Below are 72,089 nucleotides of genomic sequence, written 5' to 3'. Positions count from 1 at the left end.
ATATGGAAAGCACTATTACCAGGCAGTTGGGTAAAGTTAATTTTTATCTTTTTCAGTTCAATCTATGGACTGATTCATCAGAGCACTGAAAATAAAAGCCTACAGTTTTTGCTGAGTTGGATTACTTTCTCCCATGCATTCCACCATGCAATCCACCATAAAGGATCAAGGAATTTCCAGCGCAAATTATAGCCTTGCAAAATAAACTTTGTACTCATTTAACAAACACTGGGTAAGACTTACCATGCAACCCACTGCGTATTTTGCGGCAGCGGGAGATAGCCGCCATTGGCTGGCGACGGGATCTTCCAGTCCTTTCGTTGTCAACTTGGTTTCCTGTTGAATGCATCCCTCGCCGCTGTGAAACCCAAGGTGGGAGTGAGCCATTGGCGGGACTGGAAAATCCCGTTGGCATGAACAGCTGAAAAGTTCTGGCCATTGCGTTAGTAGCTAGCCCTGCCCAAATAATTGGCCAAAGCCCCATATCGAATTAATCACCATTGTGAGTTCCTGCTAATCGCACCCATTACAGACCTCTAAGAAGGCTTTTAAAATTAAGTTAATTTCATAGGAGTAAGGAATGGCCATGTATGAAAGCTAGTAAATATTATTTTTAATTAAGAAACAAATGTAACTCGTTCAAGGCTTTTCATTTTATTTAAAATAGGGCGGCTTGAAAGAATTGGACACTCTGATTAAAAATACTTGATGAACTTGCATATAAAGTGATATTCTTAAGACAATTTTATTTAATATACTTAAAATGGTTCACATTTTACTATACTGTCACTAAAACAAGGTGTTACTTGCGTGGAAGTATGAGAATAGAGGGCTGTTTGTAAGTGGGAACAGAAACAACGGACATCTTCCTGGAAAAGTTCATATTTGGGGAGAGTTATAGAACAAAGAGATCTCGGGGTACAGGTTCATAGCTCCTTGAAAATGGAGTCACAGGTGGATAGAGTGGTGAAGAAGGCATTTGGCATGCTTGGTTTCATTGGCCAGCACATTGAATACAGGAGTTGGGACGTCTTGTTGAAGTTGTACAAGATATTGGTGAGCCCACAGTTGGAATACTGCGTACAGTTCTGCTCACCCTATTATAGAAAGGACAATATTAAACTAGAAAGAGTGCAGAAAAGATTTACTAGGATGCTACCAGGACTTGATTGTTTGAGTTATAAGGAGAGGCTGGATAGACCCTCTGGAGCGTAGGAGGCTTAGGGGTGATCTTATCGAACTCTATAAAATAATGAGGGGCATAGATCAGCTAGATAGTCAATATCTTTTCCCAAAGGTAGGGGAGTCTAGAGGGCAAAGGTTTAAGGTGAGAGGGAAGAGATACAAAAGTGTCCAGAGGGGCAATTTTTTCACACAGAATGTGGCAAATGTCTGGAACAAGCTGCCGGAGGTAGTAGTAGAAGTGGGTACAATTTTGTCTTTTAAAAAGCATTTAGACAGTTACATGGATAGGATGAGTATAGAGGGATATGGGCCAAATGCAGGCAATTAGGACTAATTTAGTCATTTAAAAAAAAGGGACGGCATGGACAAGTTGGGCTGAAGGGCCTGTTTCCATGCAGTGAGCCTCTATGACTCTATGATTCTATGGTGATACGCAAATAAGTTTGAGTGGAAACTTGAGCAAAGGAACACAATTCTGGCAAAAACTTTGAGATCAATTTGAAAGGGAGTGGGTCAAATTCTTTCAGATGAGAAATCAAATGGGCAAAAAGGCAGAGTGTGGAACTAAATACAACTGCTCTATCCAAGAGTTAATACTGTCACAACAGGCTGATAGGTTTCCTTATGTGCAGTAAGTTTCTGTAAATTCACACCCATATCACTGTGACACTCTAGGAAAGTAAGTGCACAATCTCATGCAAACACTGAAGATTAACAAAGCAAAGGTAATGATACAAGGTCTTGCTTGAATCTTCATGAAGTCAATGCTGGTGCTCAGCATATTGTAAAGATATTGCTTTCGAGGTGAGTTTTAAGTCTTATAGGAGAAATGCTTCATCAAACAATGTATAACAGACTGAAGCAAAAACAAAAAACATACAGACAATAAGGGAGAGAGTCAATTTAAAATCAAGAATCTTCTCAACATTTTTGCTAAGATCCAGGGTGGGATTTTCCAGCTGCGCTCGCCTCAAGGCTGGAAAATCCCATCTGAAGTCAACAGAGCTTTGCATGGTCCGTGACCTGTCCGCTATGATTTCTGTGGCGGGTGGGACGGAAAGTTCTGCTCCAAGCATCACATCAAGCCCAAGATGGGGTGCAATGCCCTTTCTTGACACTTGGATCTTGTATGTCTCTTGTGGAGACCATGAATTAGATTCAATTTGAATTGTTTTTTGGAGCATGCAAGGAGATGGATTAAGGACTCACCTGGTCCACTTTGCGCATTGGCTTTGTAACTTTAAGAAAGGAATATTTTTTCAAAAAAACATACAGACAATAAGAAACTCATCAAGTTTGGCTAATCTGAATTGGTATGGTTCAAGTGGAGCTTCACAGAAAAAAAACTCAAGACAAAATTTTAGAAAATAATTGATCTTACGATCTGAGTGGGTAACAGCCTGGATGGGTAAAAGTCTAAACAATGCAGGTTAATACACTTCTTTGAAATGATTCAGAAATGCAGAAATGACCTTTATTCTGAATGAGTCAGTGTCAGACTGACCAGTACATAGTTACCCACTCAGTCAACAGATGGGTTTGGGCGATCTGCCTGTTTAAAATAATCCACTCAATTGAGGTGACGTTATTATTGTGCTCTCCAACACAGTACAGCACCACTTTAAAACATTTCTTTCAGATGCACTTTTCGCAGTCAGAGTTGGGATGCAGTCGATACTTGTGAATTATTATTTGCTCATGGGGGAAGATGTGGGGTTATGAAGGACTCAAGTTCCCGCACCCAATTCATTTTTCCATGCAGACAACAGCCAGACAAACCTCATATTGCCAGATAAGTGTAATACAGACAGCAGAAAGGATCATAGCCATACTATTCATATAGTGGCAGTTTGTGCTGAAGAAGACAGAACAGACTTGCATTCATATAAATGCCTCGTGTATTACAGATTACATTACTTCTCAGCTATAATCACTGTCATTATGTAGACAAACTCAGCAGCCAAATTTCACCAAACAATTTTCCCACAAACCGCAACGATCAGTGAATCATCTTCTGGTGGCATTGGTCAGGGCTCTTGTTCTCCCTCCAAACAGTGCCATAGAATTAAAGAATCCCTACAGTGCAGAAGGAGGCCATTCAGCCCTTTGAGCCTACACCAACAACAATCCCACACAGGCCATATCTCCATAGCCCCTCGTGTTTACCCTGCTAATTCCTTTAACACTAAGGGTCAAGTTAACATGGCCAATCAACCTAGCACGCACATCTTTGGAGTGTGGGCGGAAACCAGAACACCCAAAGGAAACCCACGCAGACATGGGGGGAATGAGCAGCCTCCACACAGACAGTCACCCGAGGCCGGAATTGAACCCGGGTTCCTGGCGCTGTGAGGCAGCAGTACTAACCACTGTGCCACCGTGCTACTGCCATGTGAGCTCAGGAATCCACCCTAATCCTCATGTGCGTTCTGCATTTACAGGTGCAGCCTATATTCATGACAATGTGGTACAGAAGAATTTTCTAGTTAGAGTCCTCCTAAAACACATCCCATTCTCAGCATTGTTGAAGGTTGATTGATTCAGGAATTTGGGGCATTCTGTTTCACTATCTGAAATTGGCATCAGCTGTTTACAAACAATGTCCACGATAACACATCGAAACATCTGGAAAAGATCAAACTTTGCCAACAGCAGAGGTCCACTTTTCTTTCTAAATGGGAAGGGGAAAGGGGATAAAAGAACTTTGGGCTATCTGGATGTTTTAGTCTCTACAACACAGAATAAAGTATAGAAGGGCCAATTTTCTAAATGTGTGCTAAAGCAGGAGAGGCTCACGCTGGTGGGGTGCATTCAGGGAGTCACCCCCACTGAGTGTCATTTTAAATTTCAGCCCCATCATTTTATATGAATTGAGTTTAGGGGCAAAGATCTCCTATATATAGCAACATTGAAATTGTATTTGTGGAGATCTCCTATGCCTGTGTTTTAGCAAAGTTATAGACTGATTTTGAAAAGAACATGGGTGGGATTTTCCAGCTGCGCTCACCCCAAAACTGGAAAATCCCACCTGAGGTTAATGGATCTTTCTCTGGTCCGTCCCTCGCTCGCTCCGATTCCCCGTGGCGGACGGGTAAAATTAGCCCCTTTGTTTATGATTTAATGACAACACTGAACAAAGGAAATTTTCACTGCTGTCTCACAGTGCCAGGAACCTGGGTTCAATTCCGGCCTATGACAACATTAAAATACATTTGCCAATCATAGAATTCTACAGTGCAGAAGGAGGCCATTCGTCCTATCGAGTCTGCAGTGACTTCCTGACAGAGTGGGTGGGCTTTTATGGCTTCGCTCGCCCCAAAATCGTAAAATCTCATCCAAGGTCAATGGACCTTCCCATTGTCCGCTCCTCGCCCGCTCCGATTCCCGTGGCAGGTGGGGCTATAAAATTCCAGCGAACATCTTACCCAGGCCCTGTCCCCATTGCCCCAAGTATGTAAATGTCGGTGTGGAGTTTGCATGTTCTACCCTTTCCTATATGTGTTTCCTTTGGATGCTCTGGTTTCCTCCCACAGTCCAAAGACGTGCAGGTTAGGTTGATTGGCCATACTAAATTGCCCCTTAGTGTCCCAAGGTGTGTAGGGAGATTAGCAGGGAACATACTTGGGGCAACCATGCAGACGTTCGTTTTCAAAACTTTCGTTTTCAAAAGTTTTGCTTGATAGTCTTACAATCACTTTTTCAGTCAACCAAACATGTATGTAGCATGATGAATTACCAAGACTGATGCAATAAGATCCTTCTAATTCAATTTATTTCCCAATATTTACCCACTCATTTTCTTTTAAATGATTTTTGATCTACTTGGCTAAACAACTAAAAATAAAATTTAGGCAGAGATTTGCTCTAAAGTGCAAAGGTCACCATCTTAATAGATGTGCCTGCCAGTGCCCTCGAGTGCTGATCCGGCGAGATTAACTGGATTCTAATTAGCTTGGGGCTACAAAGCTCCCAAATATCTATAGCAGCATTTCAATGCTAATCCTTCGAAACTTCAAACACAGGTGCTCAATTGTTATCAAGGTTGCTCAGTTCATTTTAGGTAGAGATTTTCTTTGTTCCATTTTTTCCCCTTATCTAGAGGCTCAATACAATCTTTGTTTTAAAAAATGTTTTCCTCATCTTTAAGGCTATAGACCATTCCTTTTTTTGAGCAATCTCTGGTGGGGCCCTCCTACACCCTCTGGAGACCGCTAACCCTCAGTGTGTTGTCTATACTCACGGATAGTCGTCATACGCGCAAAGCCCGTGAGCAACTCTGGACATCTGTTTTCAGTTGGTCTTCTAATGAGGTGGCCCACACAACCCACTGACTTCCCGCTTGGGAGTTTAAGTTCTCCCTTGTGCCTCATGGTGTTATGGGAATAATTAGAACATACGCAATTGGTGCACAAACATAACTTTGCTGCCAATTCTGTCAACATATCCTGGGGCCCTGGAAGCTGATGTTTCTTGCGTTGCCACACTCACTTTTTCAAAACATCTGCAAATCATCTATTGTACCAACAGGCTATTTTGTTCATAGTGACCGAAAGCCGACATTAAGCAGTCATTTCATTCACTGCTAGTTGCGTAACAGCATAAAAAGCTCATTTATAACAACCACACATTTGGTTCATGGCAATTATGTAATTCCTTTGTCCTATTGGTGCCAAAGGCCGACCATCATCTTTTAGAAGTAATTGATGTAATTTGTTGTAAATTATTGGGCGGAACTGTGACGCAGTGGTTAGAGACCCGGGTTCGATTCCTGGCTTTGGTGACTGTAAGAAGTCTAACAACACCCAGGTTAAAGTCCAACAGGTTTATTTGGTAGCAAAAGCCACTAGCTTTCGGAACAGGCTGTTCCTTCGTCAGGTGGGTGGGAGTTCTGATCACAAACAGGGCACAAAGACACAAACTCAATTTACATGAATAATGATTGGAATGTCTGTCTTTACGGCTAATCAAGACTTAAAGGTACAGACAATGTGAGTGGAGGGAGCATTAAGCACAGGTTAAAGAGATGTATATTGTCTCCAGACAGGACAGCTAGTGAGATTTTGCACATCCAGGCAAGTTGTGGGGGTTACAGATAGTGTGACATGAACCCATTATCCCGATTGAGGCCGTCCTCATGTGTGCGGAACCTGGCTATCAGTCTCTGCTCAGCGACTCTGCACTGTCGTGTGTTGTGAAGGTCGCCTTGGAGAACGCTTACCCGGAGATCAGAGGCTGAATGTCCATGACCGCTGAAGTGCTCCCCAACAGGAAGAGAACAGTCTTGACTGGTGATTGTCGAGCGGTGTTCATTCATCCGTTGTCGTAGCGTCTGCATGGTTTCCCCAATGTACCATGCCTCGGGACATCCTTTCCTGCAGCGTATCAGGTAGACAACGTTGGCCGAGTTGCAAGAGTATGTACCGTGTACCTGGTGGATGGTGTTCTCGCATGAGATGATGGTATGATTAACCTGTGCTTAATGCTCCCTCCACTCACATTGTCTGTACCTTTAAGACTTGATTAGCTGTAAAGACTCACATTCCAATCATTATTCATGTAAATTGAGTTTGTGTCTTTGTGCCCTGTTTGTGATCAGAACTCCCACCCACCTGACGAAGGAACAGCCTGTTCCGAAAGCTAGTGGCTTTTGCTACCAAATAAACCTGTTGGACTTTAACCTGGTGTTGTTAGACTTCTTACTGTGTTTACCCCAGTCCAACGCCGGCATCTCCACATCATGACTTTGGTGACTGTGTGTGTGGAGTTTGCACATTCTCCCTGTGTCTGCATAGGCGTCCTCCGGGTGCTCCAGTTTCCTCCCACAGTCTTGGCCCGAACAGGCACCTCATTAGAAGACCAACTGAAAACAGATGTCCAGAGTTGCTCACGGGCTTTGCGCGTATGATGACTATCCGTGAGTATAGAAAACACACTGAGGCTTAGCGGTCTCCAGAGGGTGTAGGAGGGCCCCACCGGAGATTGCTCAAAAAAAGGAATGGTCTATAGCCTTAAAGATGAGGAAAACATTTTTTAAAACAAGTCTGCATGACTCCTTCAGTGGCGACTCGGGGAATTTCACAATAACTTCATAGCAATGTTAATGTAAGACTTACTTATGACTAATAAATAAACTTGATATATAAATTTGATTTGATAGGTGAAACAGACTTTGGTTAAAAATGAACAGAGTTTTATTAACAGTGTGTGATGTCTGTCATGGCTGCTTCTTCTCTCTCTGTTTCCCCTTGCTAGGTCTATTACATCACTTCCTGCACATACATTAATATAGCAGAGCGCCACTGAGCCAATAGGAATAAATACAAATACAAAACATTTCCTCCTCCCTTAAATTGAACATCCCCAAACAAGTTCAAAACAAGTTCGACATGAACAATAATCAATAAGTCAGTTAATATTAATGAGTCAGATGGTTTGGAGGTCATCGCTCTCAGAGCAGTTGACAGCGAACATTTGATATCTTCTTCACACCGAGGGAACCTCTGGCATCTTCACCTTTGCACTGACGTCATTGGTGCTTGGTTTAACCGTTGTTGACGTAGGAACTAGAGGCTGCCTCTGCATTTGAACAGAAGGTGAGGTGTTGCTTTCCTCAATGGTACCTGGTAGTGTTGGTGTTGTGGGCAGGTTCAACTCAGGACTTTGTAAGTCTGCTCCTGAATTTGCAAGTCTCCAGATTTGGCGGATTTGTTCTTCCAGCCAACAACTGGTCTGCATGACTCCTTCAGATAATGCCATCCCTGGTTCTGGATAGTGTAAGAGACAGGTTCAGTCTGTGCAAGGACAGTGGCAGGAACCCATTTCTCCCCTGTGGAGTATTTTGATTCTAAGTGCTGGGCGGACTTGAAACTGGGAGTGTTTCAGATCCGACTTTTAGACCCGTTCTCAGGTGCCCCCATATGCACTCTGCCTGAAAAATATCAGCGATTCCGAATTGCGCTGCACAAGCCTGTGGGTGGGTCTTAATGCACCCGAAACCCTGCAGCTCCGGTCGGCACCTCCAACTGCGCATGCGCAGGAAAGAAAATGAGAGAATGCTGCTCCCCTGCCACATCCCTCCTGGGCTGGATAATGCCTCCCCCTGGCCCCCACAGGCATTGCACCACCCCCACAACATTACTGACCCCCTTATCATCCCACCCTCCCGCCACTCACAGGTCCCTCCCCCCTTCCCCCACACCAATCTCAGGCAGAGTGGCAGCGAACCCCCTCCCTCCCACCAATCTCAGGCAGAGTGGCAGTGGACCCATCATCCCCCCCGCCCCCCCCCCCCCTCCCCCCCCGCCACACCAATCTCAAGCAGAGAGCCGTTCGATGCTAGACACCTATCTCCTCACTAACTGGAGCACCCAAATTGTCTGTTTTGCGCCGATTCTGGTAGTGGTAAAGGGGGAAGTGCCGGTAAGGTTGGGCGTGCAGCCCATTAAGTCAATTGAAATGCATGCAAATGTTTCGGGCGTGGTCCTGATCGCGGCCATTTTCAGACCTTGGTAAAGGGGGAACTGGCGAGGAGGCAGCCAAAGATCGTGCTACTCACCTCACGCCCGACTTTATCAAGGTTTCGTGCCCAGAAACGGCTTCTGTTGCTTCACTTGTGCTTGTTGTCGCTGTCACACAACCTCCTTAGTACTTGGAGGTTTTAAAAGATCAAAGCCTTTTATCATGAGTAAAGCAGGAGAGTTGTTGGCCATGCAATGTGCGGTATTCTGGTAGAGTGGTAGGGATTTGTTAAGGTGTTTGATAACCAAACCTTGTTCTTTGAATGCTTTCAAATTGCATTTCAGGATTTGGATGAAGCGTTCTGCTAGTCCATTCACAGCGGGGTGATACAGTGCGGCAGTAATGTGTTGATTAGCATTTTCCTGTAGGAAGTCCTCAAATTTCTGAGTGATAAATTGAGGTCTGTTGTCACTCACCAGCTTGCAGGAAATCCAAAGTGACTAAATACATCTCCTAACTTCCCAGTAATCTTCTCAGATGAGGTAGATGGCATCACCATCTTTGGCCATTACTAAGAACATATGTCCTTCGAAAGATCCTGCAAAATCACATGCAGACATTGCCAAATCTCTTCAGACCATTCCCATGATGCAGCAGTGCTAAGGGCAGTAGGTTTCTTACCTTTGCACAAGAAGAAATTTCAATTTGCACATCCAGCCCAGGCCACCAGAAATAACTCCTTGCTATTTCCTTCATCCGTACAATACTGCAATGGCCCTCATGCTACTTCTCCAACATCCTTTTCCTCAATGGTGATGGAATAATCATTTTGAGCCCGTATAGAAGATATCCTGACTGTACTAACAGCTCCATTCTCCTGGAGTGGTAGGTTTCAGGTTAGGTGTTTGTTCTGAAGTCTTTCCTCGTAAAGCCATATCCACCACTTCTAAGAAGTCCAACTGTATTTTCTCAGTTGCCTCGAAGTGACTGGTGTGTTGTACACTTGTTCAAAGTAAAAGATATTCCCCTTCGAGCAGTCTGACAAACAATCTGGTTGTGGCAATTCTGAAAATCCATCCGTGTTACAATGTAGATCTGACTGTCGGTAATTAATGGTTTAATTATGTGCAGAAATAAACAATGCCCATCTTTGGATTCTATTTGCCACAAGTGACAAAATTCCCTTGTTTGGTCCAAAAATGATGATGAGTGGTTGATAGTCTGCCTGTAATGTAAACTCTCTCCCATACAGGAACGTTTAAGACTTATCTAGACAGCTATATGAACGGAGTGGGAATGGAGGTATACAAAAGAGTGGTCTAGTTTGGACAGGGGAGCGGTGCGGGCTAATTGTTCTTTGTTTCTCGTTTCAAGGCTTCATTCTATGATCATCTTGCTGGTGCCAGTACAGAGCGAGACTGCAGATAGTTGGGAACCTGTCTCGGGGGCAGGGAATTCATATGGTGTTAGTGGAAGTGGAAATGAATAGGGTTGGGAAGCATTTTCTGATCAGGGCCAGTGTGATCTCCTGGACTCGTTTCGATCGCCTCAGGGGGTCGGAGAGGAATTTCCCAGATTTTTTTCCCCCATATTGGCCCTGGGGTTTTCACTCTGGGTTTTCGCCTCTCCCTGGAGATCACATGGTCTGGAATGGGGGGGTGGGGGTGAGTTAATAGGTTGTGATGAACAAAGCATCGTAGCTGTGAGGGACAGCTCGGTGGATAGGATATTAGGATGTAGATAGGCTGGAAAATTGGGCGGGGATCCTGGATTCAGGATTCAATCCTGGACCGGGGAGCGGCGCGGGCTTGGAGGGCCGAAGGGCCTGTTCCTGTGCTGTATTGTTCTTTGTTCTTTGTTCTTTGTTGTTGTTGATGGAATTTTTCAACTCCAAAAATGATCCCGAATGCTTCCCATCCAATCTAGGCAAAGTTATTTTTAGCTTTGCTCAAGGTTTGAGAAGAAAATGCGATGGATCTTTCTTCACCCAATGGCATGATGTAGGAGACCACCGCTCCAACACCACAAGGGGATGCATCACAAGCTAACAGTGAGATAGAGTAGGATCAAAGCGTGTGAGAGCTTCAGACTTAAGTAACACTTCTTTGGCTTGCGAGAAGATGTTATTGCATTAGTCTGGCCACGTCCATGTCTTGTCCTGGCACAAGAGGTTATGTAATGGTTTCAGAATTATTGCCAAGTTGGGGACGAATCTTCCATAGTAATTCAACAATCCCAGGGAGGAACATAACTGGTTAATATTCTGAGGTTGACGGCAAGATGTTGGAAAAAATATTCTGAGGTTGACGGCAAGATGTTGGAAAAAACTTCTGTTGTCGGCAAGATGTTGGAAAAAATTATAAGGGATAGGATTTATAGTTATTTGGAGAGTAATGAATTGATAGGTGATAGTCAGCATGGTTTTGTGGCAGGTAGGTCGTGCCTTACTAACCTTATTGAGTTTTTTGAGAAAGTGACCAAGGAGGTGGATGGGGGCAAGGCAGTGGACGTGGTATATATGGATTTTAGTAAGGCGTTTGATAAGGTTCACCATGGTAGGCTTCTGCAGAAAATGCAGATGTATGGGATTGGGGGTGATCTAGGAAATTGGATCAGGAATTGGCTAGCGGATAGGAAACAGAGGGTGGTGGTTGATAGTAAATATTCATCATGGAGTGCGGTTACAAGTGGTGTACCTCAGGGATCTGTTTTGGGGCCACTGCTGTTTGTAATATTTATTAATGATCTGGATGAGGGTATAGTTGGGTGGATTAGCAAATTTGCTGATGACACCAAAGTCGGTGGTGTGGTAGACAGTGAGGAAGGGTGTCGTAGTTTGCAGGAAGACTTAGACAGGTTGCAAAGTTGGGCCGAGAGGTGGCGGATGGAGTTTAATGCGGAGAAGTGTGAGGTAATTCACTTTGGTAGGAATAACAGATGTGTTGAGTATAGGGCTAACGGGAGGACTTTGAATAGTGTGGAGGAGCAGAGGGATCTAGGTGTATGTGTGCATAGATCCCTGAAAGTTGGGAATCAAGTAGATAAGGTTGTTAAGAAGGCATATGGTGTCTTGGCGTTTATTGGTAGGGGGATTGAATTTAGGAGTCGTAGCGTTATGTTGCAACTGTACACAACTCTGGTGCGGCCGCACTTGGAGTACTGTGTGCAGTTCTGGTCCCCACATTACAGGAAGGATGTGGAGGCTTTGGAGAGGGTGCAGAGGAGGTTTACCAGGATGTTGCCTGGTATGGAGGGGAGATCCTATGAGGAGAGGCTGAGGGATTTGGGATTGTTTTCGCTGGAAAGGCGGCGGCTAAGAGGGGATCTTATTGAAACATATAAGATGATTAGAGGTTTAGATAGGGTGGATAGTGATAGCCTTTTTCCTCTGATGGAGAAATCCAGCACGAGGGGGCATGGCTTTAAATTGAGGGGGGGTAGTTATAGAACCGATGTCAGGGGTAGGTTCTTTACCCAGAGGGTGGTGAGGGATTGGAATGCCCTGCCAGCATCAGTAGTAAATGCGCCTAGTTTGGGGGCGTTTAAGAGATCCGTAGATAGGTTCATGGACGAAAAGAAATTGGTTTAGGTTGGAGGGTCACAGTTTTTTTTTAACTGGTCGGTGCAACATCGTGGGCCGAAGGGCCTGTTCTGCGCTGTAATGTTCTATGTTCTATGTTCTATGAGGTGAAGGACATCTGTAAAGGTCTTAACCTTCGAAGTAGATTCTGAAGGCCAATGGCATCAATCATGTGTCCCAAATACTCAATGGAGATTGGAAAACATTCACACTTGTCTTTACAGATTCTCAGACCATAGTCTTCCAATCTCTGGAGAGTTGTATTCAAGTTTTGAAGGTGTTATATATTTAACTGGTTGTATGATCGCTTTAAGAGCTGATCACATGCTTTGATGGCGCTGTCATTAGGGTGTTGCACAGGCTGCTGTTTTAGTTACGGTCTGTCATCTGTCCAGGTAACAACTCCTTCAATTAGGATGTGGAGTTGCCGGTGTTGGACTGGGGTAGGCACAGTAAGTAGTCTCACAACGCCAGGTTAAAGTCCAACAGGTTTATTTGGTAGCATGAGTTTTTGGAGTGTCGCTCTTTTATCAGGTGAGTTTACTCCTTCAATTAAATTTGTTGTTGTTAGTTTGAATCTATGACGGGAATTTTACCGGCACACCCACCCCGATTCCGGGGGCGAGCGAGGCTCGGTGAATGGCATTCTCCATTTGCCTCGGGAGGGATTGTATGAACCTCGGGCGGATGTGCCGATAGAATTCCGCCCTATGTGTGTAAACAACAGCATTTTCTTTTTGTTTAATACCCACAAGCTTTAACATAGTTAGGACATTATAAAAGGTGTTCCTTTTCATTTCCTCCAGTGACGAGAATGTCATCCAGATAGCACTAGCCTCTGCTCAGTCCAATCAGGATCTGATCCATTGCCCTTTGAAATAATGCAGGAGCAAATGTGACATCAAACGGCAACACTTGGTATCGGAACAAGCCTTTATGTGTGATAATTGTCAGAACTTGTTGTGACTTTTGTCCGCATTCATCTTCAAGTAGGCCTGGCTCAGGTCAATTTCGCTGAAATCTTGGCTTCCTGACAATCCCGCAAATAAGTCTTCAATGTGAGGGAATGGGCACTGTTCAGCACATAACACTGGATTTATGGGACCTTGAAGTCTCCGGAAATCCTTACAGATCCACCCTTTTTGATGACTGACTGGAACAATAGGTGTGGCCCATTCATTGATGCTGACAGGTTCCAGAACTCCAGTCTTCACCAGTCGCTCCATGTAAACCTCCATGGATGGAAATAATGGCCTGGAGGGAATGGGGTTTGTGGTAGAGATAAAGACAATGGGTGGAATTTACCCATCCCGCCCTCGATGGGAATTGTAGTGGGCGGGACAGGACCATGGAAAGGTCCATTGACCGTGGGCGGGATTTTCTGGTCTTGGGGCAAGTGTGGCCAGAAAATCCCACCCAACGTCTTCAGTCTTCCCAAAATTTAGTTCAAGGAAATTTCCACTCGCCCTATATTGGATGTCATAGAATCCTACAGTGCAGAAGGAGGTCATTCGGCCCATTGAATCTGCACTGGCCACAATTCCACCCAGGCCCTATCCCCATAACCCCATGCATTTACCCTAGCTAGTCCCCCTGACAATTTAGCATGGCCAATTCACCTAAACTACACATCTTTGGATTGTAGGTGGAAACCAGAGTACCCAGAGGAAACCCATGTAGATACGGGGAGAATGTGCAAACTCCACACAGACAGTGACCCGAGCCGGGAATCGAACCCATGTCCCTGGCGCTGTGAGGTAGCAGTGCTAATGTCAGGCAATCAGTCTGAAAAATCAGAGATGATGAAGGGATCCAGAAAGGTGGTGATGGGATTGACCAGAGTTCCATTGGCATCAATGCAGAGCCTGATCTTCTATTTTCCAATGATGTTGCCGAGGGGTAGAATACAGATGGCATGTAGAAGACAACTAATGAGAGATCCTTGGCAGATTCCAGTGGCAACGCTGCCAGACTGGCAGAGAAGGTATTGCATGTGATTCTCTGCCTATTATTTGATAGATAAGAATGGAATCAAGCAAGTGACATCCACTTGGATAACAGAGGAAAGGTGTTGGAGAGCAGGGCGCAGTCATATGTGTGGAAGGTTGCAGATAGGTTGAGTACAGCAAGGAGGGATAGTTAATCACAGTCATAATCACAAAGAATTTGATAATGGCTGTTTCAGTGCTGTGGCAGTGCAGGAAACCTGATTGGAGGGACTCCAATAGTTGGGGGAGGTGAGCACAACTTTGGGATCTGACATTCACTAGAATGTCGGACAACTTTATTAGCAACATAGGAACATAAGAACAGAAGTAGGCAAATTCAACCCTTCGAGCCTGCTCTGCCATTCAATCAGATCATGGCTAATTTCTTCTGATCCCAAATCCACCTCCACACCTGTTCCCCATATCCCTTTATCTTGTTTTTATTAGGAATATATCTATCTCCTTCTTGAAACTATTCAATGATTCAGATTCCACCACGCTATAGAATAGAATCATAGAATCCTACAGTGCAGAAGGAGGCCATTTGGCCCATCGAGTCTGCACCGACCACAATCCCACCCAGACCCTGTCCCCATAACCCCATGCATTTACTCTAGCTAGTCCCCCTGATACTCAGGGGCAATTTAGCGTGGGCAATCCACCTAACCTGCACATCTTTGGACCTTGGGGCAGCAAGTTCCATAAATTCACCACCCTCTGCGAGAAACGGTTCCCCCTCATCTCAGTTTTAAATCTATCGCCTCTCAATCTCTACCTGTGACCTATTGAATAACATGATGTGACTTGAGGGACTGCACTGGTTTTTGCTGTAATCTTTGAGCAGTGGGTTTTAGCTTGGAGCCAACACAATGTGACTCACTGCTAGATAACTATCTTGATTTCAGTGAAGGCAATGTAGATGAAGCAAAATGAGACTTGGCATCTCCGTACTCTAATTCTCATGCTCCTTTCATGTACAACCCAACAGAATAGTTAATTTAGCATTCAAAAGATTTATGCATTGTATGAATTAATAAAATCTCTTTTGCAAAACTCTAATAGATTTGGAAGATCTATTAAGAACATATTTAACTTTTCTTTTGAAGAGTGGCACTAATCAACAGTCAAATGGTACTTGGCCTAAAGTAAAAACATAACCCAGTTAGAACCAGATGCAAATTATATATATCATTTGAACACAGAGGAGCAGAAACATACTAAGAAATGGACAGCAGAATTCTTGCAAAGGAATATATTTATATTCCCACATTCCGACTTTTTGACTCCACAAAACAGTCTTGGGGGAAAATGCCCTGAATGGTTGGAATTTTGATCTGGGTGGTCGAGAGGTGGGTGGTGGATTGGGCAGGGTGGAGAGGTCCAGTAGATTGTTAATAATAGAGATTAATGTTTGTAAAGGGCAGGTAAACTGTGTGGAACTGTCAAGCTGTCAAGTCATTTAAATCCACTACTCTTTAAATTTTGTAAAAAAAAACAACCTCTGTGGTTGTCAACTGAAAAAACAAATGGGGCTTGCAATTTCAGTTGATGTTTTTTGACATAAGCTTGAAGGTTGCCATTATAGGATTAGTTCTCTGTCTCCAGAGTCAGGATTCCAGCACAATCTTGGCTTCCGACTTCACAAAAAGTCAGAACGGATATATAAGACTGTGAAGAAACTAAAACACAATTTAACATTTTGGAGTTTCCATTACATCTGTTAAAAAAATATATTATTCATGTTCAGCTCTCCTCTTCCATTAAATAGAATAAAAATCTTAATACATAGTTATTGTAAGGACATATGAAATAGGAGCAGGTGAAGACCATTAGGCCTGTGCACCCTCCACTCGGGCTCCACTACTCAGTATGACTGTGGCTGATCTTTGGCTTTGATTCCACTTTCCCGCCCACTCCCCATAATCCCTTGATCCCCTAGGAGACCAAAAGTCCCTCTATCTCAGCCTTAAAGCCCAAAAGATGTGTGGGTTAGGGTGCTAAATTCTCCCTCAGTGTACCCGCACAGGCACTAGAGTGTGGCGACTAGGGGATTTTTACAGTAACTTCATTACACTGTTAATGTAAGCCTACTTGTATCACTAATAAATTAACTTTAAACTTTAAATATATTCAATAATGGAGCAACCACAACCCTCTGGGGTAGAAACTTCCAAAGCATCCTAACAGTTTGAGTCAAGAAATTTCTGTTAATCTCAGCCACAGAAGTATTAGATCATAGAATTCCTACAGTGCAGCGGAGGCCATTTGGCCCATCGAGTTTGCACTGACTCTCTGACAGAGTGTCTTATCCAGGCCCTCTCCCCCACTCTATCCCCTTAACCACGGACATTTACCATGGCTAATCCAAAGATATGCAGGCTAGGTTGAGTGGCCATGCTGAGTGCCCCTGAGGGCCCGATTTTACCATCACGTTGCACCTGTTTTCGGGCACGAAAGCTTGGCAAAGTTGGGCGTGAGGCGAGTAGTGCCTCTGCGCTGTTTCCCCCTTTACCAAGACCTGAAAATGGCCGCAATTAGGACCGCTCCCGAAATGGGCGCGACAGCCATTTAAATGCATTTGCATGCATTTAAGCTGACTTAATGGGCTGCACGCCCAACCTTACCTGCAGTTCCTCCTTTATCACCGCGTTCACACATCCAGAATCAGCGCAATACAGACATGCCCATAAACGTCCAATTCGAACTCTCCAGTTAGTGAGGTGGCAAGTGCCTTGCATCAGACGACTCTCTGCTTGCGGTCAGTGGGGGAGGGGGGGGGGGTGATCCGCTGCCACTCTGCCGGAGATCAGTAGGGTGGGGGAGGGCGTGGAAGGGGGAGGGTGGATCCTCTGCCTGAGATCATTAGACCATAAGACATAGGAACAGAATTAGGCCACTCGGCCCATCGAGTCTGCTCCGCCATTCAATCATGGCTGATATTTTTCTCATCCCCATTTGCCTGCCTTTTCCCCATAACCCCTGATCCCCATATTAATCAAGAACCTATCTATCTCTGTCTTAAAGACACTCAATGACCTGGCCTCCACAGCCTTTTGTGGCAAAGAGTTCCCCAGATTCACGCTCTCTGGCTGAAGAAATTCCTCCTCATCTCTGTTTTAAAGGATCGCTCCTTTAGCCTGAGGTTGTGCACTCTGGTTCTAGTTTTTCCTACGAGTGGAAACATCCTCTCCATGTCCACTCTATCCAGACCTTGTAGTATCCTGTAAGTTTCAATAAGATCCCACTTCATCCTTCTAAACTCCAACAAGCAGAGACAAGAGTCCTCAACCGTTCCTCATACGACAAGCTCTTCATTCCGGGGATCATTCTTGTGAACCTCCTCCTGACCCTTTCCAAGGCCAGCCCATCCTTCCTTAGAAACGGGGCCCAAAACTGCTCTCAATACTCCAAATGGGGTTTGACCAGAGCTTTATACAGCCTCAAAAGTACATCCCTGCTCTTGTATTCAAGCCCACTCGACATGAATGCTAACATTGCATTTGCCTTCCTAACTGCCGACTGAACCTGCACGTTAACCTTAAGAGAATCTTGAACAATGGACTCCCAAGTCCCTTTGTGTTTCTGATTTCCTAAGCATCTCCCCATTTTGAAAATAGTCTATGCCTCCATTCCTCCTTCCAAAGTGCATAACCTCACACTTTTCCACATTGTATTCCATCTGTCTCTCCTAACCTGTCCAAGCCCTTCTGCAGCCCCCCGCTTCCTCAGTTCTACCTGTCCCTCTACATATCTTTGTATCATCTGCAAACTTAGCAGCAGTGCCTTCAGTTCCTTCTTCCAAATCATTAATGTACATTGTGAAAAGTTGTGGTCCAGCACCAATCCCTGAGGCACACCACTAGTCACTGGCTGTCATCCTGAAAAAGACCCCTTTATCTCCAAACCTCTACCTTCTGCCAGTCAGCCAATCCTCTACCCATGCCAGGATCTTACCCTTAACACATGGGCTCTTAACTTATTTAACAGTCTCCTATGCGGCACCTTGTCAAAGGCCTTCTGGAAATCTAAATAAATCATGTCCACTGGTTCTCCTTTATCTAACTTCCTTGTTACCTCCTCAAAGAACTCTAACAGATTTGTCAGACATGACCTCCACTTGACGAAGCCGTGCTAACTCAGTCCTATTTTATCATTCTCTTCCAAGTACTCCGCGATCTCATCTTTAATAATGGACTCTAAAATCTTGCCAATGACCGAAGTCAGGCTAACCGGCCTATAATTTCCCATCTGCTGCCTCCCTCCCTTCTTAAACAGCAGTGTTACATTAGCTACTTTCCAGTCCTCTGGCACCCTCCCTGCCATGATGTGGAGATGCCAGCATTGGACTGGGGTAAGCACAGTAAGAAGTCTCACAACACCAGGTTAAAGTCCAACAGGTTTATTTGGTAGCAAATACCATAAGCTTTTGGAGCTTGCTGCTCCTTCGTCAGATGGAGTGGTCTCTGTTCTCCAACAGTGCACAGACACAGAAATCAAGTTACAGAATACTAATTAGAATGCAAATCTCTACAGCCAGCCAGGTCTTAAAAGGTACAGATAATGTGGTTGGAGGGAACATTAAACACAGGTTAAAGAGATGTGTATTGTCTCCAGACAGAACAGCTGGTGAGATTATGCAAGACCAGGGGCAAGCTGTGGGGGTTACTGATAATGTGACATAAATCCAACATCCCGAAGTGCATGCGAAGTGATGCATTTTGGTGGGAATAATGTAGGGAGGAGCTACACGATAAATGGAAGAACCATAAAGGGTGTAGAGTCGCAGAGGGACCTGGGTGTGCAAGTCCACAGATCTTTGAAGGTGACGTCACAGGTGGAGAAGGTGGTGAAGAAGGCATATGGCATGCTTGCCTTTATAGGACGGGGCATAGAGTATAAGAGTTGGGGTCTGATGTTGCAGATGTATAGAACGTTGGTTCGGCCGCATTTGGAATACTGCGTCCAGTTCTGGTCGCCACACTACCAGAAGGACGTGGAGGCTTTGGAGAGAGTACAGAGGAGGTTTACCAGGATGTTGCCTGGTATGGAGGGGCTTAGTTATGAGGAGAGATTGGGGAAACTGGGGTTGTTCTCCTTGGAAAGACGAAGGATGAGGGGAGACTTAATAGAGGTGTATAAAATTATGAAAGGCATAGATAGGGTGAACGGTGGGAAGCTTTTCCCCGGGTCGGTGGTGACGTTCACGAGGGGTCATAGGTTCAAGGTGAAGGGGGGGAGGTTTAACACAGATATCAGAAGGACATATTTCACACAGAGGGTCGTGGGGGCCTGGAATGTGTTGCTGGGCAAGGTGGTGGAGGCGGACACACTGGGAACGTTTAAGACTTATCTAGACAGCTATATGAACGGAGTGGGAATGGAGGGATACAAAAGAGTGGTCTAGTTTGGACCAGGGAGTGGCGCGGGCTAATTGTTCCTTGTTTCTCGTTTCAAGGCTTCATTCTATGATCATCTTGCTGGTGCCAGTACAGAGCGAGACTGCGGATAGTTGGGAACCTGTCTCGGGGGCAGGGAATTCATATGGTGTTCGTGGAAGTGGAAATGACTAGGGTTGGGAAGCATTTTCCGATCAGGGCCATTGTGATCTCCTGGACTCGTTTCGATCGCCTCAGGGGGTCGGAGAGGAATTTCCCAGATTTTTTTTCCCCATATTGGCCCTGGGGTTTTCACTCTGGGTTTTCGCCTCTCCCTGGAGATCACATGGTCTGGAATGGGGGGGTGGGGGTGAGTTAATAGGTTGTGATGAACAAAGCATCGTAGCTGTGAGGGACAGCTCGGTGGATAGGATATTGGTATGTAGATAGGCTGGAAAATTGGGCGGGGATCCTGGATTCAGGATTCAATCCTGGACCGGGGAGCGGCGCGGGCTTGGAGGGCCGAAGGGCCTGTTCCTGTGCTGTATTGTTCTTTGTTCTTTGTTTGTTATCCCGGTTTAGGCCGTCCTCATGTGTGCGGAACTTGGCTATCAGTTTCTGCTCAGCGACTCTGCGCTGTCGTGTGTCGTGAAGGCCGCCTTGGAGAACGCTTACCTGAAGATCCAAGGCTGAATGCCCGTGACTGCTGAAGTGCTCCCCCACAGGAAGAGAACAGTCTTGCCTGGTGATTGTCGAGCGGTGTTCATTCATCCGTTGTCGTAGCGTCTGCATGGTTTCCCCAATGTACCATGCCTCGGGACATCCTTTCCTGCAGCGTATCAAGTAGACAACGCAATTGTTCCCTCCAACCACATTATCTGTACCTTTTAAGACCTGGCTGGCTGTAGAGATTTGCATTCTAATTAGTATTCTGTAACTTGATTTCTGTGTCTGTGCACTGTTGGAGAACAGAGACCACTCCATCTGACGAAGGAGCAGCAAGCTCCGAAAGCTTATGGTATTTGCTACCAAATAAACCTGTTGGACTTTAACCTGGTGTTGTGAGACTTCTTACTGTACCCTCCCTGCCTCCAGTGATTCCTGAAAGATCACCACCAATGCCTCCACAATTTCTTCAGCTATCTCTTTTAGAACCCTGGGGTGTATTCCATCCGGTCCAGGTGATTTATCCACCTTCAAACCTTTCAGTTTCCCCAGAACCTCCTCCTTAGTGATGGCCACTACACTCACCTATGCCCCTGATTCTCCTGGAGCTCTGGTATCCTACTGGCGTCTTCCACCATGAAGACTGATGCAAAGTAACTATTCAGTTCCTCTGCCATTTTATGTTTCCTATTATTACTTTTCCAGCCTCATTTTCCGGTGGTCAATGTCTATTCTGGCCTTTCTCTTACCTTTTATATATTGAAAAAACTTTTCCTATCTTCTTTTATATTGCTAGCTAGCATATACCCGTATTTCATCTTCTCCCCCCTTATTGCCTTTTTAGTTGTCCTCTGCTCGCTTTTAAAGGCTTCCCAGTCCTCTGGCTTCCCATTAATCTTCGCTACTTTGTATGCTTTATCTTTTGCTTTTATGCTGTCCTTGACTTCCCTCGTCAGCCATGGATGCTTCGTCCTCCCCTTAACAAGTTTCCTCCTCCTTGGGATGAATTTCTGTTGTGTCTCCCGAATAATCCCAAAATCTCCTGCCATTGCTGTTCCACTGTCTTCCCTGCTAGGCTCCCTTTCCAATCAACTCTGGCCAGCTCCTCCCTCATGTCTTTGTAGTTACCTTTATTTAATTGTAATACCCTTGCATCTGACTCCAGCTTCACCCTCTCAAACTGCAGGGTAAATTCGGCACGGTAGCACAGTGGTTAGCACTGCTGCTTCACAGCTCCAGGCTCTCGGGTTCGATTCCCGGCTCGGGTCACTGTCTGTGTGGAGTTTGCACATTCTCCTCGTGTCTGCGTGGGTTTCCTCCGGGTGCTCCGGTTTCCTCCCACAGTCCAAAGATGTGCGGGTTAGGTTGATTGGCCAGGTTAAAAAAATTGCCCCTTAGTGTCCTGGGATGCGTAGGTTAGAGGGATTAGCGGGTAAAATATGTGGGGGTAGGGCCTGGGTGGGATTGTGGTCGGTGCAGACTCGATGGGCCGAATGGCCTCCTTCTGCACTGTAGGGTTTCTATGATTTCTATGATATTGTGGTCACTGCTCCCTAAGGGTTCCTTCACCTTAAGGTTCCCTAATCAAGTCTGCCTCATTACACATCACCAAATCCAGAATTGCCTGTTCCCTAGTAGGCTCTGTCACAAGCTGCTCCAAAAAACATCTCTTAAACATTCCACAAATTACTTTTCTTGGGATCCATTACCTACCTGATTTTCCCAGTCCACCTGCATATTGAAGTCCCCCATGATTATTGTAATATTGCCATTTTTATATGCCTTTTCTATCTCCTGATTTATTTTCTGCGCCACATCCTGACTACTGCTAGGGAGCCTGTACATAACTCCCATCAGGGTCTTTCTACCTTTGCGATTCCTCAACTCTACCCACAGAGATTCTATGCCTTCTGATCCTGTATCACTTCTTGCTATCGATTTAATTTCATTCCTTACTAGCAATGCAACCCCGCCCCCTTTGCCCATCTGCCTGTCCTTTCGATGGGACACATATCCTTGGATATTTAGATCCCAGCCCTGATCCCCTTACAACCACATCTCTGTGATGCCCACAACATCGTACCAGCCAATTTCAATGTGCGCAACAAGCTCATTTACCTTGTTCCGTATACTGGGCGCATTTAGATACAGCACCCTCAGTCCTGCATTGACCACCTCCCGTCTCATACCTGTCACCTTTTTTGCTCTGCCTGAAGTTAGATTTCTGCCACCTTCTATACTCTCTGTTCTATTACATGATCTTGAAACTTTACTAACCTCTCCTGAGCCCTCAGCTCCTTGAACTAGTTGAAAATCCTCATCATTAACCTGCACTTCTACCCTCTCCTTTAACTTTGATTTTCTAATTCTCCCTACAACTGAACCCTCCCCCCCACTATTCAGTTTAAAGCCCAATCTACAAACCTAGTTATACAATTCGCCAGGACTCTGGTCCCAGCACGATTCAGATGAAGACCGTCCCATCGGAACAGGTCCCTCTTCCCCAATGTCCCATGAGTTCAAACCCATTCCTCCCACATCTTTGAGCAATGCATTTACCTCTTTAATCTTATTGACCCTGTGCCAATTAGCTCGTGGCTCAGGTAGAAAACCAGAGATCATTACATTTTTGGTTCTGCTTTATAATTTAGCTCCTAGTTGTTCATACTCCCTTAGCAGAATCTTTGTTCCTGTTCTATCTATGTCATTGGTACCTACGTGGACCATGACAACTGGATCTTTACCCTCCCACTCCAAGTTCCTCTGCAGCCCAGATGAGATATCCCGAACCTGAGCACCAGGCAGGCAACACAACCTTCGGGATTCTCGATCCTGGTCACAGAGTGTCAATGCCCCTAATTATACTATCCCCAATTATGACGACATTTCTTTTTTCTCCCCCCACTTGATCGGTGCGGGGGAAGGGGGAGGGTAGATCACTCTGCCTGAGATTGGTGGGGGGAAGGGGCCCACGATCGGTCTGGGTGGTGGGGGGTGGGGGGATAAGGGGTTTAATAATGTTGTGGGGGTGGGGCAATGTCTGTGGGGCCAGGGGGAGGCATTATCCGGCCCGGGAGGGATGTGGCAGGGGAGCAGCATTCTATTTTCTTTTCTGTGCATGCGCAGTTTGGAGGCACCGATCGGAGCTGCAGGGTTTCGGGTGCATTAAGCCCCGCCCACAGGCTTGTGCAGCATGATTCAGACTCGCTGATATTTTTTCAGGCAGACTGCATATGGAGGGGGCTTGAGAACGGGTCTAAAGGTCGGATCTGAAACACTCCCAGTTTCAAGTCCACCCTGCACTCAGAATCAGAATGATAAAATAGGGCCCTCAGTGCCCCAGGATGTGAATGTTAAAGGGATTGGCAGGGTAAATATGGGGGGTTTCAGAGATAGGGCCTGGGTGGGGATTGTTGTCGGTGCAGACTCGATGGGCCGAATGGTCTCCTTCTGAGCTGTACCGTTTCTATGATTCTATGATATCATCCAACTTACATACTTTGGAACACTAAGGGGCAATTTTGCATGGCCAATTCACCTAACCTGCACATCTTAGGACTGTGGGAGGGAACTGGAGCATCCGGAGAAAATTCACGCGGAGAGAATGTGCAAACTCAACCCAGACAATCCCCCTAGGCCGGAATTGAACCTGGGTCCCTGGCACTGTGAGACAGCAGTGCTAACCGCTGTGCCACCGTGCAGTCCTAAATGATGACCCCTTATCCTGAAACTGAAACCTGCCCCGGCCAATGGAAATGACTCAATCCTACATAATCTTGAATGTTGAACCGAGATCACCTCTCATTCTTCTAAATTTCCCAGAATATAGGCCGATGTTAATCAACTTTTCATCATAGGACAACCATCTCATCGCTGGGACCAATCTAGTGCACTTTCCCTGTACCACCTCTAATGTAAGTATATTCTTTCTTAAATATGGAAGCCACAATTGCACACAGTATTCTAGATGTCTCACCAAGTCCCGCAAAATAGTAGCAAGACTTATTTATTCTTGTACTCCACTCCCCTTGCAATAAAGATCTACATGCCATTTGCTTTTCTAATTGCTTACTGTACCTCCTTGCTAACTTTTTGTGTTCCTTGTCCAAGTGCCTCCGAATAGCAACACTTACAATTTTCACACCTTTTAAAAAATATTCTGTTTTTCTAATCTTATGATCAAAGTGAATAACCTAACACTTCTCCACATTATACCACTGCACCTGCCATCACGTTGCCCACTTATTTAACCTCTCCATTTATTTTTTATCTTCTCTTTGTATCCTCCCTACAGCTTGCGTTCCCACCTATATTTATACAGCATTACCTACATGTAACAAAGTATTTTTCTTGACGGATATTCTTTTTGCTCTTCAAACTGATGTTGTGACAATATGGACGTTTTTAGATGCAGATGACCCAGCGTCAGTGCCAGTCATTCCCAGCCTAGTCATAGCAATCGCTAGACAGAGACCAAAACTGCAGCAATATAAATCCAAGAGTGCACCAGTATGAAACTTCCCATACCAGCTATTTATGGTGGGTCTCTGAAAGAGCGAACCTTGTGAACTTGTTGTCAAAGATATAACTGAAATTGGTAGAATAAAGAACTTGAGGTGGCACTGATGTCACTGTTACATCTCTGATAGCAACACAAATCCACTCAGACTTCTTGTTGGAGAGGCAGCCGTGTTCTGCGGCTGCCATTGGATGAGTTAATGAGCACATAACCAAAGGGCACAGAACTTGAGGGTGGAAATTGCAAAAAATGTTTCTTTTCACAGAGCAGTGAGTGCTCAGCAGAAATAATCTGGGATGTGCTCCTTCACTAGAATTTTACGACTGGAATCCCTACAGTGCAGATAAAGGCCATCTGGCCTACCGAGTCTGCACCGAGTTTGTCTCCATCAAAAAGCAATTGGATATCTGTCAAGTTGAGAATGGGATTAGATATGTAAGAATAGGCAGGCAAGGTAATTCCACTGACAATGATCTTGCAATCATCCCTATATTCGGAGATAATTGTGTTGGGGGTGGGAATGTGGAAGATGTTTAGGACCAGATGGCGGTTTGATTTGATTTGATTTGAAAGTATTGTTTCTTGCACGCTACACAGACAAATCAAACCGTTCATAGAATACATACATAGGGGAGAAGGAAAGGATAGGGTTCAGAATATAGTGTTACAGTCATAGCTAGGGTGTAGAGAAAGATCAACTTAGGACAATATTAGAGAGTTTGAAAGAGTTAGAGTACAGTTTTAAAAGCATAGAACGAGGGTAAAAGATAGAATTAGGGGGCATGCTGGGAACGGCTCGCAAGAGTCATAGAGTCATAGAGGTTTACAGCATGGAAACAGGCCCTTCTGCCCAACTTGTCCATGCTGCCCTTTTTTGCTTAAAACCCCTAAGCTAATCCCAATTGCCCGCATTTGGCCCATATCCCTCTATACCCATCATACCCATGTAACTATCTAAATCCTTTTTAAAAGATAAAATTGTACCCGCCTCTACTACTACCTCTGGCAGCTTGTTCCAGACACACATCACACTCTGTGTGAAAAAATTGCCCCTCTGGACACTTTTGGATCTCTCCCCTCTCACCTTAAACCTATGCCCTCTAGTTTTAGACTCCCCTACCTTTGGGAAAAGATATTGACTATCTACCTTGTCTATGCCCCTCATTATTTTATAGACCTCTATGAGGTCACCCCTCAGCCTCCTACGCTGCAGAAAAAAAAGTCCCAGTTCTGGTCGCCACACTACCAGAAGGACGTGGAGGCTTTGGACAGAGTACAGAAAAGGTTTACCAGGATATTGCCTGGTATGGAAGGTCTTAGCTATGAGGAGAGATTGGGTAAACTGGGGTTGTTCTCCCTGGAAAGACAGAGGATGAGGGGCGACCTAATAGAGGTGTATAAAATTATGAAGGCATAGATAAGGTGAACAGTGGGAAGCTTTTTCCCAGGTCGGAGGTGACGAACCCAAGGGGTCACAGGTTCAAGGTGAGGGGGGCAAGGTTCAACACAGATGTCGGGGGACATATTTTACTCAGAGGGTGTTGGGGGCCTGGAATGCACTGCCAAGCAAAGTGATTGAGGCGGACATGCTGGGATCGTTTAAGACTTATCTAGATAGCCACATGTACAGACTGGGAATAGAGGGATACAAATGAATGGTCTAGTTGGGCACATGAGCGACGCAGGCTTGGAGGGCCGAAGGGCCTGTTCCTGTGCTGTATTGTTCTTTGTTCTTTGTATTCAGCCTCTCCTTATAACTCAATCCATCAAGTCCCGGTAGCATCTTTTCTGCACTCTTTGTAGTTTAATAATATCCTTTCTATAATAGGGTGACCAGGATTGCACACAGTATTCCAAGTGTGGCCTTACCAATGTCTTGTACAACTTCAACAAGACGTCCCAACTCCTGTGTTCAAGAAGTCCGAAGATGTGCGGGTTAGGTTGATTGGCCATGCTAAATTGCCCCTTAGTGTCCCAAGATGTGTAGGTTAGGGGGATTAGCCGTGGTAAATACCTGGGGTTATAAGGTCTGGGTGGGATTGTTGTCAGTGAAGGCCTCCTTCAGCACTGCTCGCATTCTATGATTCTAAATCGCCACGCTCCGGTGTCATCTTAGATCTTCAAATGTTCAGATATTGCCTGTCACCAAACCAGATTTGACGAGTAGAGCTGTAAGACTGATGAGCATTCTGGAACTTTACTCAAATGCCTTTGAGGGGAGAGCATTTGTGCAGAGTTTTCCCTCAGCACGTTAAATGGCTGGAACAGAAAAGATAGAGTAAATATTATCTCCAGATGTGCGGATTTGATCACATTTTCTAATTTCATGCTTCATTCTGTTCTTAGCTTTTTTATTTAATCAAAGGTTTATCTGCCAGGTTAAGACCAGGCGCTTCTGTGGTTTTCTGTCAAAGAGCAGAAGAAATATAGATAATGTGAAATTGAAAATGCGGGTATAAGATCCCTTTCAATCAGCTAAAACTACTCAAGCATTCGGCTAAAAATAGTTGCACTTTGAGTGAAACATAACCAAAGTATCAGACAATAAACTCTTTCCAATGCTGTTTTTGGGTTCTGTACAAAATATTTCTTTGTGGAATGGCAAGAATGTTTTTTTTAAAGAATCTTCTACCCTGAACGCACTCTAAAAAAACCTGTTATGTCAGAAGAAACAGAATCTCTCACTTATACGTCTTAAAGGTGATTACTCATAAACATCTAATTTTTTTTTGGTATTGATGCATACATAAAGCTCCAGGGATTAAAAAAAAAATCCAATGACAATAGAGAATGATATAAACATTTGAAACAGCATTTTTTAAATAAGAATGGGGAGGACAGAATGGGATTAAATAGGCAACTCTTTTAGAGAGCTGGTGCAGGAATAATCACCTTCTGTGTTGTAATATTCCATGATTGTAATAAAATGACATCAAAAGTAATAGTATTTTCGATTGCTCACAAAAAATATAGTGGAATGTTTTCCTCTTTCTGCTACTTCAAACAATTAAAGGATTGGGTGCAAACGGGCTAGTGAGATCTATGGAAAGATCTCTGAGATGTTCCTTGCACCAATGGCTAAATGGAAATTAACAGAAAGGTTTGACAGTTAAAGGATTGCATTTTGTTATGACCACAGCTGCTGTTATTGCTGAGCAAGCTAGACCCCAGAGCAAAGTCCGTCTTGCTGATAATAAATCATTGTTTTAATTGTGAAGGTGAGGAGGAAAAACTACTGACCCCAAAAGCATCAAACTCCAGTAATGCCTGTAGAATGGGGAGGCAATGGCTTACTGGTATTATCGCAGGAATATTAATCCAGAAACACAACTAATGTTCTGGGGACCCGGGTTCAAATCCCACCAAGGCAGCTGGTGGAATTTAAATTCAGTAAATAAAAATCTGAAATTAAGAGTCTACTGATGACTGTGAAACCATTGTCGATTATTGGGAAAATCCATCTGGTTCACTAATGTCCTTTAGGGAAGGAAATCTGCCATCCTTACGTGGTCTGGCCTACATGTGACTCCAGACCCACAGCAATGTGGTTGACTCTCAACTGCCCTCCATGGCTAACTAGGGTTGGGCTATAAATGCTGGCCAGCCAGTGACACCCATGTCCCATGAATGAATAAAAATTTATAAAATATATATATTAAAAAAGTAACAAAAAACTTGAGAACGCAAGATAAAAGTTAGACAACTAAAGCAGTCTTACAGTATAACTCCCAACAAACATGCTTGGTCAAGAGTACACAATTAAACTAACTTTTTGGTAACAACCACTTGTAGATTTTTAACCATAAAAATCTAGCAAATATTACCCAAGTCAAGAAATTGTTGTTACTTTAATAAAGGTACATCTCAAAACTTCTCAGAAATTTAAACTCTGATGTGGAATTGCAAAAGGAGGTTCAGAAACAACCTGCTGCCTAATCTAACAAAGACCCTCCTGGCTTAACAATGGGTATCTGCCTCCAATTCAAAACCCTCACAGTTTCTCCACATCTCACACAAAGGAACTGGTCTGCAGGGTGTTCCCTCAAAGCAACTCAACTCAGTTCAACATCCCTTTCCTTAAGTACCTTTTCCCCCTTTCATTTCAGGTTCCATTGTTCTGAAACAAATCTTGGAGCTCAACTTCTCCAAATATATAAATCTTTCATGTTTTCTATTTTGCCTCTTCTTTCAGATCAATAAATTTTAATATACCTTCCCCTGTTTACTCATAGAACCCTATAAGATGCAAATGTCCGTTGTCATCTCTGAGCTCCCTTTAGAAATTCAATAACTGAAAAAACATTTTCCCACTTATCTCACAATGCAAATTTCAGATCCAATCCATTTGTTTGTAAGTCAAACCCACCATACCCTCTCATTGCCAATGCAAAAATCTAACACCTTTAATTTTTCATCTCTTAGACTTCACAGATAACCTGTCTCTAGTAACCTTCTCTCTGTTCAATTAACCTTGGTCACACACACATCCACACTTTTCTTAAACTACACAGAAAATATAATCATAAAAATATATATCTCTCATCACAATTCCTATATTGTAAGCCTGATCATTGTATTTTTTTTTGTAGTGTTGATTAAGAGATTGACCAGGACACCAGAAATAACTCCCCTGCTCTCCTTTGAAAGGGTGCCATGGGATCTTTTATGTCCATCCGAGCAGTCAGAGGTGTTAAGAGGACGGCACGGTAGCACAGTGGTTAGCGCTGCTGCCTCCCAGCACCAGGGACCCGGGTTCAATTCCAACCTCCGATTACTGTCTGTGTGGAGTTTGCACTTTCTCCCTGTGGCTGTGTGGGTTTCCTTTGGATGCTCTGGATTCCTCCCACGCTCCAAAGGTGTGCAGATTAGGTTGATTGGCCATGCTAAATTGACCTTAACCCCAGGGGGATTAGCAGGGTAAATGTGTGGAGTTACGGGGATAGGGCCTGGGTGGGATTGTGGTCGGTGCAGACTCGATGGGCTGAATGGCCTCCTTCTGTACTGTAGGGATTCTATGATTCTAATGGTATGCTAGTTATACTATTAGATTGTACAGGTCAAGGACATTGTTTAATTATGTACTTGGAGCACACATGAATGGGGGGTAGTTGGGACACTGGGGGCTGTGGGAAGAGAGCTGTCAGACTGAACAAAGTCAATGAAGTCTCTCTATAACAAAAAGCTCGGTGTCCTGGTTTTGACTTTTCCAACCAGCTTGGATCCCATTAACAAGATGGGATGAAGGGAGGCAGAGTACCAACATCTCTGACCACACTTGCTGACCACAATTCATTTTGGTGCGTGGAGAAAATGATGGGCGAATCATTGTAGAGCATCCAGAACGCAGTCAGAAAGCAGCAGAGAAACTGGTAAGAGTGAGCACGAGATATTGTCAGTGTTGTTTTATTGTGCTCAAGCCTTGGAGTGCGAATTGAACCTTGTGGCTTAGGTGTGAGAAGTCTACCCATTTCACCACAGCTGGCAGTCAGTAGACAACAGATGGCAGTGCCAGCAGCCACCTGAAACAGCCCGACTTAAACAACCCACCTGAGGCACTAGAAAATTGGTTGACATCACATAACACGATGAGAGAATGGAAAGTAATCTTTTTAAAACTTCAGGTTAAACCTAAATAAGAGTTTGGGTGATCAGTTGCATTCCTATTAACTTTCATATGGGGCAATTTTATTAATTTAGATCTTGGGAATTTGGTCAGCGCATTTCATGGGATTTTCTCTCACAGAATCATAGAATTCTTACCACGTAGAAGGAAACCATTCGGCCCATTAAACTTGCACTGGCTCTCTGATCTTGTCCCACTCCCCTGCCATATCCCCGTAACCATGCACATTCTTTCTTTTCAGATGGGAATCCAATCCCCTTTTGAATACCTCGATCAAACCTGCCTCCACCACTCTCTCAGGAAGTTCGTTCCCGATTTCAATCACCCTCTGGGTGAAAAGATTTTTCCTCACATCACTACTACTCCTTTTGCCAATTATTTTGACTCTGCACCCTCTAATTCTTGATGTTTAATAGTTCTTGATATTCTGACTCCATGATCTCCGATCCCTCCCACCCAAGCTCCGATTCCCCTAACCTTGGAGCATCCCCTTGACCTCCGAACCTTCTGCGCCCCTCAAATCCTATCCACTTATCTTATACACTTACCTTCCCACTGGCCTGTCAAGGACCTTTAAGTATCAATGAGACCTGTAAGCTTACTTGGTTTATGGCAACTGGTGCTGTGTAAAAGGGGTGTGGCCTGCTTCACTTCAATACTCCTGTATTTCAAAGCTAGGGCTTAGGGATATGCTGCAATGCTTGAATCTTCCATGGTTTGGGTCTGTCAAAACTCCCACACTCATGTTTCCCTCCACGCGGTGGCCTGTGGCTGCAGTTGAGCTAAGCATGCAAGGATGCCCTTTAAGCTTGACTGAAAAGTTCCCCCACCCCTGTTTGCTGTTGTGATGTCCTCTCCAGACTGCTGCTCTGTTCTCTGCCACCTCCAGAGTCTCGGAGGCCAACTAAAGGATTCTATTTGGCCTCCACCCATAGACCCTATTGGTGAATTGAATCGACTACTCATTGCGAGTGGGAGGATGGAACTGCTGCTCCTCAGCTCCTGTCCCCCCTCCCCCCCGGGGAAAGGGCTGGGATGGAGATGGGCAACTGGCATGCCGGACAATATCATGAATCTTTACATCTGTCTGCCTCTGTACCGCATCCGGCAGGGGCTTAAAGTTCTCACCTAAATTCCTCAAATGCAAAGAATTCCATTCCTCAACACTAACCTCCCTCACCTTATTGAACATCCGAAAGAAAGAGGACAAGGGAATGTCGTGTTCAACTCAATTGTGGTAATTTCTTAGATGAAAGCTTCCAATCATAATGCATGCAAAAAATAGTCAAAATAGGGTTTCAAACCTTGAGCGATTTGTGCAATGACTGTCAGAATGTTCTTTTAAAAGTAATCTCTTTTTTGACAAATATTAATGTGGGCTATTTCAGTTTAGTTGTGGTTTGCATGCCATCAGAGTTCAGGAGTAAGTGTTGGATTTTTAATACCATTCTTTTTATATCCGATTAATCTGCTACCAGTTTTTTGCTGGTCGCCTTTTATATTTGCTTGTTGTGTTGTGGAATTTATTTACAATTTTTTCCTGCCAGAACGATGAATTTGAATTTTTAAGGGGCAAAATATTCTACAGGACTGACTAGGTTCTTCAATATGCGTCCTCAGCACTCAGATATTGACAAGAAGCAACGTAAGACAAATCCTGGAAGTCTGAACACTCAGCATACCAGGCAACATCTGGAAGGAGAATGGGTCCCAATCCAAAGTCATTGATTGTAAACGTTAACCTACCTTCCCCTCTCCACAGATACTGATTGATTCGCTTAGAGTTTCCTGCGGTTTTCATGTGTTTATTAGGAGTACAGTTCTCCGAGTGCAATGTCTTTATTAGAACTCAGCGTGACGTGGTTGCACCCACCCATGGCAGAGATCACATGACTACTCGTTGCTAGTGGGAGGGTGGAACGGCTGCTCCTCAGCTCGCCCCAGGGAAAGGGAAGGGATGGAGATGGGTAACTGCCATGTCCCGTCTCTCACCCCATTTTGGGCCATTTGGCGACACAATGTACAGAAATAGCATAACAGGTCCACGTTTGTATCTCAGCACGACTGTCACACTTATAACTGAAGACAAATGTCCCTTTCATACTGGAATGTCTCACGAATCAACAAGGAACGTGACTGCCATAAACCGGCAATCGTTTGGCAGTTTTGTCAAAGTGAAATTTGGTTTTCTGCCATTTCATCTTGATTTTTTTCACTAATGTCTGTTACCACCTCTGGCTTCAGTACCTTTTTTGCGATTGGACGTTTGGGTGCAGTGTGACATTAGTCTTTACACTAGACTAATTTGCATGCCTTTAGTCAGTGTGCATCTCCACTCAAGGATTGCCTTGCAATCAGTGCTAGATTTCTTGATAATTCCTTTGTCAATTTCACTGCCACCTCAGCCTTTTCAATCGACTGGAGTTAGTGCGGATATGGGGGTTGATTCTCCCATCCTGCTACGTTGCTTTTTTAGCGCAATGGGCCGAGACACTCCAGCGGCGGCCGGTTTGTGCGATTCGCGCTTGACATCCGGGCCTCCACTCATCTCCCAGGCACGGATTTTCGGCTCCATTAGCTCTGTGCTGGAAATCGGCACAGAACTGCCTTACCTATGCAGCAGCTAATTTAAATCTATTTTGAATCTCATTAGCAGACCAAAGACCGAAGTCTCCGGCCCACCAGCCTCTCCCCCACCGCCAGGAGTATTTCACTCCAGTGGGGTTTAATATACCTCCCCACTAATGGGGAGCTGGCAGCCAGACCCCGCTGGAGTGAAGAGGGGGGCAATCGAGGCCCCCGCAGAAGGTCGGGCGCTTGGGGGGTGCCCCCTGGACATTGCCATCTTGGCAGCACCAGCCTGGGTCCCCTGGCACTGCCCAAGAGGCAAAATGCCAATGCCCTGGGAGCACCCCCCACCCCCTTAATTCACACTAATGCACACTGCAGGGCACAGAGCGTGGGAGATTCATTTTGAAACTCTCGCTGAAGAAAACCAGTGGGATTTACTCTTTTACACAAATTTGACACTTTGAATATTTTTTGGGAGAATTGCCCCCTATATCTCTGGAAGTGATGTAGAATTCTTTGTAGACGCTTTGCAGTTGGTAGTAGTGGTTTGAGGAAAAAGCTTAGAAGTGGTTTGTAGTCAGACTGCTCCATTACTTTGTCTCCAATGCAAGTGCTGTTGAAAATGCTCGCAAGCAAAAACAACAGCCGCGGAAGGCTGTGGAAGCCAGGTCATTGAGTGTCTTTAAGACAGAGCTAGGTAGGTTCTTGATTAATAAGGGGATCAGGGGTTATGGGGAAAAGGCAGGAGAATGGGGATGAGAAAAATATCAGCCATGATTGAATGGCGGAGCAGACTCGATGGGCCGAGTGGCCTAATTCTGCTTCTATGTCTTATGGTCTTATGGTCTAATAGTCAGGCACTCTATTTCGATCTGAGCGGAGGGTTATTCAGTCTGCTTTAATGCGCTGGATGCAGATGTAACTAGCTGCCCGTGCTGCATTAGGGTTTCTCCAAGACCCGTCTCATTGGCATCAAGGTGACTTTCTCATTGATATCATAGTATTTCAGCACCAGCATTGTCGTCACTAGTTGTTTGATTTTAAAGCTGCTTCTTGTTCTGTGCCTTAATAATATTGCACATCCTTAGCAGTGAGCTGGCATAATGGTTCACTCCAATGACAAACAGGTGTCCAAGCGTCTAGATCACCTTGCGTCCTGGTCCCTCCATGCCGACACTATAGTTAAGAAAGCCCACCAACGTCTCTACCTTCTCAGAAGGCTAAGGAAATTCGGCATGTCCGCTACGACTCTCACTAACTTTTACAGATGCACCATAGAAAGCATCCTTTTTGGTTGTAACACAGTTTGATATGGCTCCTGCTCTGTCCATGATGGCAAGACACTATAAAGGTACAAAGGAAACCGTACCTAACCATGGTGTTTATATGGCTTACCCTATGAAGTTTCTGGTTGAGATAACCCATGACGGTCATGCTATTGAGCATTATAGAGAAATGGCTGGAGTTTCTCATGTTTGAGGTAGTCATTGCCCAGAATTAAAGTTAGCTGATACTTGTCAGTCCAAGCCTGAATTTTCCCCAGGTCAGGCTGTAGGTCTGTATGGGTTACTTAATATTGTGACTTCTTTTTACAAATAGAGCTTAATATTTTGATTCTTATGAGCAGCCTCACTCCTGCCTTTACGATGGAGAGAAGGTCATTAACGATGATGCCTGGGCTGAGTTTGCTTTTTTGAGGATCTTTAGTAATGATGTCCTCAGGCTGTGATGATTGCCGTATTAACACACAGCACCATCTTGGTTTGTGTTAGCCCCTGGACAGTTTTGCTAAAACACCTTGGTGTCATATTGTCAAATGCTGCTTTGGGGTTGAGGACATTTGACCTGATTTTTCTTTCAACATTCTGCTCTTGCATCCTTGTCTGGATTAAGGTTGTTATGCGGTGTGGAGCCCAATGATTCTGACATAAACAAAATTGAGCATTGGTGAGAACATCATTGATAAGTAATTATAAGTTAATGAATTAATCCTTCCATCACTTTTACTGATGATTGGGAAAAGGCAGATAGGGTGTCAATTGGCCAGGTTTAGATTTATCCCGCATTTCTTTGTGAATGGGAATTATTTCACACCCCATCGAAACATCTAGGCTAGCATGGTAGCTCAATGATATACTTATGGCATGTGGACATCACTGGCTGGGCCAGCATTTATTGCACATCCCTAATTGCCCTTGAACAGTGGGCATGTAAGAGTCAATCACATTATTGTGGGTCTCGAGTCACACGTAGGCCAGACAGGTAAGGATGGCAGAATCCCTTCCCTAATGTGAACCAGATAGGTTTTTACAACAATCGACAATGGTTTCATGGTCATCACTAGACTTTTAATTCCAGGACTATTTTGAATTCAAATTTTGCCAACTGTCGTGATTCAAACCCAGGTCCCTAGAGCATTACCCTTGACCTTTGGAATACTAGTCCAGTGACAATACCACTGCAGCACTGCCTGCTAGGAATGTGGTCAGGACTCAAAGCCTTTGCTGTGACCACTGCACAGTAATTCCATTGGCTGGATGCTGCTAGTAACTTTCCTCCTCCATGTTTCAGGCCATTACAAATGGTGCACTTTCTGACTGCATGCTTCCAGTGGGCAAGCATTCCTATTAGAACAATGCATTTGGAAAGTTGTCTAAAAGTTGGGATTTTCCAGCCGCGCTCGACCCGAAACCAGAAAATCCCGCCCGAGGTCAACAGACCTTTCCATGGTCCATCCCTCGCTCACTACAAATCCTGTGGCAGGCAGAATGGGAAAATTCGCCCCAGTGTCCTACAGTGGATAAAAAGGACCAAAGATTTAGAGAATTTCACAATGACAACATCAGTAGAGATACTATTTATTTGTGACCAAAAAATAATACAAGATAAAAAGCATCTATTCTCCTCAAGATAGTTCCATAAACAGAGATTTATTCCATGTGATATTCATTATGACCTACAATATCCATTATTAATTTCTTTGGAAAAAACGGTTAAGCGTAAATCGTCATTGGTCAGAATTCAAAGTCCAACAAAGGAATAAGAAGGTACAATTGAAAATTTAAATTATACTCTTCCTTCCAACAATCTGTACATCCTGACAGATGCAAAAGTTAAATCTACATCTTCATGTAAAAAGAAAAAAACATGCTTCATTTTAAGAAATTATTCCTGTACTTGGACCTTCATTTTGATGATGTGAGGGCAACTCTCCCATTATGATATTAGTGTATTTACATGCTTGCATTAAAAAATCTCCTTCTGGTATTTCAGTGAAAACAGTAGGATGTTGTTTTGAGCAGGTTAAAAACAAAATTAGTGATCAAAGGAATTTTGTAATGATTTCATTCCAATGTTTTTTAACCTGTGGAAATAATTCCTAATTCTCACAAAGCAAAACCTGTTATTTCACAAAACAAAGATAAAATAAGCACGTTAACATATAAAATTCACGGTCATGGCAAATATTTCAGTTGATTTGGAAATGGTTACTATAAACTGAATGAATAATGCACTGTGTGTTACGAGCAACAAAGTCGTTATTGTGGAATCCTTCGCTCGCTATTTTAATGATCGCATTGATCAGTTTTTGAAACGATTTTCATCTTAACCGATCGCTGCTAATACCACACAATGCTATTTCAGCTGTTTATTCGTATATACATCTTTCACCTTACATGACTGATAATATATTCCAAATGTAGCAGGGTTGAACAATGGTGTGATATAATACGAAATACATCTATTTTTACAGTTGGAAATGTGTCTAAAAAGTAGCAAACTTTGTGAAAAATAATTATAATTACATCAGAGGGATATGACAAACAATAATAAGGTATAAATAATATGGAGTATTTTCTTCATTGTTTCTCTTACAATAAATATATGGTATGAGTTATGTACAATATAAACATGACAGGGTTGAAATTCCTAATGAGAATATGTTAAGCAAAAATTAAGTCCTCTATTTGTTACCATGGATTCACAAGACAGCACAATCTTAGTCACTAAGGATTATGAAAGAATAGACTACTGTTACCGCACAATGGAAAAGCCCATTAGAGGAAACTTGCAATAATGACGCTGAGACATTTTTGAATGATCTAAACAGGCACTTAAAGGGCATAACTAGCCACAGTGGTAATCCAACTGTGCTGTATACAATTTGCAGCATTCATCCAGGGAAGATGAGGTCTTGAAGTCCTGTTCACTTAAGAGGTCCTGGATATTATTATAGATTGATAGAAGGCACAGTGAAACACCATCTTCTGGCCAGAATAGTAACTTCCAAATAAACAGCACATGGGAGACATCAGGAGACAATTACATAGAGCCAGACTGTCGCAGAGTCAAGCCAGCTCTGGAGACTTTTAAAAATTGTAGAAAGGACCTGGATGTGGAAGTCCAACCCCCATTTTCAATGGAGCCTATCTTTGTCAGCAGGAATAAGGGAGTGACATGTGGATCATAGAGGTGGGATACTCAGACTCAACAGGGCCATGTGAAATTGGTGCTGAGTTCAAACACACCCCATTTTCACTGTCCCAAGTGCCTTAACCCACAGCATGGTAGCCACAAATTTATGGAGTGAACATAAGCACACTTGAAGTGCAGACAGTGTCTGTTTAAGTATCATGATCTAAAGTTATTTAAATCACCAGATCTTTTAAAAATGAAAAAGATTGAAGAGGTCAGTTAGCTGCAAAAACTGCTTTGATTGACAGGCCATCTGATGTAAGTAAGACAAGTAAGTAAGTAAGCATTGCCATTTGCTCCTGCAGTTTCAATAATTGTTGATATTTCCCAATGGCTATTATTATAGCTGTAGTCATTATAAATGTTCGACTGTGTTTCAAAAGAAAGCGCTAAAAGCACTAATCTCAATTGGGGAGAGGGGGAGAAGTTCTGAGTTCACATATTAATTAAAGTATAAAATAGGTTATTAAAGGATTAGGTAACTTGATGTGGTTAATGAAAAGAAGTTTGTTTATAACTGGCCCACAGTTTCCAAGGTTCCTCCAGCCCACTGCACATGGAAGGATATGTGCAAACAACAATGGAAATGAAATACCAATATCTGGATATGAAATGACTCTGCAATTGTATGTCTAATTAGTTTTACAAAAAGAGGTGCAAATCTACATTATCGATTAATGCTATGAAATTAGAAAGCAAATGAAAACCAACAAATACTGGTATCACAAAAGGCAATATGAAGGAAATGTTCGAAATTGCACCTCAGAAAAAACAAATGAGAATGACCAGAATCTGTTAAATTGAGGATAAGACATTGGAGAGAACTCCCCTCCGCTTCGTCAAAATAGTACAGTGGGGTATCCGCCCGAGGCAGCAGACATTGGTTTTAACATCTTAACTGAAAGATGGCAAACCCCAAGCACAGCTGGGTCTGCACATGCACAATAGCACCCCCTGCTGCTACAGCAGGCAGGCTGGCGATTTAAGCCCCATCCCCTTCCCCTACAGGCGAGGAATGTTTTAGCTCATTTTTTTCATGCATTAAGTGCAATAAATTTGGGATTTTAATCTCGCCCAAAAAACACATGAGAACCTCTCCCGTTTTCCCACCCGTCCTGGACTTAGAATTTCTTTGGTAAGATCACCCCAAAGAGCTAACAACACAAATACAGTCAGCTATGCCATCTAGATAACAAACTGTGCTATCCAGATTGTGGTAAAATGAACTTTCCAATTACACAAGGACCTAGGTTTCAAAAAACACGCTGATTCTCCCTGCAAAAGAAAGCAGCCTTCAATGGATGCCAGGGTTTGTAGATTGGTTGCTCCATTCTAAGGAAACCATCATTAGGGTTGCAAGTTGGAAGACAACTGATAATATAAACAATGCACAAACTAAAGGAGGCAACAAGTTCCACTTTGTACAATTATGCTTAATTACTTAAACTCCAGAAATAAATTTGATATTCAGCAGTCATAAAACAATACTACTTCCATTACAAAACATAGCACCTACTGACATCACCCAGTGGGGTGCTACGCAGGAATATAGGGTTTGAACTTCAACATGGAACAGCGTTAATCATGAACGAGGTAGGTGGATACTGGTGTCTCCAAAAACAAGGTTGTCTGCTACTGGGTGGAGGTCCAAAAGGCAAATGGTACTACTGTGTTGCTTTCATAGAATCATAGAAACCCTACAGTGCAGAAGGTGGCCATTCAGCCCATCGAGTCTGCACCAACCACAATCCCACCTAGGCCCTACCCCCATATCCCTACATATTTACCCGCTAATCCCTCTAACCTACACATCTCAGGATTCTAAGGGGCAATCTTTAGCATGGCCAATCAACCTGACCCGCACATCTTTGGACTGTGGGAGGAAACCGGAGCACCCGGAGGAAACCAACGCAGACACGAGGAGAATGTGCAAACTCCACACAGACAGTGACCCAAGCCAGGAATCGAACCCAGGTCCCTGAAGCTGTGAAGCAGCAGTGCTAACCACTGTGCTACCGTGCTGCCTGATTCTGATCTCATGGAGCTCGCTATGAAATAAAGGATGTCGCATGGGCAGGGATGGCCTCTTGCAAAATACCACAAAGGGTGGAGAATCTGTGGAATTCATTGCCACAGAAGGCTGTGGAGGCCAGGTCATTGAGTGTCTTTAAGACAGAGATAGATAGATTCTTAATCAATAAGGGGATTAAGGGTTACGAAGAGAAGGCAAGAGAATGGGGATGAGAATCATATCACCCATGATTGAATGGAGCAGACTCAATGGGCCAAATGGCCTACGACTCTATATCTTATGGAAGTTGGTCAGGGTATAGTTGGCAAGTCTACCACCCTATTCTACAATGTAAAAGATGCCATCAACAGCAAGCAACATTAATGGCACCTGCAGGGAAACCCCGAAGCAATGTAGGATGACCCCTCTTGATTGTTGTGAGATGTGTATCCACAAGGTTACCTTCATTACACTTACAGACACAATCAGGCAATTATATTGAAGAGATTCAGAGACCACATCCAAATCCAATGGTGCATTTGTACACCAACCAATTGATACCTTGAAGATAAAAGCAAAATACTGTGGATGTTGGAATCCAAAACAAAAACAGAAAATGCTGGTAAATCTCAGCAGGTCTGACAGCATCTGTGGAGCGAGAACAGAGCAAACGTCTGTTCTCTCTCCACAGATGCTGTCAGACCTTCCACGATTTTTCCAGCATTTTCTATTTTTGTTTCGGACAGTTTGAAGACTTGTACCAGAATTCTATCGCCATGCCCGCCCCAGAATCGGGGCGGACGCAGCTTGTAAAGCAGAATTCTCCATTGGCCTCAGGCACAATTTTACGAGCCTCATCCGAGCGAAGTCATAAAATACCGGCCTTGGTCTCCAAACGCACCCCCAGTAGCACAGGTTTAGATGAATGATTTTCAAGTTTTCAGTCCCTTAGCATCATGTGGCGCAGTGGTTAGCACTGCTGCCTCATAATGCAAGAGACCTGGCTTCAATTCCAGCCTTGGGTCACCGTCTGTGTGAAGTTTTGCACTTTCTCCCCGTGTCTACGTGGATTTCCTCCGGGTGCTCCGGTTTCCTCCCACAGTCCAAAGATGTGCGGGTTAGGTAGATTGGACACGCTAAATTGACCCTAGTGTCAGGGCAATTAGCAGGGTAAATGAGGGTTATGGGAATAGGGCCTGGGTGGAGTTGTGGACGGTGCAGACTAAATGGGCTGAATGGCCTCCTTCTGTACCATAGGGATTCTATGGATTCTATGTGCCTCTAGATCAGTGGTGGAAGTCCCTGAAAACATTTAGCAGGACATTGCTGAAACAAATGTAGGAGTATTTGGGTCACTTTCGCAGTCTCTGTCCTCTTTAATTTCTGGGTGAATTGCAAAACTGGCCTCATTTAGTGGGTAACTGAAAGAATTCTGTGATTCTAAAGATTAGCACTGCTGACTTTCATTGGCATTGCACTGTGGATCTTGTTCCTTGATTGGAGGCCTAGTTCTATAGAAAGCACAGGCCGTATAGTGTTTCTGCTGAGCTTAACCATTAATAACCCTCAACAGGAGCAGGTAACTGGCCTGTTTGCAGGACTGGCTCTGCAATACAAAGTAGTGGTGCCCTGTATCCCATGCCCTCCAACCTTCCAGGGCATACTCTCCTGATCTTCCTCCAACATGCTTATCAATGTCACACTTGATTCTGCAGTGTGCACAGAAACACTCCTCCTTCACTTGTTCTTAATGGTATCTCCTGCTCTGAATCCTGCTGAAGCTCCACCAGCACTCTGCTGTTTTAACATCAGCTTTGACCAGGTATCATTAAAAAAAAGGTTGAGTACATGATGTCCAACCTGAACAATTTTGCATGAGCCCTTTAATTATGCCTCAATGAGCACTTGGAAGTGAAAGAGTTTGAACCCCACATCTGTGTGACACGAGTGAGAGTGAGGGGAAGTAGTGATTGGATGTTTTGTTAGCACTTAAGCATTAAATGACTATGCACGAGCGTTCACATAACAAAGGCACTATTATAATGCCCAGAGGAATTTTTGCCCCAATGTCTTTGTCTTCTCTGCTTATAACTTCATTATTCATTATAAACTACCATCCGAGGAGGAGTTTCGAAAACACTGTATTATCTTGATTGTCTCCTTTTTGCTTGGCTTCTTCATCTGAAGCTGCGGGCAAAAGCATAAAGTTATTTCAATACTGAATTGCATACACAAAAATAACAAAGCTTATTAAACACCATGCGACATGACGTGGAAGAGCACAGTTATGAATTAATATTCTTTAGGGATTCTTTAGGGATTCAGGCTGAAGGTAAATCACAGGAAGGTTAACGTGGAATTGTGCAATACAATAATATCGACCAATACGCATCAGATGTCCTTTATATATCTCTCGATTTTCATTTCAACTTCACGGTGCACGGTGGCACAGTGGTTAGCACTGCTGCCTCACAGCGCCAGGGACCCGGGTTCAATTCCCAGCTTGGGTCACTGTGCAAACTCCACACAGACATTCTCCCCATGTCTGCGTGGGTTTCCTCCGGATGTTCCGGGTTTCCTCCCACAGTCCAAAGATGTGCAGGTTAGATGGATTGGCCTTGCTGAATTGCCACTTAATGTCAGGGAGACTAGCTAGGGTAAATGCAAGGAGTTATGGGGATAGGGCCTGGGTGGAATTGTGGTTGGTGTGGACATGATGGGCTGAACGGCCTCCTTTTGCACTGTAGGATTCTATGAAATACATCAAGAAAGATATATAATTGGAAGTTCACCGCTGCATATTATTTGGATTTTCAAAAATACAATTGAAAGCAGAGGAATTCCTTTCCATGAGCTCGGTAGGCTGGGGCTGTTTTTCCCTGTAGCATAGGAGGATGTGGGTGTGACCTTAAAGAGGTTTATAAAATCATGAGGGATGTAGATAAGGTGAATAGCCAAGGTCTTTTCCCTAGGGTAGGGGGCACAGACTTAGGGTGAGAGGGGCAAGATTTAAAAGGGACCTGAGGGGCAGCTTTTTCACACAGAAGGTGGTGCGTGCATGGAATGAGCTGCCAGAGGAGGTGGTTGAGGTGGGTACAATTACAACATTTAAAAGACATTTGGACAGGTACATTGATAGGAAAGGATTAGAGGGATGTGGGCCAAACATGGGCAAATGGGGTTAGTTCAGTCTGGGGAACCTGTTCAGCGTGGACAGGTTGGGCCGAAGGGTCTGTTGCGTGCAGTATATCTCTATGACTCTATGAATGCCTTTCCATTAGCTTAAGAGCTGAAAGAACTGCCGAAAATTCATCAACAGGAAACATGTACTCTGATTCTCTCTCCACAGAGTCTGCCAGACCTGCGTAGCATTTCCAGCATTTCTTGTTTTATTCTTTTCCGTCAGTGACTGCTGCAGCTTAGAACGCCAAATATGGATTTGAGAATGCTTAAGTTAAAATTTCTTGGTTTTCCATTGCTATCTGCAAAGATAATTTTCTAACCCTTCCTAATATCCATGGTAAAAGCTATGAAATGTTTAAGAGTTCCATGGGGATAGAAATTAGCTAAGCTTTTTTTTCTGATGCCTGTCTCCTCTCTCATGAGATGCCCACGGGGCTTGGGGTGATTAAGAAGAATTTGGCAGTGGGTGCAATGCCTGCACAGATCAGGCAGAGGCCAGGCCTACTGCTAAAAGAATATGCTTTGTATCCATTTCACACCTGACAAGCAGGAGCTGGTACATCGGTTGCTGTACCAATCTATCTCCAGCTATACGTAAAAAGTCAAAGCTTTAATATAAAAACTGTAGTACAATTTTCAAACTTATGCTTATAAGCTGAGACAGTGGATAAACTTGTTTAACTTACAGTTGCATCTACCATAGTGGGCAACACCAATCGACTTTCCCAATAAGCAAGTAGCACGTCTCAAGTGGCACACACTATGATACGTAATACCATTATTTCCACAAAGTGCTTGCTCAGATGACAACGGTTCTGGACATGGCATCACTCTACACATCACACAGTGTGCGCTGTGAGTTTGGTCTATCACACACATGGAGGTACCAGGGCATAAAACCTGTGTGCAAGACTCTGGAAGACATATGTAATACAGAACGGTAAGTGCCACAAAGCAAAAAAAGACTAACAAAAATGCTATATACAATTTGCATAAATTGGAATTTATAATACAGCTCAGAATAAGGTGCATCTATTTAAATTATAATTTGCATTGTCTACCGAATATCAATATTACCATAAGACATGATAATGTCTTAAAGTATTATTTTCAGTTAAGCTAACAGTAACGTAACATAAAAGACAATCTGAAAGCCAACTTGCAAACTGGATCACAACACACAGGGAAAAAAGCAACCTTAGATGTCTCCGTCATCAAGTAATTTTGACATTTAAGGGGAATAAGACAGGCGAGCATGACATTGATGCGCGATTAATTCACTCGGGAGGCTGGATCGTACCAGGGAAATAAAGGCTTTTATTAGCAACAAGAATGGAGCATACTGCTTAACAATACAATCCCAGACGAAAGGGTCACTAGGAAGTGCAGTGACCTTTATACTCCTATAGGAAGGCGGAGCCAACCGGAGTGTACCACAGAACAATACCAACAGGTGGAACACCCCAACCCTAACCCCAACAGTAACAAGAGTAACATATGTACAAGTACCCATAGTGATAACCATCTATGGTTCAGTACCCATAGTGGTAACCATCTATGGTTCACCACAGACATAAAAGTCAGTATTTCCATCCACCCCACCCACAGTGGATTATCATTTGTAATCAATAATGCAAATTGAAACTTGGCCTAATGTCACACATGAGATTACATCAACCCGGGCTGTAAACTGATCTTTTTTTATATAAAAAATAACTTGCGGAACACTACTCATCTGTTGAAATGACAGGAAAATCCAAACAGTAACATCATAAAATGTATTATTAATAGAAAGAATTGGTATGACATCAGCATTTATTCTACATGGAAAAGATCAGTTTGCTTCCATGGATTTTTAACAGAGAATATGATATTTGAAAGCAACAGCTTTTCATTATATTAGCAACCGGGGAGAGATGTTAAAATGACTGACATAAATCATAGAATAGAATCCCTACAGTACAGAAGGAGGCCATCCGGCCCATTGAGCCTGCACTGACTACAATCCCACCCTATTCCTATAACCTGACATATTTACCCTGCTAATCCCCCCCGAAACTAGGGTCAATTAAGCATGGCCAATCAACCTAACCCACAAATCTTTGGAGTGTGGGAGGAAACCCACGCAGATACAGGGAGCACTCGGAGGAAACCCACGCAGATACAGGGAGAACGTGTAAACGCCACACAGACAGTGACCCAAGCCGGGAATCGAACCCGGGTCCCTGGAGCTGTGAGGCAGCAGTGTTAACCACCGTGCCACCGCGCTGCCTCCATGGACAGTATTTTGTTTTGGATTTCATTCATTTATACAGTTTTATTAACCCAACTTACCAAAAATATGCTTTCCATTTGCAGCGCTACAGACAAATCAATCCAACTATGTGACTCATCAATAAAGAACTCAGTCAACGAATTACTCCTGTGTTTGCATCTCACAATGACATTTCTATTTATTTACGTTTTAGAGCAAGAAAATATAAGTTTTGAGTTCTTGACTGGCCAATATCCTATTTCACCACAAATCTGCATTTTAAACTACACGATACAGACGACACCTGATTCAAAGTCGTTTTTGTGTTACACAATAGAATTACCTAATCACAAAAATTAACATAAATAACTGTAAAATCATAAATTAGTGTTAAAAATCAAGTTACGTGATCTGAATCAAGTGACTTCCAATTAAGAGGAAACTATTGTTCTATTTATTACCAAATACATTTCTATCACTCATTTACAAAAAGTTTTGGTTAGCACTGCTGCCTGCTAAAGCATGGTCACACAAGGTACAAAAATCACATTAGGTGGCATGTTACAGCCTGACAGCAAATCTAATACTCCCAACAATATCACTTTGTTCAACTATTATGTCAGAAACCTGTGCATAGCAGCACACTGTACTTGAGCTGAATTCAACTGAGCTGTAAACAAATGTTTATATCATACTCCAACCTCTCCAGTTCAGAATGCTCTGGACCAAATAATTCCAGAGTTTTCTAGATTATAGAATGACATTACATAGAATCCCTACAGTGCAGGAGGAGGCCATTCGGCCCATCGTGTCTGCACCAACCACAATCCCACCCAGGCCCTATCCCCATAACCCCATGCGTTTACCCTAGCTAGCCCCCTGACACTAAGGGCAATTTCTCTCTCGTTTCCTTCTCTATGAACGGTATGTTTTATCTGTATAGCAAGAAAGAAACAATACTTTTCACTGTATGTTAATATATGTGACAATAATAAATCAAATTTAGCATGGCCAATCCACCTAACCCGCACACTTTTGGACTGTGGGAGGAAACCAAAGCACCTGGAGGAAACCCACGCAGACACAGGGAGAACATGCAAACTCCACACAGACAGTGAATCCATGGCGCTGTGAGGCAGCAGTGCTCACCACTGTGCTGTCCCATTGGAATGCCTAACCAAAATCTGGAAAATATGAACTGGAAAACGCCATGGCCAGAACGTTATGCTCCCTTCAGTGGCTTTGAGTTGAGTGCAGTGGAGGGGTGTGCAAAATAGTATAGATGGGTTTCCCTCTGGGATCTCACCCACCCCGACTTTACGGTGGGGCAAACAGGGTCTCGGACTGGAAGCCCACCCTGCTCTAATTAAGGTCTTTAAGTTGCCACTTAATGGTCACTTAAGGGCCTTTTCCTGCCCCTGCCTCAATGTTTAGGTTGGCCTGGTGACTGAGGGTAACTGACAAGGAAACAGAAAATTTCTCACCCATGATCTCGGGCAGGAGGGGAGGGGTTTGCATCTCCATCAGAAGGCTCCTATAGACTGGAAGAGCTCTTCCCTCATGGACCAGAGACCTCCACATCCCTTTCATTTCGAGTGAAGCTTTCCTCTATGCACCAAACACACATCTACATGATTCGGGAATACTATCAATAGAAACAGGACAAGAGCCGAGGAAATGACCTAAAATAGTGGAAGAAAGCAACTAAGTTTGTAGGAAAAATGAACTGAAAACCTACTTTTGCATTCTCCTTGGTACTGTACTTCCAGCTCTGGCAGGCCTCTGCACTTCGCCAAAAGGAGGCCACATTCATCTTTGTAGACTTTACCATCAGTTCCGCACACAGGAACCTTCTTTGTGACATTTGAGCAGTCAGGAGCACAGATGCAGGTCGGTTTGTTATGCTTATTCATCTTGCAAATCTTCCCAGGTCCACAGTCCACACCCTCACAAGTTTCTAAAGTAACAGAAAAAAAATAATATTGGCATATCAACTTAACAATGGTGTAGACTATTCAACTGCAACACAGTGCTTATTTTAAACTACCTGTAATTTCATGAACAAAAATAGCCCACTGGTGTTTCTTCTTCCTGATCCAATTTGATAAATGGGATCTTCTTTTCGTACATAAAACTGGCCAATCATAATATTGTACTCAGTTTTCTTAATGCATCCCTCAGTCAGGTAGGTCTCAGATTGATATTTTGAAAACAGTACCAGTTTTATCAGGAGATAATGTCTATGCATGAATGGCTGGTTAATTACCTGCATATTTCTACAATAGATATAGGCCCCGGGGAGTACGATATATTTGGTATAGTAAGGCTGATCTTTTTACGAAACTGTTTTTCAACAAGACATCACATAGGATACAATCACTCGGCTGCCGCCACGCTTTTCCCTTCACGTATCAGAAAACACAAAATGAATGAAGGTTCTGTATTTTGTTATGCAATAAGATCATAAGATATAGCAGCAGAATTAGGCCATTCGGCCCGTCGAGCCTGTTCCGCCATTCGATCATGGCTGATAAGTTTCTCAACCCCATTCTCCTGCCTTTTCCCCGTAATCTTTGATCCCCTTGCCAATCAAGAACCTATCTATCTCTGTCTTAAATGCACTCAATGACCTGGCCTCCACAGCCTTCTGTGGCAATGAATTCCATACATTCACCACCCTCTGGCTGAAGAAATTCCTCCTCATCTCGGTTCTCCTTGGTACTGTACTTCCAGCTCTGGCAGGCCTCTGCACTTCGCCAAAAGGAGGCTGTGTCCTCAGATTTTAGTCTCTCCTATCAATGGAAACATCTTGCCCACGTCCACTCTATCCAGGCCTTTCAGTATTCTGTAAGTTTCAATGAGAACCCCCCCTCATCCTTCTAAACTTCATCGAGTGCAGATCCAGAGTCCTCAAACACTCCTCATACATCAAGCTTTTCATTTCCAGGATCATCCTTGTGAACCTTCTTTGGACACTCTCCAAGGCCAACACATCCTTCCTTAGATATGGGGCCTAAAATTGCTCACAATATTCCAAATGTGGTCTGACCAGAACCTTATAAAGCCTCAGCAGTACACCCCTGTTTTTGTATTCTAGTCCTCTCGAAATGAATGCTAACATTTCATTTGCCTTCCTAACTACCAAGTCAACCTGCAAGTTGACTGCTGAACTAGGACTCACGTGTATAATGGTTACCCCAATCAAGATGATGCCATTATAATTCTTGTACCACAGGCCTTATTGCACAACTGCTCACAAATAGGTGTCTTGAAAAATTAATATAATTCAACACTGTATATCGGGGTGACATGATGGTTAGCACTGCTGCCTCACAGCACCAGGAACTTAAGTCACTGTGTGTGGAGTCTGCACATTCTCCCCGTGTCTGTGTGGGTTTCCTCCGGGTGTTCCGGTTCCTCCCTCAGTCCAAAAGACGTGCCAGTTAGGTGCATTGACCATGCTAAGTTCTCCCTCAGTGTATCCGAACAGGCGTCGGAGTGCGGCGACTAGGGGATTTTCACAGTAACTTCACTGCAGTGTTAATGTAGGCTTACTCGTGACACTAACAAATAAACTTTATAAGGAAGCAGCCATAACTTCGTCACAAATGCACATTGTTGTCCAGAGTAACTGGTGTTGACATTGGAAGAACTTTTGGAAACAATCATTAGTGAAATTGAAATAAAAGTGCTTATGCTACAGCTTACTTTTTAAGCTGTAAATTCTGAAACAACGTATCACCTTGAAGTTACTGCCAATACTGGCAGCTTGAACATAATGACATAACTTTGGTCCCTCTGTAGGTCATTTCCCTATATAGTTTGTTCTGGCAGTCGAAAACACTACAAATGGCTTTCATTTTCTGTACTATAACATCGTAACAGCTAAAAGGATTTTATGCTTATTCCAATGCTCTCTTAGCCGGCCACCCAAGATCCACACTCTGTGAACTTGAGCTCATCCAAATCTCTGCTGCCTTTACCCCAACTCATACAAACATTCACCTATCGTCCCTGCGCTCACTGACCTGCACTTGTAAGACCTCAGTTTAAAATTTCTCATCTGTGTTCTCCACTCCATCCATGGCCACACCCCTCCCTAGCTCTGCAAACTCCTCCAGCTCGACAACCACCTCTAAGATCTGTGTTCCTCCACCTCTAGCGCCTCTTTAATATTCATCGCTCCACCACTGTCAGTCACATCTTCAACTACCTGGGTCCCAAGTTCTAGAGTTCTCTCCCTAAACCTTTCCTCCTTCAAGTCACTCCTTAAAACAATCCTGTCTGACCAGACTTTGGTCACATTTCCCAATATCTCCTTACGTGGCTCCCTGTCAAATTTTGCTGCTACTGCATCTGTGAAGAACTTTTGGTTGTTATTCCCATGTTTAAAGTTTATTTATTTGTGTCACAAGTAGGCTGACATTAACACCGCAATGAAGTCACTGTGAAAATCTCCTAGTCGCCACACTCCGGCACCTGTTTGGTTACACTGAGGGAGAATTTAGCATGGCCAATGCACCTAACTAGCATGTCTTTTGGACTATGGGAGAATACCAGAGCACCTGGAGGAAGCCTACACATGTTTGAGCCTCTCGGATCTGTAGAGGACACACGAGTTCTGTTGCTTCATAAAATACCTTTATTTCTTTGATCCAACTCCACACACAATTCTCCACCAACAAATAGTGCCACCTGTGGCCCCTTTATATATGTGACCTCTATTGAATAATTGACGTCAAATTCGGACTTAATTGGAAGGTCTGTTAACCAATTCCTCACAATGCAGACACGGGAAGAACGTGCAGACTCCGCACAGACAGTGACCCAAGCTGGGAATTGAAACCGGGTCCCTGGGCGCTGTGAGGCAGCAGTGCTAACCACTGTGCCCTCGCTATATAAATGTGAGTTGTTGTAATGCAGTGTCAAAGCTAAAGTACACTTTGATAGAAATGAATATGCCACTGTACTCAGCACTAAGATTAACACACGGAGCCATTGTTCGATAAAGATGTGTACAACTCACTGAACTTTTCCGTATGACCCATCTATCCACCTCAAATATAATCAATGACAAATCACTACACTAATCCAACTCTCTATAAAAATGTACATTAGGAATTTATTAATGCATCTTAAATAAATCAGGTTAAAATATTTGTTGGACACTGCTACTGAAAGCACAGCAGGTGTGGTTTATAATAAAAAAGTGAGAAACTGAATCAAGGGCCATCACCTTTTGTTCAGTGCTAAGCTGGAGGCAGGTTGGTGTTATACCCGGTGCCACCTATACATGGATAGAGGCACGCAAGCAGGGCATTTTTAAAATGCGGCATCGGAAAAAATCAAACTTTTGCTATCCAAGTTTCGGTAATAATAAGATTCAAAAAACAAAAGCACGCTTCCTGAACTGCACTGCACAAAACCAGGTGGGCGAGCATTCTATAAAGAGCTGAACATTATAACTGGTTAGTTTGACAAACTTGCCTCAGAAAGATGTTCTGGGCTGTTATTAATACACTCCTGAAGAATTTGTAAGTAATCAATATAGAATCCCTACCGTGCAGAGGGAGGCCATTCAGCCCAGCGAGCCTGCACCAACAACAATCCCATCTAGACCTGAATCCCGCAACTCCACGTTTTTACCCTGCTAATCCCCCTGACTCTAAGGGGTAATTTAGCATGGCCAATCAACTTAACCTGCACACATTTGGACTGGTTTCATTCTTATCTATATCCATTTTAATCCAGAGAGTTACCTGCTTCTCTTCCTGATCCCACAATGTTTCGATTTGATATATTATTGTCACATGTACTAGTATACAATGAAAAGAATTGTTTCTTGCATGCTATATAGACAAAGCATACCGTACATAGAGAAGGAAAGGAAAGGTTGCAGAGTGTAATGTTACAGTCATAGCTCGGGTGTAGAGAAAGGTCGACTTAATGCGAGGTAGATCCATTCAAAAGTCTGATGGCAACAGGGAAGAAGCTGTTCTTGAATCAGTTACCTCTGATTTTCCTCAAGGATCTATCTTTTTGTGCTCCCCACTCCCTATTTACTTCCCCTTGGCAATGTGACACTAGACTCCATTGCCGGAATTTTACCGCCTCACCCACCCGAGGCTGGTAAGATCCCGCCTGAGGCCCATGGAGAATGTGAGCCTCGCCCACCCCAATTCTGGGGCAGGCGAGGCTCGCAGAATGGTATTCTCCATCGGCCTCAGGTGGGCTCTTACCAGCCTCGGGTGGGCAAGGCGGTAAAATTCTGGCCCATATATAACCAATGACATCCAGCTTTACTCCACTTCCATCTGGCTCAGCCATTCCTCCGTATCCAAATTATCAGACCAGCTTCCAACTTCCAATATAGAGTCGCAGAGGTTTTCTCCAACTAAATATTGGGAAGACAGAGGTCATTGGGGTTGATTCTCTGACCCCGCGCGCACGAGCGCAAATCACATCATGGTTGGAGAATATCGTGAGAGGAGCCATAATGCGACTTGTGCCCAGGGGAACCCCATTTCAGATTCTCCCCACTCCCAGCCCACGACATAATCTGCTTCATGTCCTGGGAGGGCGTGGACCAGAAGAGACGTGCTGGTTAGGTGCATTGGCCATGCTAAATTCTCTCTCAGTGTACCTGAACAAGTGCCGGAGTGTGGCGACTAGGGGATTTTTGCAGTAATTTCATTGCAGTGTTAATGTAAGCCTACTTCTGACACTAATAAATAAACTTTAAAAACTTTATTTAAATCCTTATTTAAATATTTATTTTCTGTTTTTATCTGGATTGACCCAGCTCCCGGTGTTGACCGATTCACTGGCACAACGTGAAGCCAGCTGGAATCACTACTTATGTCCACAAATGGAGAACAGACGTGATGAACATGTCAGGGGGGCTTGAGGCCATTGGAGCCTTCAGGTGGTCAGGGGCATGGTTTGGTAGTACCCTAGCATTGCTTCCTGGCACTGCCCCCGGCATTGCCAGCACTGCCAGGTTGGTACTGTCAAGGGGCAGAGCCTGAAAGGAGGTGGGAGGCTTGAGATGGAGTAACAGCAGATTGTTTCAGGAACTTACTGAAGAATTTAACTATATTATACAGTCCTTTGGTTGTAAGTAACTTGGAATTTTAGAAGACATCCTGCAAAGAACCAAATATGGAGTTTTAAACAAAAGTTAATAGAATTAATCAGTTGAACTGAAAGCTGCTTTAACACTTGAAAACATGGTGATACGTGGAAAAAGATCTGTATGTGGGTCAAAGTTTCAGGGGAACTCATGGAGGTCCATTCATTACTGAGTAACTGGAAGTGTTTAATCATTGTGAAGCTATTTTACAAGGGAAATTAATCACACTGGTATGCAGTCCAAGGTCACTGAACTATAAATTAATGCATGTTATTACAAGCACGATACATATTTTGGGCTGTCTGGAACTGAAATGTTTTCACAGTCAAATACTCATTCAACTTGAACACAGATGGGACAGGAGATTATCATGGCCCTCAATTTCTGATCTGCACTTGCTGCCAGTGGTGGTCCAAGCTGGGAGAGGAACCTTTGAAGACAGCAGGGTGAAAATTGCAAAGAGCATTGACTAGGATTTAGAGACAAGTAACAAGGGTAATTCAAGGTGTTAGAAGTTTTGAGGAAAGACTTTTAAGATAGGTATCTTTGTTATCAATTTGATGGAGCATTTTTTTAAAATGCCAAGTCATGGGTAAGCACAAGCTTTAAGCAAGAGTAAGCAGGCTGTAAATAAAGGACGGAATTTTACTGGCACGTCTGACCGAGTTTCGTACCATCCCGCCTGAGGCCAATGGAGAATGCTGTTCTCCAAGCGTTGCCTGCTCCCGGAATCAGGGCAGGCATGCCGGTAAAATTCCAGTCAAAGAGTGTCAGCAATGAGTGAAAAAATGCAAGTACAAAATTAGTATGCTCATATAAATGCAACATACAAGATGGCCTGGAGTGTGGCGACTTCTTGCGACTGTGCCCAGCATACCCTCTAATTCTGTCTTTTACTCTCATTTCTAGGGTTGCACCCTCTCCTCTCATTTTCTATGAATGGCATGCTTTGTTTGTATAGCGCAAGAAACAATGGGGTCAACGTTCCCGATCCACCCGCCATGGGAATTGTAGCGAGCGAGGGGTGGACCATGGAAAGGTCTGTTGACCTCAGGCGGGATTTTCCAGTTTCAGGGCGAGCGCAGTTGGAAAATCCCGCCCAATACTTTTCACTGTATACATGTGACAATAATAAATCAAATCAGATCAAATGATACCCCCCACCTCAAAAATAGAGGCTGTGTGAAATAGTCACCCAGTATATCAAGTTAATATATTGATCAGATCCCTTTTTTTCAAAAAAAAGTCAGGTCTCTATCTGTTTAAGGACAAATCTAAAGCTTTAGTAAGAAAATAGATCACTTGGGTCACAAAGGAACTGCAGTTCAGCAATGATGAGCTGGAGTCTGAGCTTTGGACACTGTGACACATCAAGGAGGGGGAGAGGTACCTGAACATTATGTTTCAGGGCAATCACACTCTTCAGATTAACTACCTTGAATTCGGCCAGTAATCAGGGACAGGACGGTGTGACTGTGAGTGAGGCAGGTAGAAGGATCCAAGGGATAGCACTGCAGGAGCCTCAGCCCTTCTCCCTGTCCACCATGTACGAACAAAATTTTCACTCCTTGTGTGGATGAGAGAGCGGACCGTAGGAGGGATGAGCAAATTGACCATGGCACTGTGATTCAGGTGGGGCGAGGGAAGACAATGTAGTTATAGTTGGGGATTGTATAGTCAGGGGAATAGACACTATTCTCTGTAGCCAGGATCGAAGAGTTTCGAAGGCTGTGCTGCCTGCTCAATGCCAGGGTTTGGGACATCTGCGCTGGGCTGGAGAGGAATTTGCGGTGGAAGCGGGAAGGTCCAGTGGTCGTGGTCCATGTAGGCACCAACGACATTGGTAGAATGAGGAAGGAGGTTCTGTGTAGGCAGTTTGAGGAGTTAGACACTAAATTAAAGAACAGAAACTGCAAGGGTATAATCTCTGGATTATTACCCGAGCGATGTGCAAATTGGCAAAGGATACATAAGATTAGAGATATGAATATGTGGCTCAAAGACTGGTATGAAAGAAGTGGGCATGGGTTTGTGGGACACTTGCATCAGTACTGGGGAAAGTGGGGGCTGTGACATTGGGAAGGCCTACATCTGAACCATGCTGGGACCAGTGTTCCTGTGGATCGTATAACTAGGGAGGTAGAGAGGGCTTTAAACTAAAGAGTGGGGGTGAGTGTTCAGTTGCTTTGAAAATTAGGAAGTCAAAGTTAAATATCGGAGTGCAGGTCAGTGATCAGTCTGAATGTCAGCAGAAAACTACAGGTCAGGACAGATCATATGAACATTATATTACACCAAGGACTCAAACAAGGGCCCTAACTAGAAGGGGAAGAGTTCCAAGAATGGAAGGTTAAAAAAAAACCAGGGGTATATGAGGGAGCAGTGGCACAGGATAGCGAGGGGAAACTTGACTGTCACAGTGTGACAGATCAGGGCAGGAAATGTGAACAAAAATATGCAACACTGAGCAAATCCAGAGTTGTAAACAATTGCTAAAAAAATCTAAGCTAAATGTTCTTTATCTGAATGCACAAAGCATTTGCAACAAGATAGATGAGTTTATAGCACAGATTGCAACATATGAGTATGATGTATTTGCTATTACTGGTTGCAGGTGACCTGGACTGGGTGCTCAACATTCCAGGATATACAATGTTCCAAAAGAACAGGCCAAAGTGGGAAGGGGGTAGGGTAACATTGTTAATCAAGGAGGGTTTCAGAGCAGTGCTGAGTTGTGATACAAAGGCAATGGGTAGTGATGTAGAATCGGTTTAGGTTGAAATCATGAATAGCAGAGGAAGGAAGAAAAAGGGTGGGAGAGTCTACAGACCCCCAAAATGTGACCTCTCAAGAAGCTGGAGCATAAATGGGGAAATATCAAGGAAACTGCAATTATCATGGGAGATTTTAATCTGCGCAATGATTGAATAATCCAAACCGGCAAGGGTAGCGTAGAAGAAGAATTTGTGAAGTGTATCAGGGTTTGCTTTTTAGAGCACTACTCTGTGGAACTTACCTGGAAAAGGGATATTTCTGATTTGTGTTTATGAAGAAGGACGAATAAGGGATCTTGTGGTTAAGGATCCCCTAGGGGGTTTGTGACTACACTATGATAGAATTCAAGACACAGTTTGAGGGTAAAAGCCATAGAACTATAACCTGTGTCTTCAACTTAAATAAGGGCGGTTATAATGGTATGAGGGAGGAGTTGTCTAAGGTGAACTGGGTAAACAAGCTAAGATACAAGTTACTAGATGAGCAGTGGCAGATATTCAAATAGCTGGTCCAAAACGCTCAGAGAGAAAGAGGGATTGCACAAGAAAGAGGCAAAATCCATGGTTAACAAAGGAGGTCAAGGATAATATTAAAAAAGCAGGATATACAAAGTGGCAAGGGATAATGGTAGACCAGAGGACTGGGAAGTTTTAGGATCCAGTAGCAAAAGACTAAAGAGCTCATAAGAAGGGAGAAAATGAATTTTGAGAGAAAACTTGCATGCCGCATAAAAACAAACAGTATGTCCGGAATTTTACTGTCCTGCCCACCACGGGAATCGGAGGGAGCGAGGGGCGGACCATGGAAAGGTCCGCTGCCCACGGGCAGGATTTTACAGTTTCGGGACAAGTGAGGCCATAAAATCCTGCCCTAAGAGTTTCTATGGATACATAAGTAGGAAGCGTGCGGCTATGGTAAATATGGGATCTCTACTAAACGAAGCTGGTGAATTGATAACAGCAAAAAAAGAAATGGCGGATATGCGAAATAAATCTTTTGAATCATTCTTCATCGTGGAAGACATTGCAAAAGCTCTAATATACTAGATGAGCTGATTTCAAATAACATGCCAGAATTTACAAAAATCCCAATCACAAGGGATAGAGTATTAGAGAAACCCAAGGATCTAATTTCTCAACTTTTGTAATGCAACCAAGTAACTGATAAATATTACCGCCAGAATTCATACCTTGCCCGCCACAAAATCGGAGTGGGCGAGCGTCCAACAACGGAAATCTCCGTTGACCTCGGACGGGAATTTCCGGTCTTGCTCGAGCGAGGCCATAAAATCCCGCCCGTAATATCCCTGAAAAATTTAAAGTGTAGGAAAGTAATTTACGTCAGGATTGCTACAGTGAGTGTGAACCTAGAGTATTATTTATTTGAAGACATTAGATTGCTATTGTGTAAACCATGTCGCCATGTCTTACATTAAGGCAGTGGTTCTCACCATTTGAAATGACAGTAAGTTATGGAAGCTTCAGATATATTTTATATTCTATTCTTCTTTTAGGTGGCCAAGGCAGTTTTTCCATCTGGGTGGATTACGCAATGAAGAGCCCTTTATATGTAGCCAGGTCATTAGAGAGACCAGTTGGGATCAGCTAGACCCTTTGTGGCTGGGGACAGTGCAAGGGTGGAGGGGGGGGAAAGATCATAACTCCACTCCCAACAAACCCAAGTACCCTGTCGGATGTTAGACCAGTATTCGGAGGTCAAATGACTGGCATGATACTCACTGTGGGTAGGTGAGGGTCTTTTCATGCTACTACAATATAACTCATGTTGTAATATAATGTACTTGCCTACTTTTTTGGGTAAGTGATATTTAAGCCCATAGAAAGATTATTAAACTAGCCTTCAAAATTAATTGTTAAAAATGTGTGGGCAAGTTCTCTGGTGGTCTAACGGTTGGTACAATTCCTTAGGTTCACTTCCCCAGCTAGGATGAAATCTTCTCAATAAAACCCTATTCCTATACTTTACAAGAACCATATGACAATAGCAGTGCGCACAAAACTTAACTCGCTGCAGATGCAGCCTCCAAGCAATCATTAGATCAAACAACTTACCCTGGAGTTCTGAGCCAGCCAAACTTGGTTCTAATATTTATTCAACTTCACCGCGTTTTAAGAAAAACAGCTTCACTAAAATATAAATATTGTATCAGCACTCCCGATGACATATGCATTGAGGCAAATGCGCCATTTGCACACCTCGTTACAAAAACAAACTATCGTCTCAGCTTGTCAGCAGGCAGTTTTTGAAGTGATAAAAATGGTAAATGGTTAATGATGTGCCAAGGTAAGCAATGTGCCGATGAAGTTACTGGCAGAGAATTCTGTAAAAGGATGGGATATGCCCTCAGAACTCCAAGCCAAATTTCTAGGAAAATAAAGTTTTCACAGAGAAAATTGGAGAAGTGAGGGAGGGACCTGTCAAGATTTCAGTGGGTTCTGGACCCTGCAGCTTAATATGGAGATGAAGCAATTTCATCTGTGGAAGACGTGGATTGGCTTCAAGGACAGCATTTTATGACTAATGGGCAGCACGGTGGTTAGCACTGCTGCCTCACAATGCCAGGGACCCGGGTTCGATTTCCGGCTTGGGTCACTGTCTGTGTGGAGTTGCCCGTTCTCCTTGTGTCTGCATGGGTTTCCTTCGGGTGCTCTGGTTTCCTCCCACAGTCTGAAAGACGTACTGGTTAGGTGCACTGACCCAAGCAGGCGCCAGAGTGTGGCAACTAGGGGAATTTCACAGTAACTTCATTGCAACGTTAATATAAACCTTACTTGTGACTAATAAATAAACTTTACTTTAATAATCCACCCACAAATGATGCCAAAATGACAAACCAAATTAGCGCTACATCAGAAGACCAAAAAGAAGATTTTTGATTTATGATTTATTTTTGTCAAGTGTGATTTGCAACTGAAGTGTGTTTAAAAACTTTTGGCAGAAAAAAGTCTTACTCCTGCCACTTTATCCCACGTTATTACTTTTATCACGTTCTACTTTTAAGATATATGATGGAGTGAAAAATAACTTTCTAACTCATAGGATGTTGATAACATTGTCAATGTATCTTATGGTTTGGCTATTCGCAGAAGCTTCTCCCAAATCTCATGCGACTAACTAAAAAATAATAATTCTTACGTATACTTTTCTTCAACAAATGATGATTCAGACCCAGCAAGAATTTGGAACTAGGCTCTGTGACATTCGGGGACAATTTTCTATACTCGTTATCAATTAGAGCAAAACCATTTTCAAAATCAAATAAGCTACCAGTATAATCTGGTCATTTTTGTAAAATCATATTAATCAGCATGTTTGTCTCTCAAATTGGATGTGGAGATGCCGACGTTGGACTGGGGTAAACACAGTAAGGAGTCTAACAACACCAGGTCCAAGTCCAACAGGTTTATTTGATAGCAAATGCCACTACGTTTGCTACCAAATAAACCTGTTGGATTTTAACCTGGTGTTGTTAGACTCCTTACTGTCTCAAATTGGAAGCAGCATGACCTAAACTTTCTTCCTACTTCCTACAACTTGTTTTTAAAAAAAAGTGCATCCAGCACATTTCTTGCTGGTCAATGGACAGCACACCTGCCCGTATGTGGGGGAGAACATAAAAATATAATGCTAATTTAGAAAATACATCCTCTAAATATATTTTGCATTTTTTGTAACATTTAAAGCTAGTCAGACCGGGTACCCACAATGGTAGTAAGGAACCCTTTCTTTCCCCCTGGCAATTGGATTTAATGTCAGCCTTCAATGACCTGAAAAGAAGGCAACATTTAAACAACAAGACAAGAAATTGGCCTGCCCATGGTTATCTGCAGCACCATGCTATGGCAGATTTCTGAGGCTTGCCACATCTAAATATAAATGACCTCAAGGTAGCAAGGTTGGCCAGGGTAGCCATACTTCCAGTTCTGGCCTCTTGTCCATCCCCGGCTTTAATAACTCCAACATTGGTGACTATGCTTCAGTTGCCTAAGCCCCAAACTCTGGAATAACCTCCCTACATGTCTCCACCTTGCTAACTCCCTTTAAGACACTCCTAAAACATCATTTGATCGAGCTTTTGGTCACCTGACATAATTTCTTTTTATTATTCATTTGTGGGACATGGGCGTTGCTGGCTGGCCAACCTTAGTCGCCCAAAGGCAGTTGAGAGTCAACCACATTGCTGTGGCTCTGGAGTCACATGTAGGCCAGACAGGTAAGGACGGCAGATTTCCTTCCCTAAAGGACATTAGTGAACCAGATGGTTTTTTTTGACAATTGACAATAGCTTCATGGTCATCAGTAGATTCTTAACTCCAGATATTTTTATTGAATTCAAATTCCACCATCTGCCATAGTGGGATTCGCATCCAGGTCCTCAGAGCATTAGTTGAGTTTCTGGATAAATAGTCTAGTGATAATACCACTAGGCCATCGCCTAGTCTCATCACGTGGCTTGATGTCATACTTTGTTTTATAAAGCTCCTGTGAAGCAACTTGGGATATTTAATTGCATTAATAGGGACCCGGGTTCGATTCCCGGCTCGGGTCACTGTCTGTGTGGAGTTTGCACGTTCTCCCAGTGTCTGCGTGGGTTTCCTCCGGGTGCTCCGCTTTCCTCCCACATTCTGAAAGACACGCTGGTTAGGTGCATTGACCCGAACAGGCGCCTGAGTGTGGCGACGAGGGGAATTTCACAGTAACGTCATTGCAGTGTTAAAACTTTAATGAGTGGTGTATAAATATAAGCTGCTGTTATTGTTATATACTTACTGTGGCATGGGTAGCAATTGATGCCGCCAAGGATTATAAGTTTTAAAATGTCACTCTCTGGTATATCCTGACTTGACCATGCAGCTTGAGCACTTCCACTGCTGCAACACTCCTCTTGATCAATCCGGGTCATGGATAAAGCTTGGCATTTTCCATTTCTTCCTTGCTGTAGCCAACATACCCCAGCTGAAGAAACCATAATGGAGAAAACAAGGATAAGCAACATCAAACACATCTGCTTTCACTGATGTTTTTTCCTACATATCAATTACATTTCTTACAATTGGTAAAATTGCATCCTGCATCCACCATTACACTGCTCCTTAATTAACAATTCTAAAACATCCAGAACTGCAGTTAAACACTCCCTTACATTCATAGAATACCTACAGTGCAGAAGGAGGCCATTTAGCCCATCAAGCCTGCACCAACAACAATCCCAGCCAGGCCCCATCCCCATAACCCCACATATTTACCCTACTAATCCCCCTGACATCCCTCTAACACTAAGGAGCAATTTAGCATGGCCAATCAATCTAACCATTGTATGCTGGAGCATCAATCACTATATTTAAAGAAATATTTTAGTGTTAGGAGACAATACCAGTCCTTTTTCATTCTGTAATATTTCATGTTGAATAGCATTTTTTTAAAATTTAGATTTATTTATTAGTGTCACAAGTAGGCTTACATTAACGCTGCAAAGAAGTTACTGTGAAAATCCCCTAGTCGCCACACTCCAACACCTATTCAGGCACACTGAGGGAGAATTTAGCATGGCCAATGTACCTAACCAGCATGTCCTTTGGACTATGGGAGGAAACCGGAACACCCGGAGGAAATCCATGCAGACACGGGGAGAACGTGCAGACTCCGCACAGTGACCCAAGCTGGGAAATAGAACCCAGGTCCCTGGCGCTGTGAGGCAGCAGTGCTAACCACTGTGCCACCATAACGCCCAATATTATGAATATCAAAGAAAAAATGAGTTTATTCATTTTTCAATGTTTTGAATGTTTATTTATTGATTTATGGGATGTGGGCATCGCTAAAAAGGGTCACCATTTATTGCTCATTCCTGATTTCCCCTGTCAAGATGGTGATGCCTTTTTGAACCATAGCAAACTGTTGGGAAGGGAGTCCCAGATACATTGAAGGCACAGTGATATAGTTCCAGGTCAGGAGGGTTTGTGACTTGCAGACGGTGCCTTTGTCCTTCTAAGTGGTAGTGGTTGCACGTTTGAAAAGTTGAAGGAGCCTCGGCAAGTTGCTGCAGCCCATCTTGTAAACAGTACACACTCCAGCCACTGTGCATCAGTAGTGGTGGGAATGAATGTTTAAAGTGGTGGACGAGATGCTTTGTCCCAGATGGTGGTGAGCTTTGTGAGTATTCCATCATACTCCTGACTTGAGCCTTGCAGATGGTGGGCAAGCTTTGGGGAAGTCAGAAGTCAAGTTACTTGTCACAGAATCCCCAGGCTCTGACCTGCTTTTGTAGCCACGGTATTGGTATGCTGGTTCAGTTCAGTTTGGTCAATAGTAACCGCCCCTCCCTCCCTCCATTTTATTGATGGTGGTGGACTCAGTGATGCTGTTGTACTTCAACAGCAGATGGTTTTACTCTCCCTATTGTTCTCAATGGTCATTGCCTGGCATTTGTGTAGTGCAGATGATACTTTCCACCCGGCATTTGTGTGGAGCAAATATTACTTCCCCTTATCAACCCAAGTCTGAATGTTGCCCTAATTTTGCTGCATATGGGCATAGACTGCTTCAGTAGGAGGTGTTGCAAATGGTACTCAAACAAACATGTTTGGACCAAGGCCTGGAGGTCTGGAGCTAGGTGACTCTGGCAGGATTTGCTGCTGAAGTGTAACTAAGTTAAAGTAAAAGTTTAAAGTTTATTTATTGGTCCACTTCAGTAACACTGCAATGAAATTACTGTGAAATTCTTCTAGTCACCACACTCCAGCATCTGTTCGGGTCACTGCAGCTAACCAGCACGTTTTTCAGACTGTGGGAGGAAACCAGAGCACCCGGAGGAAACCCACGCAGACACAGAGAGAACGTGCAAATTCCACACAGTGACCCAAGCCAGGAATCGAACTCGGGTCCCTGGTGCTGTGAGGCAGCAGTGCTAACCACGGTGCCACCGTGCCGCCCCTTGTCTAATGTCTTTATATGTAACGTTTACAGAAAATAAGTGAGACAGCCAGCATCAGTAATCTCCCTAATTTGTGGTTTTCTGCGGCAATGAAAGCATTGTTAGTCCCATTCCATAATACTCAACAATGTTCTGAAGAAAAGTGCAGATTTCATATGGCTGTGTAGTAAGAGTGCTTTAGATAAAGATTCTCAGCTGGGTTTCATTAGAAATGTGATTGATACAGAACAGTTTGACAAGTTTCCAACAGTGAAGATTGAAATGCAAATTTAACTCCTTTATCTATCAAATCCAGTCTTGATCCAAAACTAAAGAGAACATTATTTCCAGCTCAAAATATTCTTTTCTGTCACCAACATATTACTAAAAAAAAAGGTATTTGATTCATCTCTTTCAAATAAAAGCCTATGACTGAATAGGTTTCACTTCTCAAACTGCAAGTACTGTAAAATGTTTTACTTCAATTTTTAAAAATATTTTAGTTTAAATGCAGCAAGTATTTTCCCTTACCAAATTGAAAATGGTAAAATGAACAAAAGGCCAAGGACCAAGTGCTGGAATGTGGGATAAAAATGAGTTGCTAGTCTCTGTTTTCTTTTTTTTGGCTGGCGCAGACACAAGTTTTAAAAAGGTTTGTTTATTAGTCGCAAGTAGACTTATATTAACACTGCAATGAAGTTACTGTGAAAATCCCCTGGTCGCCACACTCTGGCGCCTGTTCGGATACACTGAGGGAGAATTTAGCATGGCCAATGCACCTAACCAGCACGTCTTTCGGACTGTGGAAGGAAACCGGAGCACCCGGAGGAAACCCACGCAGACAGAGGGAGAACGTGCAGACTCCACACAGACAGTGACCCAAGCCGGGAATCGAATCCAGGTCCCTGGCGCTGTGAGGCAGCAGTGCTAACCGCTGTGCCACTGTACCGCCCAAAGGACTGAATGTCCTCTTTCTGCACCTTAACTATTCTATGTTTCTAAATGGTGTGGCCATAGAATAGTACCCAATGTCTGGATTCAGAAATCAATGAAGTAAAAACATTTTTAATGGCTGGGACATAGTCTCAGAGCAATTAACTTCTGTGGATTAATGGATAGACACGATGTGGAGATGCCGGCGTTGGACTGGGGTGAACACAGTAAGAGTTTTAACAACACCAGGTTAAAGTCCAACAGGTTTATTTGGTAGCAAATGCCATTAACTTTCGGAGCGCTGCTCCTTCGTCAGATGGAGTGGATCCACTCCATCTGATGAAGGAGCAGTGCTCCAAAAGCTAATGGCATTTGCTACCAAATAAACCTGTTGGACTTTAACCTGGTGTTGCTAAAATTCTTACTGTGATTAATGGATCGAGGCAGGGCTGACTATTCAACCAGAAATATTGAATCATCACATTGGGAAGGTGTGACTATCACCGCGATGACACTTGTTACCTGAATAATTATACTGGGAAGGTTCAACTAACCTCAGGATAATTAACAAGTGGTTTGTGGTTGGAGGACTCTTTTACTAAAAAAAATGTGTTCAGATCATAGAAATTAGAGAATCCCTACAGTGCAGAAAGAGGCCATTCGGCCCATCAGCTCAACAACCCCACCCAGGCCCTATCCTCGTAACTCCACGTATTTACCCTGCTAATCCCGCTCACACTAAGGGGCATTTGAGTACCGCCAATCATCATAACCCACAGATCTTTAGAGCGTGGGAGGAAATTGGAGCACCCGGAGGAAACCCACGCAGACATGGGGAGAACGTGCAAACTCCACACAGACAGTCACCCGAGGCCGGAATCAAACCTGGGTCCCTGGCGCTGTGAGTCAGCAGTGTTAACCGATGTGTCACCGTGTCAACCGTAGATTCATAGGCATTTTCTGAGTCATCAATTCCCTACTTTGCCATAACGAATGAAAGGGTTAATGGGATGTTGTGAGGATACACCTTCCACATAACCCATCAGAGACTGTTGCTCAAAAATTACTAGAAAGAACACCAGGATTTCAGATGTTTCTTTTCTTTAAAAACAGCTTATGTCTATTGTGTAAATTTAGTAATTGTTATCTTTCCGCTGCCATATATTATGTCTTTTAAAAGTAGTTTTAATCTATATGCACTTGTCTGAAAATAGATTATTTTTCAGCTTTGGAAAGAATGGAGGATGTGGGGACAAACATCATGTACTCCATAATAATTATTATGATTTGTGAGTTAAAACTGGCCACGCCTGCCCATATGCACTACGACTGAAAAAGCAGAGGGTGTTAGTGCACAAGAGAATTGGTCTGTTTATCAAAGGTTACATCCAGTTATGAGCACAGACAAATGAAGGATTGGAAGAAAGAATGAATGGTGAAATTCCCTTCATCAGCTGCATGTGCATGAACATCGGTGAAGGTAACAAAATTCAAATAATGTTCTAACCGCATTGCTAAAAGCATCCTGTTTATGGAGTGCGGAAAGTTATACTGTCCCCTTCAACTCAATCCCTAAATTCTACAGTGGAAAGAACCTTTGATCACAATGGTCTGCAATGCTACCTGATTATATTTATCATAGATGAACTTCGAATCCTACGACATGATGTGGAAGAAATATCACCTGCAATGAGTAGCCTTTCATTGACATGGAACATTTGTTGGGTGCTGCATTGGTTTTTTTTTGAACAGCCAGGAGTTACTGTAAGCACGGCAAATTCCTTGCAGTCTCCTACTTCCTCCCAACATTCTGAGACCTGACAGTCATTTTAACTAACCTGAAAGGGTAAAAGACTGAGCTCTAATCCCAAACCTGGGTCCTTAAACCAAAAAAAAGAACCTATTCTTGGAGCCAGTGACTTGGCACTAAATGAGTGAAAAGGACAGAGTGCTTCAGAGTAAAGATTCTGCTCTGAAAGAACATTCAGCGATTCTTTAGAAAATTGCACAGATGGTGTTGTAAAGTAATTAGGTGGTGCAATTCCCCCAACTGTTACCCTTAAGATAACAGGGTTGGCTACATATTACTTACATTTGTTTTGAAGTATTTATAGATTTTTTGATGTGGCGAAAGATACCAAATATTTAAATTGTACATTTTTATAATTGTTCTTTAAAGTAAAATTAAAATCATGTGAGGAGATCTAACATTATTTCATTTTTACATTTCATTTTTCTATTTTAAAAAATTAAGAAAGCTGACACTTCAACTTCAACATCATTGCAATTCCAAACATTTTACCTGGTAATCATCTCATCCAATTTTGGTTAAATATACCTACCCATTGCTCAGGGTAGGATAGTGTATCTGCAGCCTATATATTATTACTTTCAGTTGATACTGAGGCATTGAACTTTAGAACATTACCTTCAAAGTGGACGTATTTTGAATTAAATGTAGTGGTGCTCAACATCACCAAATGTCACTGCGACAAAGGTGACTAGAAATAAAACTCTCTCAACCTTTCGGTGTCAGTGGTTATTCTCAAACAAATTCTAACAACTTCTAAGCTTGTGCAGCTTTTTACAAGGCTCTTTAGACAGCACCTTCCAAACCCATGAGCATTACCATCTAGAAGGCCATGGGCAGCAGATACCTGGGAACACCACCGCCTGCAAGTTCCCCTCCAAACCAATCACCATCCTGACTTAGAATCATAGATTCCCTACAGTGCAGAAGGAGGCCATACGGCCCATCGAGTCTACACTGACAACAATCCCACCTGTCACCGTAACCCCACATATTTACCCTGTTAATCCCTCTGATACTAAAGGGCAATTTAACATGGCCAATCCACCTAAACCGCACATCTTTAGACTGTGGGAGAAAACCGGAGCACCCAGAGGAAACCCACACAGACACAGGGAGAATATGCAAGCTCCACACAGACAGTGACCCGAGGCCAGGATCGAACCTGGGTCCCTGGCACTGTGAGGCAGCAGTGCTAACCACTGCGCCATCATGCCCTTGGAAATGTATTGCCGTTCCTTCATTGTTGCTGGATCAAAATCTGAACTCTCTTCCAAACAGCACTGTGGGTGTACCTACATTACGGGGACTGCCGCATTTCAAGGAGGCTGCTCACCACCACCTTCTCAAGGGCAATTAGGAATGGGTGATAAACGCTGGCTTAGCCAGCAAAGCCAACACCCCTCGAAAGATTTTTATAAAAAAACATGTTGCAGGTAGAACATGCACTCAGTTTGTAATACTATTAACCTACACCGAAAAGAGTGTGAAGAGCTGGAACCCAGGTGTTCTGTCCCAATACCTGTTCACTGGGCAGGTAAACTGAGTTTTGTACAGCAGCATTTTTATATATTCACTAATCTCTGTTCAATGACTGTGACGTTTTGGTCCAATCGTCAGTGCAAGGTGGCAGCAGTATGGCTTCAAAATGCACTGCAGTAACTCAGCAAGGCTGCTTTGGCAGCACCTTCCAAACTCATGGCCTTTAGTACATTAGAAGAACAAAGGGAGGACCTGCTTGAGGACATGACCATCTGCAAGTTGCTCTCCAAACAACTTTGCAGGAGTAGAGATACCTGTTACTTCATTGTCATTGGGTCAAAATCCCAGAATTCCTGCCTAACAGCACCTTCAGATCATCCCACCATGTCTAAGTCCATGCTGCTGGGATTTTGTTTGTCCTGTAATTTGGACATTTAAATTTCTTGCATGTGCTGTACCTGCTCTTCCCCTGTTTGCGCTGTAAAAGACCAAGCAGAACCCCCACCACCACACTCTTCCAGATCTGGCAGTCCCTCCCCACCAATCCTCACATAGGATCACAGGATCCCTACAATGCAGAAGGAGACCATTCGGCCCATTGAGCCTGCACCGACCACATTCCCACCCAGGCCCTATCCCCATAAACCCACCCATTTACCCTACTAATCCTCCGACACAAGGGGCAATTTAGCATGGACAATTAACCTAACCCACACATCTTTGGAGTGCATGTGCATGTACATGGCAGGCTATACCTTAATTTTCTCTGCGACAGTTGGTCACTTGACCCTTGAGGGAACAAAAATAAGTCAGTGTCATATTTAAACACTGAGTGTCCTCCTTTTAAACTATACCAAAAAGCAAAAAAAAAGCAATTTAACATTATATCAGGGGATGTGAGCATTTCTGGCAAGACCAGCATTCATTGTCCATCCTTAATCATCTTAAGAAAGCAGCGGCAGCCACGGCTGCAGTACACATACTGTAGGTCTGTCCACTGTGTTGTTAGGAGAGGTTTTCATGAAGGCCCATCTTCTCAACCTTGCCCCTTGCCTGAGATGTGGTGATTCTCAAGTTAAATCACCACCAGTCATGGTTATCTGGGACAATGGCAATTTTACCTTTAGGTCATAGGTATAGATTGAAAGGGGGTAGATTTAAAACTGAGATGAGGAAGAACTACTTCTCGCAGAGGGTGGTGAATTTGTGGAACTCGCTGCCTCATAGTGCGCTGGAGTCTGAATCATTGAATGGTTTCAAGAAAGAGATACTTATATTTCTGATTTTAAAAATGGTTAAAGTGATAAGGGGAACAAGCAGGGAGGTGGATTTGAGACCAGGGAGAGATCAGCCATGATCTGATTGAATGGCGGGGCAGATTCGAAGGGCTGAATTGCCTACTTCAGATCCTAATTCCTACGTTACTATGCGAAGGAGTTCCAGGATTTTTGATCCAGGGACGGTGAAGGAACAGCAATATTGGCTGAAAATCTACCACCTGGTCTACCATGGAATCGGCGCGGGCGAGGGTCCGACAACTGAAATCTTCTTTGACCTCTGACAGGAATTTCCAATCTCACCCGAGCGACGCGGTAAAATCCCGCCCATAATTCCAAGTCAGGAACGTAGACTAGGCGGGAAACTTGCAGATGATGCTGTTCCCATGTGTCTGCTACCTTTACTCTTTTAGGTACACTTATAATCACATTTATGAGGTGTCCATCTGTTTTAGCAGAACCTTGTTTTTATCCGCAGTATTTTGCTTTTATCTTAGAATCATAGAATCCTTCAGTGTAGAAGGAGGCCATTCGGCCCATCGAGTCTGCACCGACCACAATCCATCCAGACCCTATTCCCGTAACCCCACGTATTTACCCTGCTAATCCCCTGACATTAAGGGGCAATTTAACACAGCCAATCAACCTAACCCGCACATTTTTGGACTGCAGGAGGAAACCGGAGCACCTGGAGGAAACCCACTCAGACACAGGGAGAATGTGCAAACTCCACACAGACAGTGATCCGAACCCAGAATTGAACCCGGCGCTGGCACTGTAAGGCACCGTGCCGCCCCCACACTGATTGGGTGGCACTGATCTTGTTTTTATCCTCCCTGTTAAATGAAATCGCCCAGAGTATTAGCATTTGGAGTTTGTGCCACAGCCTCATAGGAATGGAATTATAGAGCACAAGAGACTTAATTGTACGTCCCATCCGTGGGATCCTCAAGATGTTTTACATCGGGGGTAGAGGCACATCAAAGAATGCTTTTGTGTGTTTGCGGGGAATGCTCACTTTGCACTTGGTGCTGCCAACTTGCATCTTAAGGATTTTTTTTGCTGGAAGAATTGAAGAAGGGATTCACGTTGCGCCTCCCCCACCCGATAGGACCCCACACTGGTCGGGTGGCACTGACTTGCTTTGGAACTCCGAGCAAAGCCTCCACTCAACTGGCAGCAAAACCCTGACTCTATCCTGTCCTAGCGTGTCTCCCCGAAACCACACACACATGCTTGCATCTTTGCTGAAATCAAACTTGACGCGAGCGGAAATTTCAATCCGAAATGAAACTGCAGCAAGTACAAACCTGTTGCAAAACCATGTTGTTATTTGCAGCCTGTTTTAGAACTCATTGCCTCTACACCCAGTTTCTGTATCCTTTTCTTAAGCGCATTCCTGTATTTTTAAAAAAAATCTAACATATCCTTTAAAATTACCGGGGAACTTCAGTTGTTCCGCTTTCTGGAAAGCGGTTTCTGGGAGAGGAATATTCACCCACCCAGTCTCTGATACCTGCTCCTCCCTTCCCTGGAACCAAGACACATCTCGACTGCTGATTGAGGTAATGAAAGTCAGCACCCTGTGACCTGCCCTGTCTGTGCCGCAGCTTTCATGTCGCCTTAACTTTATCATAGAATCATATAATGCCTACAGTGCAGAGGGAGGCCATTCAGCCCATCGAAAATCATAGAATAGAATCCCTACAATGCAGAAGGAGGCCATTTAGCACATTAAGTCTGCACTGACAACAATCCTTGCCAGACCCTATCCCCATAACCCCATATATTTACCCTGCTAATCCCCCCTGACACCAAGGGCCAATTTAGCATTGCCAATCCACCTAACCTCCACAACTTTGGACACTAAGGGGCAATTTAGCATTGCCAATCCACCTAACCTGCACATCTTTGGACACTAAGGGGCAAGTTAGCATGGCCAATCCACCTAACCTACGCATTTTTGGACTGCGGGAGGAAACCGGAGCACTCGGAGGAAACCCATGCAGACACGGGGAGAACGTGCAAATTCCACACGCAGATTCACCCGAGGCCAGAATTGAACCCGGGTCCCTGGCGCTGTGAGGCAGCAATGCTAACCACCATGCCACTTTGTTATCAAAGCGTGCAGGGTGTCCAGGCTTCATGTACAGTCACCCATCTCCAAGCACAAGCCTTTATCATCTCTTCCAGTACAAATCCCTCACACCTTCTCATGTAATACAGGCTCCTTTTAGATTTTTATTTTTAAAAAAAGAGTAGCTGCATTTTAAAAGAATGGTCCTGAAGGGGTGAGGTGTTCCAAAACTGTGAGTCACTTCCAATTCCGTCACTAAACTTTACTTTTACCATCTAACCCTCAGCTTTCACTGTTGTCAGTCACACAGAGTGTTACTTATTTAGCCTAAAGGTACTCAAGTTTAAAAAAAGTACATTCGGTATCCCCCCCATCCTTTCAAGAATCTCCCCTCAGTTGTTTCAAGGGTCCCTTTCAGTTTTGACACTCTGGGCTTTACCTGCACTTTCCAACCACATGAAAGAAGAAAACAAAATCAACCAAGGTGCGAACTCATCTGGTTCCATTAAATCATCACTTTCTAAACTATTAATCAACCTCCCTCCTCCTACCTAACACAACACTTTCTTCCAACACCCACCAACATGCACTTTCATCCAGTAGTTGGCTAATGTACTTTTTGTTGTTCTACACCCCACTTTGGAGTTTGATTAATGAGCATCATTAGGGGTTAAGGAAGCAATACTACTAATGTGAATTTTTTTAAATGCCAGGACAGCACGGTGGCACAGTGGTTAGCACTGCTGCTTCACAGCGCCAGGGACCCGGGTTCAATTCCAGCCTTGGGTCACTGTCTGTGTGGAGTTTGCACGTTCTCCCCATGTCTGTGTGGTTTTCCACCGGATGTGCAGCTTAGGTGGATTGGCCATGCTAAATTGCCTCTTAGTGTCCCGGGGGATTAGCAGGGTGGGTTATGGGGATAGGGCCTGGGTGGGATTGTTGTTGGTGCAGGGTCAATGGGCCCTGCACTGTAAGGATTCTATTCTAAAAATGTCCAGCAGTTTTCAGTAGCTGAAAAAAGGGCAGTCTAATCCCGAAAGGCAGGGCAATGGAGGGGTCCGGGTGCATAAATAGCTTGTGGAGAACCTGCCATAAAATATCCCATTATCACAGTCCTAAAGACATGATGGTTAGGTGCATTGGCCATGCTAAATTCTCCCTCAGTGTACCCAAACAGGCGCGGGAGTGTGGCGACCAGGAGATTTTCACAGTAACTTCATTGCAGTGTTAATGTAAGCCTACTTGCGACACTAATAAATCAACTTTGAAACCTTAAACTTTTAGATGTTGCATATTAGCTGCTGTATATTAATTTCACTGAAAAATGGTTTTACAGTTGTGGAGCTGCTGGTGAAAGCAGATTTAATCAGTCCATAACCCAAAAAAGAGTTGTCGCTGAACGCCTGCAAATACATTGTGAACTTATTAACCCGTCAACTTGATCGAACTTTTGATGATAGTTTTTTTTGCACCCAACATCACTGTCCGTTTCACCTCCCGCCCCCAACAATATTGGCTTGCTTCAAGAAAGATGAAAGTTAGCTTTATGCCACCGTTTCAAGACTGAAGGCTTGTTCCTGTCCCAGTTGAAGCAGCAAATAACTTATTTCAATCAAACAAAACTATCTTACCATAAGAGGGGTTGTCACCGATGATATGGCACAGGATGGCAAACATGAATGGTGTGGCCAGCACGTTCTTGGTTGATAAACGCATGGTGAGAGACGCAGAGAGAGAGAGAGCAAAACAGATCACAAGCCCTCTAACTTTCCAGCGCAGAGCAGGACCTGACTTTTCACAATGATTGTGGGCTGCGAATTCGCAACCGCTCCTTAAATAATTCCTCCTGGGGTGGGCGGATTAAACAGGCGCGTCCCGGGGTGGGCGTCTTGACAGCAGCCAGTGAGGTGAGAGACAAGGCAATGTTTTTCTCTCTCTCTCCCTCTCTCCCCGGGTCTGTAAAACGTTTATCTTATCTCAAACCGCGCCCAGAAACTGATCTTGCCCTTGGATTGCACCCAACACAAGCCTCGGCTCCTGCCAACATGGCAAGCAACTTTCACTACACTGACCATCAGTCATTATTTCCGACTAAACCCAACTCCTTCCAAAGGGGGCGAATGTTGACTCGCTCTTACTCACTCCTCTCTGCCGCGATTATTTTCCAATGCTTCCAGATGATTTCCCGATTTTCTCTTTGGCTGTACTTGAAGAATTACAAAAAAAAATAGGGAGAGATTTCGCCCTCCAAATCTCCCTGGATCAGTGAGGGGGGGGGGATATCTTTTAACATTTGAGATCCTAACATTTCAAACAGATGTCGAGGTCCCCGATAATAAGTTGCAGATCTTGCGCCCAGACAGGGAACTTTTTCTTTGCTTCAATTGCGACAAAGATTTAACCCCCCGAGTTGATTTAACGTGGTTCCCCTCTTTGCTCCCCTGTCTGATGCAATTCCACCCAAAGAAAGTGGATGAGATTCTCAGCTCCGGTGCTAACTTTGAATTCCGGTTATATTACTGTTATTCTTCAACAATCTAAAGTTTTAAAGTTTTATTAGTGTCACAAGTAGACTTACATTAACACTGAAGGGACTTTACCTTCCATTAAGTTGATCTTTCTATACACCCGAGATGTGACTGTAACACTACATTCTGCACTCTCCTTTCCTTCTCTGTGAACGGTATGCTTTGTCTGCATAGCGCGCAAGAAACAATAGTTTTCACTGTATGTTAATACATGTGACAAAAATAAATCAAATCAAACCAAAGTTACTGGCC

At 43.7% G+C, this 72,089-nt stretch overlaps 1 protein-coding gene across 1 annotated transcript; it reads right to left on the bottom strand.

Moving 5' to 3' along the window:
- Positions 1-40,098: 40,098 nt before the first annotated feature.
- Positions 40,099-71,095, bottom strand: fstl3 (follistatin-like 3 (secreted glycoprotein)). The gene is made up of 5 exons (XM_078198263.1): positions 70,941-71,095; positions 59,588-59,773; positions 46,628-46,846; positions 43,322-43,549; positions 40,099-41,639 (listed from the first exon to the last, which is right to left on the bottom strand). The coding sequence occupies exons 1-5, from the start codon at positions 71,023-71,025 to the stop codon at positions 41,563-41,565; spliced, it is 795 nt and encodes a 264-aa protein (XP_078054389.1). The 5' UTR covers positions 71,026-71,095; the 3' UTR covers positions 40,099-41,562.
- Positions 71,096-72,089: the final 994 nt, after the last annotated feature.

Source organism: Mustelus asterias, chromosome 26 (assembly GCF_964213995.1).
Source record: "Mustelus asterias chromosome 26, sMusAst1.hap1.1, whole genome shotgun sequence".
Taxonomy (NCBI): Eukaryota; Metazoa; Chordata; class Chondrichthyes; order Carcharhiniformes; family Triakidae; genus Mustelus; species Mustelus asterias.
This window is presented reverse-complemented; position numbering and strand designations above follow the sequence as displayed.

Bases quoted from the DNA above. Each gene is read 5' to 3' on its own strand.
- fstl3 (XM_078198263.1), bottom strand. From the start codon at position 71,025: ATGCGTTTATCAACCAAGAACGTGCTGGCCACACCATTCATGTTTGCC. The intron at 43,550-46,627 runs GTAGGTTTTCAG...TATGTCTTCCAG, and splicing joins GTACCAAGGAGAATGCAAAA to AGTCTTGCACACAGGTTTTA. The intron at 41,640-43,321 runs GTAAGTTAAACA...TTTTGCCCGCAG, and splicing joins CCACTATGGTAGATGCAACT to CTTCAGATGAAGAAGCCAAG.